The sequence below is a fragment of the Lissotriton vulgaris genome, unplaced genomic scaffold (assembly GCF_964263255.1).
Source record: "Lissotriton vulgaris unplaced genomic scaffold, aLisVul1.2 SCAFFOLD_1282, whole genome shotgun sequence".
Lineage (NCBI taxonomy): Eukaryota > Metazoa > Chordata > Amphibia > Caudata > Salamandridae > Lissotriton > Lissotriton vulgaris.
The window spans coordinates 508,645-580,733 of NW_028255078.1; the positions used below are offsets into that span (position 1 = coordinate 508,645).

At 48.0% G+C, this 72,089-nt stretch overlaps 3 protein-coding genes across 3 annotated transcripts in view; 1 reads left to right on the forward strand and 2 right to left on the reverse strand.

Moving 5' to 3' along the window:
• Positions 1–8,915: 8,915 nt before the first annotated feature.
• Positions 8,916–37,127, reverse strand: LOC147659253 (uncharacterized). The gene is made up of 5 exons (XM_086951848.1): positions 37,104–37,127; positions 27,786–27,890; positions 10,621–10,680; positions 9,862–9,927; positions 8,916–9,109 (listed from the first exon to the last, which is right to left on the reverse strand). Exons 1-5 carry the CDS (start codon positions 37,125–37,127, stop codon positions 9,047–9,049), a joined length of 318 nt encoding a protein of 105 aa, XP_086807974.1. The 3' UTR covers positions 8,916–9,046.
• On the forward strand, positions 30,754–32,314 carry LOC147659254 (uncharacterized). The gene is made up of 3 exons (XM_086951849.1): positions 30,754–31,597; positions 31,629–31,769; positions 32,310–32,314. Exons 1-3 carry the CDS (start codon positions 30,754–30,756, stop codon positions 32,312–32,314), a joined length of 990 nt encoding a protein of 329 aa, XP_086807975.1.
• Positions 37,128–67,181: 30,054 nt separating the features above from the next.
• Positions 67,182–72,089, reverse strand: part of LOC147659255 (uncharacterized) — a 9,131-nt gene continuing 4,223 nt past the window's right edge. The window contains exons 3-5 of the mRNA XM_086951855.1: positions 68,987–69,046; positions 68,180–68,245; positions 67,182–67,447 (exon numbers count right to left, since the gene is read on the reverse strand). Of these exons, the coding sequence (XP_086807981.1) occupies positions 67,385–67,447; positions 68,180–68,245; positions 68,987–69,046 (189 nt within the window). The 3' untranslated portion in view covers positions 67,182–67,384. The remainder of the gene's footprint in view (positions 67,448–68,179; positions 68,246–68,986; positions 69,047–72,089) is intronic.

Below are 72,089 nucleotides of genomic sequence, written 5' to 3' on the forward strand. Positions count from 1 at the left end.
TACACATTGCCACCGGGATAAGATTGACTCCTCATGCCAAGCTACCAAGGGGGTGAGCCTGACTGCTCATGCCAAGCTACCAAGAAGGTGAGCAGGGGTTATCTTTAGCGTGTAACTCCCTTGCACTGAAATGCGTTGGTTTCTACATGGCTTTGGCGCAAGCCTTACCAACCAGAAATCCCATTTCTAGCATCATCTCAGAGCAATTTCCTCAGGTCGCATGTCATCGATCGTTTTGCATGAAATATCAGACGTTCTTGCATGAACATGAATTAACTCTAAATGTTGTTTATATCACTTCCCGCAGTGAATAAACACGTTTTAAGCCCTCAAAGTGAGCATTTGGGTCATTTTAAGTCACTTATACCCATGCGCCAAATCTTGAGTTTTGGCCCGCATTTATTTGCAAAGCCCCTGGGAGGTCGTGGTCCCCGGGGTGTGTGGGGGGGGGACTCGAGCCTCCCACACATTTTATTTTTAAAATATGAGAGTCCTGGAGAGGTGGCGGTCCCCGGGGCTGTGGATGGCCACAAGCCCTCCTCATTCAATAAACTAAGCCCCAGGGAGGTGGCTGTCCCGGGGCTGGGGGGCCCCTGCTAATTAAAGAGGCATGCCTCCGGGGACCGAGCTTCATTTTTTTTTCTGCCGGATTTTTGACCCCAGCGCGAATCCTGACAATTTTTTGTTAATACTTTTTGGGTCCTGCGGGTCCTTGTGGGACACCCTGAGCAGGCCTAGGGGGTCAGGGTGTTTGTACCCTGCCCCTTTCTCAACTTTTCATTTACTCTTTTCTTGTGACTCAACTATCGAGTCACAAGATGGCTGCCTACACGTCCTGGTTTAGTGTGTTGGCAGGCAATCAGAATTGAGCTTGTTCTCGGGAGGGTTCGTGAATCCTCAGTGCTCAGATTTTTATTTTTTTAATTTCTCAGCAACTACTGAACGAATCTACACCATTTAACAAAAAGTGCTCTTTTAGAACAAAGACCTACCTTTTTACCAAATTTGGTGCAATTCAGTTCAGGCTGTAGCTTTGTCTAACGTTTCCTATAGAAATTAAAAGGGGGAAAACACATTTTGGGATCCCCTTTTTTCTCAGCCCCTGCTTGACGAATCACCCTGAAACAGGACAGGAGCACACATACATATACTCCATTTGTTAGATTTGTATTATTTTATTATTTTAGGCTTGTTTTATTTATAAATCCATAATCTATTTTATAACCAGGTAAGGAGTCATTTTTTAGGTCAAGCCTATAGCGGCAGCGCGCATGCGCTGCTCGCTCTGCGAGGCATGCAGTAATGAAGTATGCAGTGAAAGCTCTGCCCACTCTCCACCCATGTTTTTAATTGGCTAGTGTCATGGTCTGTTGTAAATTCTGCCTTCTGATCATGAGACTTGTTAGTCCCTCCTTATTATGGCCATGTTGTCATTTGTACCCTTCCATGGCTACTGGCCCCTTTACTTCGTGTTTTACACAGTAGGGTACATTTTATTTAGACTGTGAGCACTACTTTTCCGATACCTCCTCCTCCCTCTCGTTGTCCAGGCTTCCCACCTCCCATTGTCTGATGCAATAAGTCTTGCATAAATGCAAGTACTATTACATTGCAAATTCTTTTTTTTATTTGCAGCGCACTTTTACATTGGGGCCACACAGCTCCCGATCATTAGCAGTGCGGCGTGCCGCAGGATTTGTTTTTAATAATGATTGCCACGCTCTCTTTTTCCTCTGTGTGGCTGCCCAAATACATATTTTCAATTTTAAATGCTTTACAAACAGAGCGGCGTGCTGTGCGCTTCGCCTTCAACAATGAACAGCCGCCCAACACTTATTTCACACTTTAACATTTAAAAATGAAACTGTCTCTTTAACAAGGCCAGTATCCGAACCAGTTCAACAATGGCAGCCACTCCCCTTTGTTTACTTTTGAGCAGACACCCAACTCTTTTCTCAAACTTTGATGGTTAAATACTGGAACCCGAACCAGTTCCACAATGATAGCTGTAACCATTTCTTTACTTTTGTGCTGCTGCTCAACTCTTTTAGCCAAACATGCATTTTTTAAAATGCAATGCCAGAACCCGAAACTGCATTGTATTTTACTTTACCACCATTCTGGGAGCTCCAGGAAATGAAGTGGAAGACAGATGAGATCCAGGGCAGGCAGCCTGTGGGCTCAAGCTCCCTCCCACACATACATAATCCTCCTCACTCAGTCCCAATCCAGCAATAAGCCTGCTTACTCTCCAGCTCCTTTCCACTTTCAGAGCTTGTGAATCAGGCAAAACATACCCTGCCCAGATTAAACCTGGGTATAGTTTGGCCCAGGCCAGAGTATACCCAAGGGCATAACGTGTCCTAGGTTAAACAATACATGGGGTTCAAAATAGACTGGGTCAGACCATTCCCAACCAGGCCACAATATGCCCCATCTGAAAGAGGACACTTAAACCTGGGTATAGTTTGGCCTAGGGCAAAGTATACACAGGAGATGAAGTGTCCTAAGCTAAACTATACCCCACCAGGCCGCACTTAAAATAATCTTAGTAAGCTAGTCAATGACCAAGGGAACAGCAGGGATCAGTTAATCCCCAGTGTTGGCATATCACATCTGTGCATGCCTCAAAATCTCAGAAGATGATACTGTGGGTCCCATGCTCCTTTCAGATGTCAACTGTGATGTTCTGGTTAAAATGACAATCATCCATGACACTCCGTTCAACCGCCAATAACAATATCCACTCTGCCCAGGAACACCAGTAGCGTGCCTTTGATCACCGACAACAGCAAAGACATTGCTGCTGGTTCCACTGTTTAAAGTGTCTGTGCTGTATTCATCACATGAATACAAAGTTGGAACCACACTGGATTGGACCAACAGTTGTGGAATCCTTGACCAAGGGGCGAGTTAAACAGAACAATAAGACAAACAAGGTACTGAGCAACACCTACCATGCCAGCAACCTTAAGCTTTACCAGTATGCAGAGGCTTCTCCATCACCCCAGTCCCCCAATGATTATCCCAGTGACTGCCGATGAATGCCCAAAGGAACCCACTACCAAGTTCAGGAAGAAAGTATCTTATATAACATGTGCATTTTGTAAAGCGCACGATTACCCGTAGGTGTCTTGGCGATGAACAGATGTTTATTACTACTAAATTCAATGGTACTCATTTTATCAACCTCAGATGGACGAAAGGCTGAGTGAACCCGCCTGGGTTTGAATCTGTGACCAGGAGGTCGAACACAGGTCCCTGCAGTGGCTGCTTTAGTCCACTGAGCCACCAGACCCGGCAGACTTAGCACCACACTTGGCCTTACTTTTGGTAAGGCTGTAGACTTTGGAAGAACAAGGGACCTCGGACAACCACAGGGTATATATAAAACAAAAGGTGATGGAAACTACAACTTCCGGGCAATCAGCTACATCTTGACAGGATCAGAAAACAACCTCTCCCTTCTCAGAGCTAAAGTCATCACCACATGAAGACTGTCTTGACAAAAAAACTACAGGACTTCTTGAACCAAGATTTGAATGAATATGTAAACCCCTCTGGCATCTCATGATCGAGTCTATGCAACGGAGCGGAGATCATGGCCACTGCTAATCTATTGAGTTGGGACATTGTCATCCACACAAACGTCTGACTACATGGATTGGTAGACTTATTCCACAAGTCTCAATTTACATTAAACAGAACATGCACTTTATCTTGAAAACAAGCATCATTTTGATCATATCAGTGTTGAACTTTGAACATTTATACTTGAGAGCATTAGTGTTAGAAATGTATTTTATTTTAAGTTATTCACACTTCGGAGAAGTATGGTACAGATCCAATCTTTGTGGAAGTTCCTATTTTTTCTGGTTGAAGCAATCAAATAGCATAGGTTTACAGTTTCAAATAAAATTTACTATTTCATGTGTACATCGCTCAACACTATTGATATCATGGGGTATGGTTTGGCCTAGGCCCTAACACACCCCAGCATATAAATTGGCCCAGGCCATAATATACCCAAGTATAATCTAGCATAGGCCGTTTTAACCCAGGGTATACTCCCACCTGGGGGTATACTATGGCCAGTTACACCAGGACTTTCTCTGGAGTAGTGCTCTTTAAAAAAACAATATCTCTCCGCAAGGAAATGCTGTGCAAGTGGTCTGTTTTCTTATTTCTATTCACAGACTAATTGCTGCTGCTTTAAGTTGCAGGATCCATGTGTTTTCTTACTCTTAACTTCACATATATGTTCTTGTGATTCTCTGTTGTGGTGCATCCACAAGTATGTTTTGTTTTACTGAGGTTTCATATTTAGCGGGCGATTGTTGCGGTCATGCAGTATAGCATACAGTCATTTTCAGACTCTGCAAACTTCCGTTCTACAAAAGTGAAGCTGCAGAGGGTATTAAAGGAGAGTGGTGCCTTTAAATGAAAAAGATTATGGTTCCTCAACTGGGCTCTCACTGCACTCCTGTTGCCTAAGCTTCATAATACTGCATAATGTGTGGACACTTTCCTGTGTAGTTCAGATTTAAAATAGGAACTATTGCTCTGTGCACTCTGCGGAGAGGCAAAGGATTAAATGTGCAGCTTTCTGTCTCACTGGCAGGCACAATTGACGACAACGGCGCCGCAGTTCTATTATGTTTACTATACTTTATATACAGCCTCCGATATGCACATTTTATATTTTAATAAAAACATTTGAAATAAAAAAAGAATCAGTGCCTTCATCTTAAATTCCTCAACTCTTACAGTACGATGTATTACTGGATTGGTACAAGAATGGAGAGGAAGGGAAGCAAATATTTAATTTGTGGTTCTAAGTTGAGGCATTTTTATACATTATAGTTCAGGATTAATGTTTTTACTTGTTTCTTGTACTAGTTAGGGGTTTCAGTAGCAAACTTGGGGAGAGTATGTGAACTAACGGCTAGCGCAGTCGACCCTGGGTAAATGGGTTGGGAGTCTCGACAGGGACGATCAACATACTGTGATTCTGGGCAAATCACTTAATCTCCCTGTGCCTAAGAAAAAATATATTTGTGTCCATCTGTAATGCAACTGGTGCTTCTGTAAAGCGCTCTGATACCGTCGGGTCTAGTTCACGCCATGTAAAACTCCCAAAAACTAATTTTCTGCTCCTACATCTTTCATTTTATATGTAAAAAGAAAGATGGGACCATAATTTGCCTGACACTGCTCTTCTCCGTCCTTGTGCCTCACACGGCTCCTCTGTTCTTGGGCTTCACTGCTCTTTTCCTCCCTCAGGCCTTGTGCCTCACACTGCTCTTCTCAATTTCCTTCTGCCACACTCTCCTCACGTGCACGTCATGCTACTCCACAATCAATTCCAACCCACATAATTCCACTACGTATGCATTCATGCACTCCATAACACATGGGTAAAACATTGCCATTTACAAAGCCAAACGCTCAAATCAAACAAATGAGACCTAGTCCATTTCCAATTTTTGTTAACCATGTTGTTCAACGGGTTGCAATAATACTTTACACATTGCTCTTAAACTAAGCCAGACTGCTGTGCCAAGCTACCAGAAGGTGATCACAGAATTTAGGATGTGTTGTGACTTACCTGGACTAGGATTGCGGCTCCTGCTGCTCCAGGTTGCAGACCTCGGCCAACCAGAAACCCAATTTTTATCACCCACATTCACAACCAAATCTTTCAGCTACCTTCTGCCTACTCAATATTCCACTTCCTACCCCACACTAAAACATTTCAACTCTTATTCTATTGATTCACCAGACCTCCCTCTGATCCACCAATAAGGCAAAACTTTCCCCCACTTAACCTAAAACCATTGCTCCAAACCAGTTTAGCCACTCAGATCATCATCACACCCAATTCTAGCCCCTTTCTTCAGCTTCACAACCCACTAGCCCTTCTCATTAAGAAGACACCCTCAAATCACTACAAAATGAAGCCTAACACCACAACAAAATGAGACTAACAAAATGTATCTAAACAAAATCTCACTCAAACACACAAGCATCCTAAAATACCTAGGTGCACCCACTCCGAAATACAACATAAGTTAAACCTCTACCTTACACTTTACAAGCAATAGATATACCAATCACTCGTACACAAACACTTTCATGTAGCTCATCCATTGCTGAAATCAGACAAATTGCCCTCATGTTCTACCCTTCACCCATACACTTTAAACATAAGCAAACTCCTTCACAACACTTCATAACCCAAGCCTACCTTTTGTGCAACTCCACTACCCATCTCCTCAACTTCAGCCAGTCCTGCCAACAACCCCCCACCCAGTGAAAAGAAAAAAGCCTTTTGCAGGGGGTTCAGAGTAACAACTGCCAACAGAACACACCCTACAACTTCAGAGTACTCACTCTTCTGCAGCACACATAAAAGTACCATATTGGACTTATCAAAAGTTAGGTTCTGTGTCAGTTAATAACGGACTCATAGCCGGAGGATATGGCACCTGTATTGCATGGAGTAGTTCCACCGGGCTATCAAACTGACAATCACAGCCAGAAAGTTGGGGGGGTGCTCATCCATTTTAAAAATAAAAAAAATGAAACCAAATCTAACCTAAATGCTACACCCCCAAATCCTGGTCACTGGCCTAGACATACACTACCAACAGCCAATTCTCAATTCCACAGCCATTGTAGGCCATGCCGTAGATGTCCTTTTCAGCAACCCACACTTAGTCACTATCCAAAGAATTACTCTGGTCACACCAATACCTGGTCATGTTGCCACTCCAGTCATTAAACCAGGTGAACCCCGCCTACTACTAGCCTTTGCCCACCATGCTCGCTCTTTGGGCTTCTTTCTTCTGCACTCTATAAGTCCATCGCATTCTCCACCAGTGTATGCCGCTGCATTTTGTGCGCTTGCTTGGGGACAGGGGGTTATGAGATTATGCTCTATACTGGTCTCACGGTGACAGGTGTAGTACATTATAGGTAGTAACAATAAGAGAGGGAAAAAGGGGCACCCTCGGTCCCCCGGGCAATCTCAGTTAAACAAGAGAGTGTCAAAAATTACAAAGACAATTAGCACAAGATCAGAGAGGAAGATCTTCCTGTCGGATTCACATTGGAAATCATTTAGGATTTATTAGAAGCCCTCACTCACCACCCTGGATGGTGACATGCTTCATCATCGGGCCCACCAGGAGAAGCCGAGTGCCTCCCTGGTGTGCTACAACGCCAGATTACTGCGGAGCTGGATTTTTTGTGACAGTGATGTGAAAAAATACGTGATATTAAAATTGTCAAAGAGCTGTACCAGAAAGAAAAATGTATTCAGTGGTCAGCCTGACAAGGTTAAAATATGTGTAGGGAAATGTGCCAATTAATGTATTGGTTATTTCCACTTAAAGTGGGGGTCGACATGTTCAGGACCATGTTTTGTGTACCTCCGTGGTGTGGGCGCGCTAAGGTCCACCCTACCAGAGGACGTGAAAGTTAAAAATGACTGTAAAAATTGTGCAGAAAAACAAACCATCAAGTTGTGGGAATTGCCTCTACTTTAGAGGAACCTGTATAGTTTGTACAAAAAACGATCCACGCCCCATAGGTCTCGGGAGGTGGGTGGGGCGAAAACGGCACACCGCATGCAACGCCCTGCACCCGCTCTGCACCTAGCGTCTCCTGCTACCGGACCTCGTGGATTATAGAGCAAAGTTCAGCCCACTTTGCTCTTGGCGCTCTTCACTTTCAGAGACAAAATGCAGTCTGTGGATAAATAGCACTTCTACCCAGGATGAACACAAAAGAAACCCTCCTTTGCCCAATAGTGATTTTGTAGTTTTTTTTTGGTTCTTTGAAAATCAGCAGTTCTAGGTAATGAACACTTGCTGTTGCTTACAACCCCCCGCAATGTGCAGGCCCATTTGTTCTGCAAGACAAACCCATTTCTTCACTGTGCTAGTTTAAAGTTCACAACAAGCATATTGCTTAGAACAGAAATCAGTGATAGTTTATAAAGCTGTTGATTCTTACTTCAATGGAAGCTTAAATCAACTTCTGATTTATGTTCCAAAGCAAATCTGCTTTCCCGGGTGACAGTCCAGCATGAATCATTCTACAACACTAATAAGAACATGGACTCAAGTTTGTGGTATTCATGTCACTACACATGACCTGTAATGCTGTGGGCAGTGGTCTTATTGCATGGGTTAGCATTAAAATAACTGCATGTTGGGCAACATGATTAACATTAGCCCTCTATTTGCAAGGTTTGGGTTGGTGCTGGCATTTGAAATGAGAATGAGTAAGGGGTTCAGGACCAGAGCCCCCATGGAGAGGGGGGGGGGGGGTAGGCAACAGCTGGTTTCTCCTACAGGAGAGTGCCATAGGATTCTCCAAGCTTAAAGATCCAAACCTGGGCTAAAGCCCAGTTGCTTAAATCCGCTAGCTTGAAACTGTCCCTAGCTTGCCACCCCTTCCATGTTCCTGGACCATTACAATATACCCATTTAGGATCCACATTCGTAACACCGCTTGCCAGGGCCAGACTGGGAAACCAAAAGCAGCGCTGGCAAACAAGCTCCAAGCAGCCCTGCTCCCTCAGTCTCCTTGTGGAACTCCTTCTGGTCGCAGAGCTCTACCTTTACACTCCCTCCTCTTGAAGCCTCACCTTGCCTTTTCCAATTAGCCTCAGGACGCTGGGAAGTTAGAGGCACCAGGACTCAAAAACAAGCCTCCAGAGCACCGAGGAATGTTCAGTGGGAATAAAAGGCCTGTCAAGCAGACTGCTGCCTCCCCCCCCCCCCATCCTCCACACACCACAAATGTCACTGATGAAATCCAGTAGATGGAAGGGATTTAAGTGAAATATTTTTATTAGAAAAATAAATTAATGCCTAAATAACCAGCCCCTTAAAAAGGGCCTGCTATACCACTGGTTTATTAATATAAATAAAAGTTAATATATATAATATGCAAGTTCCAACAATGTCATATCTGCTGTGGTCCTAGAACAGAACAAAACAGATTTCCACAGTGCAAAACAACAAATGTGTTAAAATCAGCAAAGTGCTCTCAGTTTTGCTTTGATTGCAGCCTCGTTAGCTCCTTTCACTGTAGCAACCTGAAAAAAAAAAAAAATAGGTGTGAGAAAATAAGCTATTGTAGACACCAACATCACAGCTCAAGGACAGGACAAAACATCCTCGTCTCAAATTTTAAGAGTAAAGTGGAGTATGAAAACCCTTGCAATACTATTAAAAGATAAAGTGCTCTTAGCAGCTCACTTCAGGGAGTGAGTGGGCAATTTTCTTTAGAGAATACCATATTACAATCCTCACGGAAAAATTGGTATGGTAAAAAAAGCTTACCCCCCCCCCCCCCCCCCAAAAAAAAACCCACACAATTTTAAACCTTGCTGCTTTTCAATTTTGTTCAGCCCTTACACATCCGAATGGAGATCTGTAAAATTTATATTTTTCTAGTTGTTTTGTCCCTGTGAAAGAAAGCAGCTTCTTTGCATAACCGGTCACACCCAGCGGCCTCTGAACCATCCATGGACTCAAATTAGTGGAAAGGGACCTCCAATATACCCCCCCCCCCCCTCCCCTCGTCCATTTCCATTTCCATGGACGTAAAGGGAGCAGTTCGTAAAATGCTGATGCCATGAATCCAAGAAGCTTAGTTGGTCTCTAGCCAACGTTACAGCTAAAGAGTCAGAAACCACACTTCAGGTATTTTAGTTTCCATGGCTTATTGTGTGGCACTTAATTCCAGTTTTCTACAAGAAACAAAGGTTTCAGCTGATAGCAGGGGTCTTAATTTGCTGTTTAAAGAGCTTCAAATTGTGATAGAAAAGCAGAAATCCACAGATACCTTCTTAAAATCCTTGATGAAAATGAAGGTGGGCATTGCTTCTATTCGGTATCTTTCGGCCAACACCTGTTGGGAAGACACGACAATATAATTGCAGCACATTAGTTTAATGTTAGTCGCAGTTATAACTGAAATGACAGTTTTTCGGGAATGCCATGCCTTCTGCACACCCAGCCAAGCAAACCACGACTCCAGGAGTCACCATCTGCACCTGTAGAATGCCACAAGTTCAGATGCAGTTACCACCGTGCATTAGGTTAATGGAGGTTGACGCTAATGTATCTTCGAAGTACATGCGTATATTGGCCACACATTTTAAATTCAAGTCGTGGAGACTGCCAAGTCGGCCAAGAAAAAGTGACTCCAATGCACAGGTTGTACAAACTAAATGTAACCCTCTCGTTAATTCAGCCAGTACCTGTGCAGGGCCACTAAAAATTAAAATGAAAAGGTGCTTTTCGGAATCTCCGCAAACTGCTCTGCTCAATTTGGGAATGCAGAGAAGAATAGTTCTAAACCAAGACCGTGAAAATGTTAAATTAAAAAAGAATTTTAAAACTAAACGCAACCCTACTTTGTTTTAGCCTGCGTCAGATCTCTGGCTAAGGGCTAACAAGTGGCAACTCCAAGTTAAGGGATTTCAATTCTTTTTTTGTGGGGTGGGCGTGGGGCCTCCCCTTTTCGGAAAGTTACGTTTATCGATCACAGTATCAGTGTTAAGGGTCACAGTATCAGTGTTAAGGGCTCCGTTTCACTTACCGGGCTGTCATCAACATCCACTTTCAGAAATACTACACCACGGTACTCCGTGCTGAACTTCTGCAGAAAGTATATAATGAAAAACAAAGTTATGCACGTCATGGACCCTCACACCTGCTAGGAAGCATGCATCAAGCCACACTATGCACTTCATACCTTTGAACATACGAATAAAACCATTTCATGTAAGGCATTTATTTACCGGCAAACACCAGCACGAAGTAGGATGCACACGGGACGAGTAAATATTTTCAGAATACTAGGGAACAGACATGCAAGAACCGATGCACACTTAAGCCTATCCGAAATTTGACATTTAACCAGTTCAATCAACAAGCATTTACAATGCAATGGTTTTGCCTTTGTTAAAGTTAGAGGGATTGGCATTGCTCTTGACATTATTTTTATTTATGTTTTTTTTAACATAAATAAATGGCATTGTCATTTACAATGCCACTAGCTTTATCTCTCGCAAATGACACACACCAACACCCACAGAGAGCCCCCCCAACACACACAAACCCCCCCCCCCACACACACACAGAGCCCCCCCACACACAGCCACACAAAGCCCCCCACACACACCCACACAGAGCCCCCCCACACACACACCTTCTGGCCCATTATCTTTTCTCCTCATCAAAATAACTGCCACACCCCTTTCTTTGTTCTGAAAATGGTAGGTAGCAAGCCATTTCAAATCTAGGGGGCTGTGGCCTAAAGAGAACTTTCTGAGGGCATGGAAAGAACAGCAGTCTCCTTTTTCATGGATGAGCATCCCCTAGCTCGGTTCTTATGCTCCACCTGTCTTTTTTTGATACTTCCTCCATTCTTTCCATAGTGTCAACAGTGGGTCAATATGCTTTGTCCTTTCTTTCCATAGCATCATGGCCGCTGTTGGATTCGATACCAAGTACAATGCAACGGTTTTGCCTTTGACAAAGTTAGAGCTATTGGCACTTTAAATGACAAATTGTTTATTTATGTGTTAGTTTTGAAAACAGATAAATAAATGGCATGGTCATTTACAATGCCAATAGCTTAATCTTTTGCAAATGCGAGACCTATTGCATTTGCACCCACACCCCCACACAGCCACACGCACACAGAGCCACACACAGCCCACCCCCACACACACACAGCCCTACACACAAACAGCATCACACAGCATCACACACACAGCATCACGCACACACACACAGCAACACACACACACACAGCAACACACACACCGCAACACACACACACACACCGCAACACACACACACACACCGCAACACACACACACACCGCAACACACACACACACCGCAACACACACACACACCGCAACACACACACACACCGCAACACACACACACACCGCATCACACACAGCAACACACACACACACACAGCAACACACACACACACAGCAACACACACACACACAGCAACACACACACCGCAACACACACACACACCGCAACACACACACAGCATCACACACACACACACACAGCATCACACACACACACACACACACACACACAGCAACACACACACACACAGCAACACACACACACACAGCAAACACACACACACCACAACACACACACACACACAGCAACACACACACACACCGCAACACACACACACACCGCAACACACACACACACCGCAACACACACACACACCGCAACACACACACAGCATCACACACACACACACACACAGCATCACACACACACACAGCATCACACACACACACCGCATCACACACACACACAGCATCACACACACACACAGCATCACACACACACACACAGCATCACACACACACACACAGCATCACACACACAGCATCACACACACACACACAGCATCACACACAGCATCACACACACACACAGCATCACACACACACACAGCATCACAGGGGAGCAAAGAATTATGTGACAGTGGAGCAACGAATTATGTGACAGGGGATCACATACAACAACGTGAACCAGGTTAAGGAAGATGTCAGGAGCTAAGGCACATAACCCCAACTAGCCCTTCGGTTCTCAAAAACAGTATTCAGAGGCTCGGCACCTCTTCTCACAGAGTAAGCACTATCTGCACTCACTGTATCAGCTTCCTGGGTTTAGGGCATGACTCAAAGGCAACGGTGAGTTGTCAAACTCATGAAGGAGAGTCACATGGGGACAAATTCTGTAAGAGGGACAGATAAAAACAAACATGTGCCTCGAATCAGAACCGCACATTCGTCAAAGCCAGGATGGCAAACCCAGGTTCCCTAAAGGGGTAATCATTATTTCATTTTCCCCGGGTATCCCTCAAGTCCTGAGCGCTACTTACCAAACAGTTCACCCAAACTCGCTGGTAATAGCTGGTTTCACCGTTCCACAATCACTAGTTATCAACTGGGAAATCTCAGAACTCAGCCCGCTGAGATCCGTGTACTTGTGTCGCATTCAGGAATCAAAATCTAAAACAACAAGCTTCAACTAATACAGAGACAGACTCGCATGCATACCACAGTCCACAACAGAGTCAGTTACACTCAGACAGAAAGACAACCTCACAAACACCTGGAAGCATGGTTTGTGCACACAGCATAAGGAACAATGCAGCCCAACATGCTCGCAAGAATATATGAAGAAATTAAATGACACATGTAGCCAGACAAGAAGCGACAAACAAGATCAGTAGACCCGAGTACACCACAACTCGTTCACACGATAGACCCAAAATTGCCGCACACAATATATACATAAATTCTTGCGCACATTATAAGATAGGTAAAATAAGTATCCTGGTAAACGGACAACAGGCCAACCCGCACATCGCCAAGCACAACCTTGGGCTCAGGGAAATACTTCATGTCAGGTACCGACAGAAAACGGCACAGAGACACGCGATCGGACAGGCACACAAAAACACGAAGAGGCAGACACACACTGGGGAAAGGCACAAAGTCAAGGAAAGACAGGCACAGAGAAACGCCAACAAACGGACACAGAAATATAAAATCAAGCAGGCACAATCCACAAACTGGCACATAGAGACACATTCCGACAGTCATACAAATAAAAGGACAGGCACATAGAGACACTGCAACAGAATACACATACAGCAGCAAATACACAAAGATGGACAAAGAACTGCTCGTATAGTTAGTTAACTCCTGGGAAGCCCATGATACTAATATAAGAACGGAGTGCCCTGCCTTCCCTTAGATTGTGGAGAACAGCAAGTGAATTTTTCGTTCAGTGATCTCAAAGACAGGAAGACCAAAAGAGAGAGGACATTGACCTACATCACACGAGGAGAATGAGCGTATTTTATCGAACGTGTTCATGCAGTATAAAAAAACATTTCCAAAACAGACCTCCACTGGTGGCAATCCCGGGCTCTGGTCTACTCTCCCAAGTGAGGAACAGCAGATACCGATCCATAACCTTGGCAAAAATTGCTCCACCTGCCAATGCTCAGGGAGAGAACAGCCGCCGCTCTATCCGAGCAGAGCTACAAAGCGCTGCAGCATCCGAAAAACCCGCTGCAACCCGACGCACTTCCGCCCAGCTGCGAGCAGCAACAGCGAGGTCGGACAACGCGGCCAGGACAACTTTTGTTTGGAAAAAATTCCGTATTGCAAGGAGCTTTTATCTTGTAACTTCTTATTTTACATTAAAAAAAATAACTATAAAATGCTTCGTCCCATTGTTCCATACCACCTCCCACCCCCGTTCCTCTTGCCAACCATACCTTCCCTTGGAAGCACAGGGCTCTATAAATCGCATGTTTTGCCCCACTTTCCAGTTCTCTTACCTGCGGAGTCCTGGGCAAGGGCTGCCCGCTGCTGCCGGGACTGGCAGGTCCATGGTGTCCTCTCTGCTGTGCGGCCCCCCAGCCTCCAGCTCCAGGTGGACCTCCATATTGCGGGGCCGGGGCTCCGTCAGGACCTTCGGGAGGGTAGCCGGGGTAAGCGCGGGTGGGCGCGGTCAGCAACTGGTTCAGAGTCGGGGTGGCGGTGGGAGAGCCCCCTAGGAAGCGCTGGGGGCCTCCAGGGTAGGGCTTAGCGCGAGGGTAGGGCGGGTAGGCCTGGCCTGGATAGGGAGGGTATGCCGGGTAGTAAGATTCTGGGGGCTCTCGGTAGGGCGCACCATAACCACCAGGCTGATAGGCTCCGGGGGGCTGGTGGGTCCGTTGCTTTCAGGGGCGGCCGGCTCTCCGCCGCCGGGAGGAGAGGCCTCTTCTTCGTCGGGGCCACTTTCCGGCCCGCTGTCTGCGGCCACCTCGCCCGGCTCCTCGGGTCCCCCGCTTGGCTTCAGCTCCGGGGGACTGCCGAGGCCTGAAGGGGGGGCTGCGGCCGAGGCCACCTGCGCGGCCATCAACGGGGACGGGAGACGCTGCGAGCAGGAGAGGGGGTGGGAACAACAGAGACCAGGGGGAGGGGAGTCTGCGGGGAGCGGGCCTGGCTGAGACAACAGGAAAGCACGGTCACCAGCGGGAGGGGGGCGGGAACGGGGACGGGAGACGCTGCGAGCAGGAGAGGGGGTGGGAACAACGGAGACCAGGGGGAGGGGAGTCTGCGGGGAGCGGGCCTGGCTGAGACAACAGGAAAGCACGGTCACCAGCGGGAGGGGGGCGGGAACGGGGACGGGAGACACTGCGAGCAGGAGAGGGGGTGGGAACAATGGAGACCAGGGGGAGGGGAGTCTGCGGGGAGCGGGCCTGGCTGAGACAACAGGAAAGCACGGTCACCAGCGGGAGGGGGGCGGGAACGGGGACGGGAGACGCTGCGAGCAGGAGAGGGGGTGGGAACAACGGAGACCAGGGGGAGGGGAGTCTGCGGGGAGCGGGCCTGGCTGAGACAACAGGAAAGCACGGTCACCAGCGGGAGGGGGGCGGGAACGGGGACGGGAGACGCTGCGAGCAGGAGAGGGGGTGGGAACAGCGGGAAATTAAAGCAAGCACTCACCTGGACTTCTTCCGGGTGCCTTCAATGCCGGACCGGATTCGGGGGCGTTCCCGGCTTTCGGCTGACGTCGCGTGACGTCGGCAAAAGCCAAAGAATCTCGGGAACGCCCCCGTGTCTGGTCCGGCATTGACGGACAGGCCCCTCATCCAATGGCTAGGCTCCATTTATGGAGCCAGCCAATGAATGACGAGGGCCGACCCAAAGCCACACTACAGTTCTCATTAGGTTTTTGCTGCGCAAAAAAGATGCGCAGAGCGCATCTTTTTGGCGAGGCAAAACCTAAAAATCACTCATGGCAATCAGACCACAGTAGAAATGGTCCACTTTGGATGGGGCAAGATGGCGGCGGCGTCTTAGATCGCTGCGAGAGGCTCCACTGACCAGTACCTCGCGGTACTAAAATGCGCTGGATAATGCTCATGTCTGGAGAAATAGGCGGCAGTGCAACTTATTAATCAATGCGGAGCCAAGGAGATCGGAAAGAAATAATGGTTTCTCTTTCACCAGCTACACTGTGTAAATGTTAAACACCGGCAACAAAGTAGCGCTTCAGGGCTTTCTCTATCGGCTGTTCTCGGCTACAGTTTAGAAGGCTGGACGGAGGAGCTCTGTTCTGCTCTGGCAACAAAGTAGCGATTCAGGACTTACTTTTTTATACTGCCTGCTTTTGGCTGCGGTGTTGAAGGCTGGATGGAAGGGTTTTGTGCTGGGAATCACCGGAGTGCGGCGGACTCGGCTACAACCTTGGAGCTCCGCTCTCGCCTTACCCTCTTCTCCTCGCTGATTGGATTTGCGGTGATACGATTTCTTGGACACACCCAAGGAACCGGAGGTACTGGAGACGCTGCAGCTCAGCACAGCGTGGGCTGCTTTCCCGACAGTCCTGTTGCACTGGTTGAACCTCGTTCCCACTTAGAGAGCAGCCCTTACGCCCTGGTGGACACAAGAGAGATGGCTCCAAAGAACGCGGCTGCGGCGGCCGCTGCAGCCTCTAAACTCGGGCAGCAAAACAGGCTCTCCGTGACAGGGAACTGGCAATGAAACGAACTGGCACACAAGGATTAGGCGGTACTCTGGGCTCTGGCCCTAGCCCTAGCCCTGAAAATATACAAAATTTGGCACCATCAAAGCAAGCTAAATCTTTAAAGCAGCAACAAACTACACCCCGATCTGGCCCTTCAGTGGTTGACCTCTTAAGAAAAATACCAGCCCCGTCTACCCCGTCTACCCCTCACCTATCTACGACTACAGCGATGGATGATCCCTCCTTTCCAGGATTGGAAACTACAGGTGAGACGCGGAGCGGGACAGCAGATGGTGCTTGTGAACCTAGTCGGGAGGGGGAGAAGTCAAAACAAACGATTTCTGAACCTGTTAACAAACAACTGAAGCTTACAGAAGACAATAACCAACATACATCTCCCTGTGCCACCATTGCTCCCACAAACACTGAAGATACTGATGGGTCTTTGTCTCTAATACACTATGACTTTGACTGTGAGTAATGAGCAAGAGCCAGAGCTTGAGCACGATCATGAGATAGAAATTGAAACTGACACTGCAAAATCAGCTATACATCAGGGGCAGGATGCAGGGGGGAAAAATAAACCTAAAGGAAGTGCGACAAAATCTTTAAAACCACATAAGGAGTGCAAGGACTATACTGTGTCCGATTCACTGGACACAGATAGAGATCCCTCTGATTTCTATTCCATATCTGAAGGGGCCGATGACCTGAGATGGTCACATGATTCAGAGGTGGAATCGGAGATCAATACAGGCACTGGCACGGACTCTGGTACTAGTGCGATAGAGAGTGACCACGACCCAGCTCGAAATGGCTCCAGAGAGGGCAAGAGGACAGTACGGAGGAAAAAAGGACCCACCATGGTGCTGCAGATCTACAGTGGGATTATTCTCCATCAACAGCGCCGGTTCTGAACTCACAAGAGCATGCTTCTACATCTCTAACTGAGCCAAGTATACCTAATTAACAACAAAATGCCACACTGAATACAGTAATGGATACAGTTTTACAGGCAATTGCTTCCCATCGCGAACAAACCTCGAGGGATGGTCGAAGAGCGCAATTAGCACTACATAAGGTACAAGGTGTGGTTCGTAAACTATCAAAATCTGTTGCAGCATCGAACGCAAGGATGACGGAGATGGAGGATCGTATAGTAGCCAACAAAGCTAATGCCACAGCCACTCAAGAGCAAGTTGAATCCCATGAGGAGGAATTGAAAGACGTTAGATGGAAGCTGGAGGACATGGAGAATCGTCTTCGACGCAATAATCTCCGCGTCCTTGGGATTCCGGAAAAAAGTGAGGGAGAGGACATACGCTCCTTTATTATTCAACTATTTAAAGACACTTTACCGGAACTAGCTTCTTAGAACTGGGACTTGGAAGTGCAGCGAGTACACAGAGTTCCATCTAGGATGATGGAGTCTTCATTACAAGGAAAGTATCCCCGTGCAGTGTTGGTATACTTTGGTAACTTTCTCCTCCGTCAGGCCATTGCTGACAAAGCAAAACCCGAAGCCCGGCGAACTAGAAATGATCTCTTATTTTGTCAGGCCGGATTTTTGCCACACTACCGTGGAGCGAAGATGGCGGCTTCGTCAAATGATTAAACCGTTTATGGACAAAAACGCCCAAGTATATCTCAATAACCCTGCTAAATTGAAAGTTATCTACAAAGGTCAGGCTAAATTCTTCACGTTTGAGATTAAAGCCAAAGAGTATCTAGACAGTCTAACATAAGCCTAGAAAAACCTATATATTGTAGTCTCTTTTTATTTAGACATCGCGCTTAGCTTAGCTATATATTCTAATAATTCCTTGTTAGCTATGTAACAGGGCAGTAGATTCTAAAATAATCCTATTTCTCTAATTTTTCTTTTTATTTTGATACACTATTTGAGCACTCTTATTTTCTTGTGTACATGCTTTTCTAATCTAATGGGTTTAACTATGCATGTATTGTTTGTGGTTGCTTATGGTACTGGTCAGGGACCATCTCACCATCACTATAGACTCTATCAGAGTCTAAATGCCTCATGGATTGGTGAGGGGGGGGGAGGGGAGTTGAGGGTGGGGGCAGGGGGGGAGAAATAAAAAAGAAATAGCAACTTCAGACAAATAAATCAATTTCAAACAAACTTTTTGCCTAGAATACGAGATCATGTGATGGCTAAAGGGAGGAAAGTGACAAATCAGAATAGGAACATGTGGATTGAAACATGTGTATATATATACACCTTACCATGCGGTTAAGTCTAGGTTCAGAACTGCCATATTAAATGGGGAGATTAAAACTTTGTAATTGGAATATTGCAGGCTTGAATGACAGGAAAAAAAGGGCACAGCTATATCAACTATTGAAGCAAGATCCAGTGGACATACTGTGCCTGCAAGAAACTCATATAGCAGATTCAGATAAAGATCTCTTGAAGATCCCAGGGTATAATGTGATCGTAGCCACTTCCCAAACAGCTAAAACCAGGGGGGTTGCAATTCTGGCCAAACCACTGCTTGGTAATCCTAGACGCAAATTAGCTGACAAACACGGAAGGTGGGCTATAGTACAATTAGAACAGGGTCTCACGATCTGTGCAATTTATGGGTCAAACTTAGATGACCCTACAACATTCAGGGATATGGATCTAGAACTAGCCTCCTGGCCTTCTCCTCTGTGGAGATTTTAATATTTCAGTGGGGGGTTATGTTCTTAATCAATTGCCCCTGAACTACAATGGCCGTAAGCCTAAGGTATATAGGGCCATACGCCAATTAATGGATAACCATAATTTGCGAGATGTCTGGGACTTGAAAAAACATCATGACTCTGGTTTCACTTTCTTTTCATACCCTCACAACAAATATGTCCGAATCGATTACATCATGACTTCCTTGATGGATCCGGAAATATTAGATATAATCAAATCCCCAAGAATAATATCGGACCATAATGCACTTACCTTTATCATCAATCTGCCTAGTCATAATATACCCAAATCACAATGGACCTTTGACAGAAAGTTACTTGTCAATGCGGAATATATAACCCATATAACATCCTGGGCTCAGGTTTTTTTTTACTGTAATAGATTTAGTGCATCTAGATTAATTGTGTGGGATTGCTTTAAAGCAGCACTAAGGGGTGAAACTATTTCTTTTGTTGCCAAAAGGAAAAAGAGGGAAGACATCAACAACTATGAGCTCAATCTGGAGCTGTCCAATCTCGAAGTTCAACATGCAACCCAGGTCCATCAAGGAAACCTAGCCTATGATATTCTTCATAAAATAACAGTTTTGAAAACTGAAATTAACAGTTCATAAATTAGGAAAGCCGCAGAAACATATGAATCAAACAAAAGAAGTCTATATGAATCCGGGGAAAATGTTGGCAGGCAGTTAGCCTTACGTACACGCCAAAAACAATCATACAATAACATAAAAATGATTGAGTACGAGGGTCACCAATATACCTCCGCACAGGATATCATCGGAGTATTCCAGAGGTACTACCAAAAATTATATCAAAATGAAGATCAATACTCTAGCAAAGAATTTAAAACTTTTCTTAACAACTTGCTATTAGAGATAGGCCACAATCCACTGATTGATGAATCAATTAAAGAAGAATTGGATAGGGACATCTCGATTGTAGAACTGGAACGGGCGCTAGCTGAGCTCGCAAATGGCAAAGCCGCAGGTCCTGATAAAATTCCCTTGGACCTCTACAAAATATTAAATAAACAAATACTACCCTACATATTAGATCTTTTTCTAGGGGTCCAATGTAATTCAATACCACCAGAATCTTGGAAATATACCAATATAGCAATATTTGCTAAAAAAGGCAAACCCCCACATCTCCCATCATCATACAGACCCATTTCTCTTATAAACTCCGACTCCAAATTATATGCCAAGGTCTTGGCTAATCGGCTGAGTCGGGTCATCGAACGTCTTGTCTCCCCGTGGCAACATGGCTTTATCCCAGGGAAGGGTACCACAGATCATACCCGCAGAGCCATTGCCCTTTTTGACATCATGGGCGCCACGGGGGGTAGGATGTCGATGATCCTGCTCGATGCCGAAAAGGCATTTGACCGTGTTTCCTGGCAATTTCTGTGGAACATACTGGCGTTGAACAACATCGGGTACAAATTCATCAATGCTATAAAAGCCCTATATGTTGGACCACTAGCTAAACTTAACATATGTGGGTCGCAGTCGGAGTTTATCGAGATACAAAGAGGTACAAGACAGGGCTGTCCCTGTTCCGTTATTATTTGCCCTTTATATAAATCCCCTTATTTTAAAACTTCTTTCCTCACCTCTTATTAAACCTGTTATGGTGGATCGATTCTCAACAAAAATTTTGGCCTACGCCGATGACGTGGCTGTTCTAACAACAAACCCAACTGAGGCAATTAGCGAAATTGAACTAATTACTTATACTTTTGGTATTTACTCAGGCTATTCCCTTAACAGGGATAAAACAATGGTCCTATGCACGAATAATACGATATTTGAAAGCCCTTATAAAGTTAAACAAGCCACATATTTAGGGGTCATTATATCCTCCAACGTGAGCGAAATTAATCACCTTAACTATACCCCCCTGAATAAAAAGATTAAAGAAGATCTTAGAAGAGTGGACAACTTACATCTGTCTATTATCGGAAGGGCCAACTACTTAAAAATGAACATCTTCCCAAAAATACTCTATTTCGAACAATACCACTCTTGGCCGGAGGTAACTATATAAAGACTCTTGACTCCTCCATGTCTAAATTTATTTGGAGTTACGGTAAAATCAGAAGGGCTCTACCATACCTAACTCTACCTTTAGAAAGGGGGGGATTGGCTATCCCTAACTTAACATTATATTTATGGGCAACACTGATCCAACACATGGGCCCTCTGTTAAATTCACGTACTATACGTAATAATGAACATTACAATATCCCTTCTATTTATGAGCTTAGCCTGGGGACTAAATGTCAGGGGTTATTTCTGAGGCAGATTGAACCATCTTATTTAAAAAAAATTAAGTTCAAAGTGGTTGTTGATGCCTGGAAGGTCTGGAAATTTACATCAAAACAACTGAAGATCCCTAAGTTTACTAAATATACTCCCTTGTGGGATAGTTCAATTATTCCGGCTTGCCTTAACGATAGTACCTCCCGGAGATGGGCGAATATAGGTATTCAGACAGTGGCAGATTTCTTAAATCCAGTTGGTATTACTACCTTTGAATGGCTTCAACAGAAATACACCATTCCTGCCACTGATTCTTAAATATTTTCAAATTTCTACATATATTCGTAACTGCACTCCCAAAATTGAACTAAACCACTTTAATTTTTTTTCTATTGTTGGGAAACAATCTACCAGTATAGGCATCCTATATCAAATGCTTATGGAAAATGTTAAAGATGATTTGGAGCGAGTAGAGCAAGCCTGGGCTCTAAGGTTGACTAATCCAAATATAGACATTGATCTTTCATTAGCTTTATCATCAAAATTGCTTATCGCCTCCAACCTTAAAGCTCAATATTATAGAAGTTATATATGACCTGTATTATACACCAGCCAAATTATTCTCATGGGGCCTACGAGCCGATGATCATTGCCCAAGATGTAAACAACCTCAAGCAAATTTAATCCATATGTTTGCCGAATGCCCCAAATTAGATCTATTAAAAACGATGATAATGAAATTTTGGGTCCAGGTTTTTGGACGGAATATAAAAGACTCAGTAACCCTCTATGTGATGGGCCATGATGATTCTCTGGGCCATAGCATCGAGGAGCAAAGATCCATGTTCTTAGCAACTGCAATCTTACGAATCATTCTTGCTGCCCGGTGGAAAGATCTGGAGCCACCCACATTTCAGATGTGGCTTGGTTGTTTGCTCGCCACATATAAACAAGAGATTTCAATTTATAATACTAGGGGTAAAAAAACTAGACTTTTCGGGAACCAGATTTGGGCCCCAATTTCTAACTGGTATTCTAATGTGAAGTCTCCTACTCTGATTACTATATCTTGATTTGTTAAGATAATATTGTAGAAAATACGGTATTGAGTATATAATCTTGGATATGTTGATTTTTCTGTTTTGTTTTTTTCTATTTTCTCCTAACAGCTGAAGTAGATATTGATTAATAGGCATTATTACCTTGCTCTGATTCTTAATATTTCTGAAATATGTTAAATATGTCGGTTAATTTTGTGTTACTATATTGTTTGACTGAATGTTGCTACAAAATAAAAAAAAATAAAAAAGAAATGGTCCTTTCAAGGTGCAGCCTCTTTGTGCCTCTAGTTGTTAACAAATTAGTATCGAAGTTTGACTTTGAGCACACTTTAAGCATTTGCATCAATTGGGCCTCCTTGTGCAGCTCCAAGTACATGTGTGAATCGACCCTTCAGCTAGCTGATAGCACCTGGTGACGACCAATAACAGTGCACTACAGAGGACATGCCTATGAAGTGTAGAGTCAAGTCCTCCGATCAGTACCCAATCCATAAGTGGGCTCTACCTTCTGGTGCCCCCCACTTGCAGAAGAGTAAAATGAAGGTTTCACGATTGAAAACATTAGTATGCGGTCCTGCAGGACACAGGAAGGACACCATTGGCAGTACTGAAGAAATGTTTGGAAATTTTACCGCCTTAAATGTCTACAGCACAAGAGCATGAAGGTTTGCGTCAATGTAGCAAGTGTTTGCTGAGAGCAAAAAGTCCTCGAAATACAAAAGTGAAATTCAAAACATTGATAATTAGCATGGGTGGATAGATCTCTGCATCCACGTATTGCAGAATTCTTACAACCTTCAGGCTATGGTTTGCAGTACCTCATACCTTCTATCCAAAACTCATCTTTACCACCTTTTAATGCAAGTAACTGTCACCACAACTAGTCTAGAGCAGCCTTCAAGGCATGCTGTTATGAGTTTCAAAGGGTTTAAACAAACTGAGGACCTGGCAGATTATGGAGAACTGTCCTACCAAGCAGGAAACCAAGCTCCCGCCTCACTAATCCTAACCTGAACCTGGTGATGAGTTTCCCACTTAAAGTGCAATCAATCCACTCTAGTTTTGGCTCCAGGAATGGAGCAGTGTGAATCTCCATATACTTTTATGTGGAGAAGTGTGGCTCACTGGTTAGAGGAGGCAGACCTGGAAGCAGAGGTCAGCCCGGGACCAGGGTTCAATTCCTGGCGGGGTCTTAAATCCTAAAATGTCCATGGACTCGACAATTCTCGCTCCGGTGCCTACTCCATTCACTCTCTGCGACTCTGGGCAATAGCTTGCTTAATCGGGGTCTTAAATCCTAAAATGTCCATGGACTCGACAATTCTCGCTCCGGTGCCTACTCCATTCACTCTCTGCGACTCTGGGCAATAGCTTGCTTAATCTCCACAACGGCCCCTCGCGGTGGGATGCCTGGCTTTCACCTTGTGGATACCCTGCCGGGGTTATCTCACAGGGGAATACCAGGACGGGCTCCCTAAGCAAGCGCTTAGATACCAGGTCAGTGATTTGCGCTGTATAAAAACATTTACATTTTTATAGGCCGTTAATTAAAATTGTGGTCCTACCTCATGGCTTTGGACCTTTCCTTAAATGTGGATTTAATCCAAGGAGCCAGCAGGTATTGGCTAGGTTGCTTCAACTTGACTGCACATCTAGGACGGTATTTGCCACAACAGGTGTTTTGCACACCAAGCAGTACTGGTGCAGGGCTTGGAAGGTCAGGAGAGCGACAGATGGCGCTCCACCAGCTCAGTGCCTTGAGACTACTCCCACCGCCCGCTTTAAGCAGTCCAGGAAAGCTCATGTTGCTCCAGAGGAGTCCACCATTGTCTTGCACTTTACCATGTTAAACAGAAATCAACACTGGGGCCTGAGGACAACGGGACGGGCCCCACCACTTGGTTTTCCTGGAGGAGGTTATGCCAATAATTGACATTCTGTACTGGACAGTAGTATTTGCCCAATAAACTCTATCACTTCATTCACATCCAAGTCATATCATGACCCAGAAAGGGGTTGTTACAAAACTAGCGCTTCGGTCGGATACCTGTCTGAGGATGCAAGATTAGCACATAAATAACACACTTACCTTCACGTACAGACGCTGATAAAAATAATTGCGATCAGCCTGTAGTCAGTCCACCTTGTAATCATTCCCCTCCTCAAACAAACAATACAGTGTGTAGACTCACTGTTGGAGGAATTAAACTGTCTGTGTAAGACTAGCTATGCCCCTGCAGGATCACCATCCCCACCAAACAACATTAATTTGTTAACTACAAATGAGTACTGGAACCCTTTTCTATATTTACAAAAACAAACACACAATATATAGTATCCGTCCGGGCCACACCTAACAAAAGGAAGCATGACGGGGATAAATATAATGAGAGCCAATCCAAAGTACAAAACGAATCCCCAATCTTAACTCCACCCCCTACCAATTTTCCGCTAACTGCAGAGGTGGCTGAAAAATTAGACGACCCATCTCCTTTTCAGATGGCCCTATTGTCAATGATCGAACAACTGATCAAATCCATTATACACCCCCTAATTGACAAAATCAACATCTTGGGGGATAGATTGACAGGGATTGAGGAAAAAAAATCAATTTTAATTTGTTAACCTCTACCCATGTTTCTATACCTACCCAACCCTTGTCAATTGCTACTCCAAATAAGCCTAATCCTTCCATTCAAAATAAAGTTGCCCAAACTTGAGCACCAGTTCCCACCATTCTCCCCTCAAATATTTCTAAAGCCTCTCCTAAACCCACTACACCGAAAATATTTGTCCCCAGAGTAGAGCGCAACAGGGTTTCTAGAATTCATCTACCTCCAGAGGCAGCCCCACTTATATGCATCCTCTTGGGAATCCCGCAACTGAAAAAGGGGAAACCAGAGAGACAACATGACTTGTTAAATAAGGTCCAGTTTTGGCTATCTAAAACTAGACCCCTGCCCCATGATCTTGACGGCGGGATTGTGAGCATGAGGAGAGTGGGTTGGCTGGGCCCCCTTCCGAAAGACATTATTGGTGACTTGATACTAATAAGATTCAGGAGCAGAAACCTTGTCCCATACCTCCGAACTTGGCAACCTAAAGAAGGAGATGGCCCCATATCCATCTGGGATCTACATGACTTCTATCCAAGCACATCATATATCCCTGCCTCCAGGCCAATGACTGAGAATTGTACCAGGCTGAGTAGAGGAGTTTGCTTACCGCTTTATTGTAGTATTCCCGCCCCAAACAGATTTGAAATACCGTATAACATTTTTTAACCACTGCAACCCCTTGCACATTCCCTTTTGATGAAACGGAAGAACTGTCATCATGAACCCTGTAAAGTATGTTATTGTCAGGAAAGTTACATTCACAGGGTGAGCAAAGGTTTGTTTTTTAACTTGTAGATAATCTGTGCTTCACATGTATGTATTTAACTATGATTGTATTTTGTAACTGTATGCTTTCATGATTTTATACAAAAATCTAATAAAGCATATTGAAATAGAGTGGAACTATGTGGATTGTAATTGTTAGTTGTGTAATGTGTGGTGTGAATTTGTGTAGTGTAAATGTGGTATGATGTGCAGTGGAAAGGTGTATAGTATTTTTGTGATGGACAGCACAGTGGTGTAAAGTAGTGTATGGTGGCAGTGCTTATATTCCAGTGAGAAAGTTGAGCGGTGCAGGTAGTAAAAGTGGCGTAGTATAGAGTGGAGTGGTAAAGAGTAGAGTGGATTGGCATAGAGTGCAGTGAGACATCAGCAGTCTTTAAAATACAAAAAGTGGATCACTAGTTACAACTAAATTAATCAATGGCAATGCAAAACTAGTTATGGCTAAAGTTGTGCAGTTTCTCCTTGATGTTGCTTGTTCGCTGGTTCCACCTGCATCCAGTCGAAGCATTGCATATTGGGACCCCTTAACTTAAGTAGGAGGATGCTGCGCTATAGGAAAGGTCTCAGAAAACGTGTGCTTTGTATGCTTAATTTGAGTGGAGAAGTAGGTGGTCGTGGGGGGGGGGGGGTGTGTTGAAGTGGTCATCGGACAGAACAGCCAACATCAGGCCTAGGGAATAAAGTGTGGAGTCTCAGCTGTTGTCTCAACAGCCTGTGATTTTGAGCAAATCACTTCAGTGATATCAGTAAGGTCATCGGAAAAACGGGGTTTTGGCAAAGTGCTTTACCCTAGTTGTGGGTACTACCGAAAACGAAGACTGCCTGTAACAAACAGTCTGTACACGTTCTCACCTGTAGAAGCCCGTGTGTCTGATTCAGTCTGCACCCCCTTTGAAGTCTGGGGTTTACAGCCAGGGCATTTCACTAGTGAGAGGAGCTAAGAGATGCAGCCCTTAACATTAAGAGCACATCAGTGAGGAACGCATCAGGTCAGCTAAAAAAGTTTGTTGCAAGGTAAAGGAATAGCTCACCAGACCAGACCTAAGAACTTGTGTACTGAAGTAATAAATGTTCAAATGTTGGTGCCACTGAAATGCGGAGGCAGAAAGGAAATACTTTTACAAAAGTCACATGCTGCTCAAATGTTCTCCCCAACACCCCAGGGTCCTCCTATAAAAGTTTATAAACTTCAGCACTTTAATGCTTGCTTTACTGTGATGGGGTAAACCCTTTAGCGTACGAGCAGAGAGGAGCCACTGTCTAAAGAGTTACAATGCTTTTCAGATGAAGCAAGTGAGGGGAACTAGAAAATACACCTTAAGAGGGGGGCAAATCGCCACATGTTTTTCAGGTTCCACGATATTCCCCCGACCACCCTGCCTCTATTCGAATCAGGAACCCTCTTCTCTTGATTATAGGAAGCAAGTGGGGTGGCCTAGCCCAGCCACAGACAGGTCCACCCTTGTCCCGGGCATGTCCTCCATAGCAGGAGAGCCAGGCAGAGTTGGAGTACCTTGTGGGCAACCCTTCGCTACCCACTGCGGCTCCACCAAGTGCAGTGGATTGTAGGGCTGCTGATCCCATTTATGGGGACTGGTGATGCCATAGGGAGGTCAGGCTTCCCATCAGATTCAGGAGGGCAGAACGCCAGATCTATTTGAAGTCCTTTACAAGGCAGGGCATGCCTTGGTAACTGGGTCCTACCATATGTAGCATTAAAGAGGGGCTTACTTACCTGAAACACAGGTGCTATCGTTCTGCATGGCCCGCACCAAGACGCAGTGAAGTCAACAACGACCAGCTTCGAATGGGACAGGGCCAGGATGTCATCAAACTGAGCCTGGAAAAAAAAAATGAAAACAGATTGGTAATGTAATCATTGAGAAGTTAGAAAGACTTCCAATTACCTTTCTAGCTCATCTGGCCTGTAGCAGCCATGACAGATGCCCGCCTCCTACCCTACACAGAGCGCTCTAGCCAAGGTTCAGCTTTTGAGCTGCAAACAAGTGATGTGAGGAAATCGCCCTGGATTGTTTTACATACGAGTTTCACCCCAAGACAGATTGCTACCTGGAAGTTATAACAACGTACACTAGTTGGCATAAGGAACAACGTACACTAGTTGGCATAAGGAACAAGGCCCTGGTATTCAATACAACTCTAATCTTTTACGAGTTCACCTTGGGCTAAATGATGGCGTTCCACCATGTGGTGCAATTCCACCTGCAACAACTTTGCTTTTAAGAACGTATAACCAGAAAATAAGTTCTTGTTTGCAGCATGTGTTTAGCACTAACCAAGGAGAAGCATGTCAAGTTCAAATGAAACTTGTGAAAACGTAACATTTGTATGTACTTTGCAGATTCACTTAATTTTGCAAAAGCAAATTAAGTGAGTTTTACACACCTATGTTTGGAACCTGGAAGTTGCATGGAGTCTAATCTACATGCCACAATCATGAGCCTCAGGTTACTCCTGAGGAATGTGCAGGGACCCACCACATGCACCCCTTGTTCTACGCCGAGCCTCCGATATCTAAAGGTGCTGTTTACAGACTTAACGAGGTCTTTAGAGAACCAAACGTTAGGGGATGCCTGAAGGACACTGCGTAAAAGCCACACTTGTGACGTATCTAATCAGTACTCTCCCATGGATGAGCGTGATGGCAAATGGGTTTATTAAGGACCAGACCAACTTAAAACAAAGCACCTAGCAGCAGAGGGAAGGTCAAAAAGAAACTTCAAATTGCCCATTGATTGGCAAAATATCAGATAAACTATTAGAACAGTTACATTAACTTACAGTCGCCTGCGGAGACTTGAACCCAACGCCCCTTATAGCCCAAATGTGCCTGAAACTGACTGGAGTCACAATGCGGCCCCCGGGGGAATGCAGGTCGACAGACTAGTCTTCCCCCGGGGTATTCGCGAGAGGACACGGCGGGCGGATGTGAGGTAGGGGGTTTAGGTCAGGGGTGGGAGGGGTTAGATAGGAGGTTATTTAAGGGGGACAGGAAGGGAACGACTTCCTTTCCTGTCCCCGGTGCCTCAGGGGAAAGTTAGGTTTTGCTAGGCGGAGTGTCCATTAGTCAGGCGGTGAGTCCTTTCGTGTCGGGTTCGTTGCCTTGGTGTCCCAGGGCGACGGGTAGGCTAGTTTCACGGCGCATTTAGGCGGAGTGTGATTTAGCTTCATTTTATTAATTTCGGAGCGGGTGCTCCGGGCGGCAAACGGAGGGTGCCAAACGTCACGCATCTCGCGGACGTTTCGAGCGGGTTTACTGATCCTCACGCATCTCGCGGAGGGTGTTTTTGGCCGGTTTTCCCCATGGCTGTCCCTGATGCTGAGGCAGTTAGGGCTGCTTTACTGGTTCTTGGCAGGGCTGGGAGGGCAGATCTCCTCCAGCCAGGGGTGCTGGACCAGGCTTGGGTGGGCATGACACGCCAGCCCAGGGCTGCGTCGGCGGGGGTGGCAGCTGTGGTGGCTGCCTGTAAGGATGAGCCTGCTGGGTCGAGGGATGGGGGGCCCAGGAAGGGGAAGGCCAAAAAGGTTCAGGAGCCTCCAAAGGTGGAGGGTAGCAGTTTGGTTCTCCCGGCTGGGGCGGGGGCTACAGGGGGAGTGGTCCAGGAGGGGTGTGGGGAGGCGGAGGGCCCCGAGCTGGAGGTGGATGAGCAAGGGCAGGCCCTGCAGGCGTCTCAGGCCGGACTGTCTGGGAGTATGTGCCAGACGGCGGGGTACGGGGGGAGCAGTGCTGGCAGTGGGGGGGGGAGGACCCTGATGAGTGGGAGGTGGCGGCTGGGGGCGAATTTGCCCTCTTGCTGTCGGGTGAGGAGTCTGGGGGGGGAGGCCAGTTTCTCGGATGTTGAGCAGCCGGTTGACCTGTCCAAGGGGCGGAAGGGGGTAGGGAAGTCCCAGGTTTCCAAGGGCAAGGGCCCCGCCAAGGTACAGCAGCGGGGTGGGGCGGGGCACGGGGCGGGTGGTGCTGTGGCACCCTTGCCCGGGAGAGGAAGGGGGGGGCCGGGGCAGACATCCATGTTTGACCGATGGGCCCGGATGACCGAGGAGGAGAGGGCGAGGGACCAGCGGCGGGTCATTGAGGAGTATGAGAGGGAGTGGCAGCGCCTGTGTGCCGCCAGGGAGGTGAAGATGGTTGGGGTGCCTGTGGGCGATGGGGCCCAGGCATCAGGGTGTGGCAGGGCGTCGGCCGTTGGCCGTGGTAGGGGGGCCCCTGGGGCGCACGGTCAGTGGGTCTGGGTGGAGACTGCAGGGACTGCCTTGACGGATCAGAGACCTGGTGGCACCGGGGCCTCCCCGAGCGCATACGGCTCGGGGGGGGGGGGGTCAAGCCAGCATGGTCGGCTGGCAGAGGCCGGGGTGGGCCGGCGGGGCGCAAAACGGCCTCCAAACGCCGGGACGAAGATGCAGGGGGGTCCCCGGCGGCCTGCCCTCCACCGAGGGAGCGGGCACCGACCGTGTTGGAGTGTGAATTTACGCCTGGTGTGAAAGGGAAGGGTGCTAAACGAGTCGTGACTGAGGTGGTGCCGCTGGATGTCCAGGATGACTGGTTGGATTACGAGGATGAGGAGGATGAGTTGGAAGAGGGTGAGTTGCGTGAGCCTGGGCGCGTGTGTAGGGCTAAGGGGGCAGCTACCAAGGTTGGTGCTTCTCAGGAGGCACGAGATGGCGCCGGTCGGGCCACCAGCAGGATGTCGAGGCCGGCGGACGCACGGCGACAGGAGCGGGAGGCTCCTGCAACGTTATCAGGTGAGGGCTCCTGGTGGGACGCCTGGCTGGATGGGGGGAGCGGGGGGAGGAAGAAGCCCTGCCGGTCGGTGGGGGTGGGGGATGGGTCTGTGCGGGCTGGAGCCCAAGGTGGTGGGGAGCCGGCGAAGGCTGTTGGGGGCAAGCAGGTCGCGACGGCCGGCGCGCAGACAGACAAGGTGGAAGATCTGGAGGGGAAGGAGGAGGGTGTGAGTGGGGTGGAGAAACTGAGGAAGAAGTTGCCGTACATGGGGCTGGGTGTGCCCCTGGGGTCTCATTTGTCGGAGAAGACGAGGGCGAGGATTTGGAGGCATGAGTATGTGGATGTGTTCAAGCTCTTGCACAGGGAGGTTCAGGCGAAGGAGGGGTCTAAGGAGGAGGAATGGGAGCTGACTAGGCCGCCGAGGGTGCCGGTTACTATGGAGAATTGGACTTCTGCCTTTCTGATTTATGCGAGTATCTATTGCGAAAAGCATGTGGATCGGGCTATCGCTTTGTTTAAATACATGGACGTGATACGGAAGGCGCAGATGCATTTCGGGGGCTTCGCTTGGTTGAGCTATGACGAGGAGTTCAGGGCTCGGGTCAGTGTTAACCCGGATAAGCCGTGGGGGGATGTGGATCAGGAGCTTTGGCTCCAGTGGATGTCCTCGACGCAGGCGGCGGCGTCTACTCATACAGCCAGCGGTCTTCCGGTCACGTATCGGTCTTTTCAGCAGCGTCCCGCCCAATCTGGGGCGGGTAGCCATGGTACCCCAAGTGGTCATGGGGGCCAGCCCGTGTGGTCCGGTTCAGCAATACAAGCCGGTCGCTTCGGGAGCATGCTGGGGGTTTAACAGAGGTTTCTGCAACCGCCCCTCCTGTAAATTCAAGCATGAGTGTTCTAAGTGTGGGGGACGCCACCCGGTCACGCAGTGCCTCACCCTGGCTTCGCCGTCAGAACAGTGGAAATTTGCCAAGGGTAGGGGGCAGCCTGGGCCGAAGGGCCCGTACTCCGGTTAAGGTGGAGGCCATGGGTCCATGGCTCTCCCGGTACCCTGACAAGGAGGCAGCGTTGCGATTGTACTGGGGGTTTGTGGAAGGATTTTGGATTGGCTATCAGGGGCCCAGGGAGAGGCGTTGGGCTGAGAACTTGCGGTCTGCTAAAGAGCTGCCGGGGGTAGTGGCGTGTAAATTGGAGAAGGAGGTGTCGGAGGGCAGGATTGCGGGTCCATTCTCGGAGTGGCCCTTGGCGGATCTCATCGTGTCGCCGTTGGGGGTGGTGCCCAAGAAGGAGCAAGGGGAGTATCGGTTGATCCATCACTTGTCCTGGCCGGAAGGCGGGTCGGTGAATGATTTCATTGCTGAGGAGGACTCGAGGGTGTTGTACGCTTCGGTGGATGATGCCATTGGTTTGGTGCGGTCGTGTGGGAGGGGGGCGGAGATGGCCAAGTGTGACATCAAGTCGGCCTTTCGGCTTCTTCCCATTCATCCGGCTGATTTCTCTCTCCTGGGTATGCAGTTTGATGGGGCCATTTTTGTGGACATGGTGCTGCCAATGGGCTGTGCGATTTCCTGCGCGCTTTTCGAGACTTTCAGCTCTTTTTTGCAGTGGGCCTTTGTGGACCGCAGTGGGCACCGGCTGGTGTCCCACTATCTGGATGATTTTCTGTTTGTGGGTTCTGGACGATCGGGTGAATGTGGTCAGGCTCTGCGGCAGTTTCAGTTGTTGGCTGAGGATTTTGGGGTGCCTTTGGCGCCGGAGAAGACTGAAGGGCCCAGTTGTTGTCTGACGTTCCTCGGAATTGAATTGGATTCGGTGGCCTGGCGGGCGCGCTTGCCGGTGGCGAAGGTGGCTGAGATGCAGGAAGCTTTGAGGAGTGCGATTGCGGTGCAGAAGCTGGATTTGAGATCTGTGCAGCGCTTGCTGGGTTTGTTGAACTTTGCCTGTAGAGTGGTGAGGGCGGGGAGGACTTTCTGTAGGCGGCTCGGCATGGCCATGTCGGGCGTGGCCCTCCCACATCACAGGGTCAGGATCACGCTGGGGGTCCGGTCGGACTTGCGGGTGTGGCTGGTCTTTCTCGAAGAGTTCAATGGCGTGTCGCTGGATTTTGTGCGGGACAGGATGGTGTGGCAGGTTCAGCTCTACTCGGATGCAGCGGGGGCGGCTGGCTTCGGAATTTTCTGGGACGGTCGCTGGTGCGCAGAAAGGTGGCCGGACCATTGGCTGCATCAGGGTCGGAGCATTGCTTTCTTGGAGTTCTTTCCCTTGTTGGTGGCGTTGCTGGTGTGGGGCCCGGAGTTCAAGAACAGGTCTGTGTTGTTTCACGTGGACAATATGACGGTGGTGGACTTGGTCAACAATCAGAAAGCAAGGGATCTGAGGGTGCTGCGCTTGCTGCGAAGTTTCATGCTGCTATGTCTGCGTTACAATGTGCTGTTTCGCGCGCAACATGTGCCTGGCGCGAGTAACGAAATTGCGGATGCGTTATCTCGTTCGCAGTGGCTGCGGTTCAGGGAGTTGGCGCCGGGAGCGGAGGCTTGCAAGACCAAGGTGCCGGAGGGTATCTGGGCGTGGGGGGAGTGAGGGTGGTGGGCTTGGTGGAACGGTCGCTGGCGGAGTCTACCAGGCGGGCGTACAGGTTGGCTTGGTCTGAGTTTGGGAAGTTTGTGGGTCTGGAAGCGGGGGTGATGGGTTTGCCGAAGGATGACTGCGAAAGGCGGGTTGTGCGCTTTGTGCTGGACTGCATGGACAAGGGACTGTCACAGACAACGATTGCTGGCAAGTTGGCGGGTGTGTCTTTTTACTGCATGTTGTACTTGGGTTTTGATCCGGCTAGTTCGGATCTGCTGAGCCGAATGTTGAAGGGTTGGGGGCGGGTGCGGGCTGAGTTGGGGGGCGGGGAGTTGCCCAGGGAGGCGGTCACGTTTGACCTGTTGAAGTTGATTTTGCAGGAATTGGTTTTTTGTTGCTATGACGGGGGGGAGGTGGCGCTTTTTCGCCTATGCATGATCTGGATGTTTTTTGGAGCATTTCGGGTGTCTGAGCTGCTGGGGGCGCGGGGGGCTCCGGGTAGGCTGTTTGCTGATGTGCGGGTAGACGGGCTTCGTCTGGGCATTTGGTTGGGGCGGTCCAAGACTGACCAGCTGGGTCGGGGTAGATGGGTGTGGTTGTCGGTGAGTGGGTGTGCAGGTGTGTGTCCGGTGAGGGAATGGCTGTGTTTTCGGCAGAAAGTGCAGCGGACAGAGGGGGAGATCTTTGTGCATGGGTCACAGAAGCGTTTGACGTTGAGTCAGTTGTTGGCTGTGCTACGGAAGGCTTTGCGGAGGCTGGGTAGGGACCCGGCTCGGTTTGGCACGCATTCCTTTCGAATTGGGGCGGCTACGGCGGCGGCGGGTTTGGGTTGGTCATGGGAGGAGATCAGGAGGATCGGTCGCTGGAGGTCGCGGTGCTGCGAGCGCTACGTGCGCAAGTGAGGGCGGGAGCGCAACGCTTGGACGGCGACGCTGCTTGGCGTAGTTTCTTGTCTGCCTTGGTACTAATATCTTTTTCTTCGTAGGTTGCGTTCGGGGGCCAGGGGCCAAGACGGTCACTTGGATCGTGGGACACTCGTTTGTGCATTGGGCTTCGAAGTATGCTGCCAGGCAGGTGTACGGTCGTAGCCTGGGCCTGCGGAGCAGCCATCATGAAGTGCATTGGTGGGGTAAGAGCGGAATGAGATGGGGTGAACTGTTACCATGGCTGACAAAGAAAGTGTCGCAGCTGGGCTGCCCGGATTTGATCATCATTCACCTGGGGGAAAATGATTTAGTGAAACAATCGGGGGTGTCACTGACGTACTTGATGCAGAGGGACTTGGAGGTAATGAGGAACAATCTGGCTGGCGCCTGCATTGTTTGGACTGAGTTTGTGCCACGGAGGATTTGGAGGGGTGCTCTTAAGCCGGCGGCTGTGGAAAGGGCCCGCAGGAAACTGAATCGGGCCATGAGACTCTTTTGCGCAGATCGGGGGATTAAAGTGCTGGCTCATGACGGGCTCCAGCTGGAACAACCTCTTCTTTTCAGGGACGACGGCGTGCACCTTTCTCACATGGGAAATGCATTCTACCTCATGGAGCTGCGGGACTTGATTAGTTGTCTGTGGAACGAGTCAATTTGGTGTGGGAGAGTCTGAGTTCGAAAGGTGCACGCTTGGTGGGGCAGGTAACCGCCCTCCGGGGGTTCCCTGGGTGGCGGGAACCGGGAGGGGTGGGGAGTCCATGACGGGCAGAATCACCCTTACAGGGAGGGGGTTACAGTCGCAGGATGGGAGAGAGTGGTAGACGGGAATGCGATGGACAGAAATGACCGAGGAGTCGGGAAGTGGAAAGGGGGAAGTGAATGGGATGCAAAGAGGTTGTGGTGTGATTTGGGAATGGATGGTGGAGCACGTGAGTGAATGACGGTTGAAAGGCAGAATGTTGGGGGGATTGTTAAAGTTGATAAGTTGATAAGTTGATAATGTTATGTTTTGATAATCTGTCATGCCTGTCCTAATAAATGGCCTTTTACGCAAAACTGATGCGTGGAGTGGTTCATTGCGCGATGCGGCCCCCGGGGGAATGCAGGTCGACAGACTAGTCTTCCCCCGGGGTATTCGCGCGAGGACACGGCGGGCGGATGTGAGGTAGGGGGTTTAGGTCAGGGGTGGGAGGGGTTAGATAGGAGGTTATTTAAGGGGGACAGGAAGGGAACGACTTCCTTTCCTGTCCCCGGTGCCTCAGGGGAAAGTTAGGTTTTGCCACCCGCCCACCCTACAAGGAGAAGGGTTTTTGGGTGCGGTGTTTTTTCTGGTTGCCGTGTTGGGCAACGTGCCAGTTTAGGACAGGATGGCAAGGGGGAGACGTTCCGGGAACCGGGAGGGGTGGGGAGTCCATGACGGGCAGAATCACCCTTACAGGGAGGGGGTTACAGGCGCAGGATGGGAGAGAGTGGTAGACGGGAGTGCGATGGACAGAAATGACCGAGGAGTCGGGAAGTGGAAAGGGGGAAGTGAATGGGATGCAAAGAGGTTGTGGTGTGATTTGGGAATGGATGGTGGAGCACGTGAGTGAATGACGGTTGAAAGGCAGAATGTTGGGGGGATTGTTAAAGTTGATAAGTTGATAAATTGATAATGTTATGTTTTGATAATCTGTCATGCCTGTCCTAATAAATGGCCTTTTACGCAAAACTGATGCGTGGAGTGGTTCATTGCGCGAACACGGCTATGAACATGAAGATGTGGTTTATTGCGCGCTCGCGATCCCATTGGCTAAAAGCCCAAACTAGTTACTAGCCTGGAGAAACTCGGCAGCTGCGTCTAAGAGAGACAGGCGAGCCAACAAATTAACAGGCAGTGCCGAGTCAAGGACCTGGCTCGGATCTCAGAGCACGACCCGAGCCCTGAAAAGGTTTGCTAAGTAAATCTTACAACAACCATCACTTAAAATATGATAAAGTCTATTCGAAACTCAATCCGTATATTTCTTCAATATGGAAAGGCTTTGAAATAAGTCTCATGACACCGCATCATTAAGAATGTATCAAGAGTGATAGTTCTCTAATGGTGCATGTTCAGCAACCACAGCTTTATCAAGTCAAAAAGGTATTTGTACAACTTGTATTCTGAACCCACCTTTCAAAGTGCTTTCATATACATGCGATAATGAAGAAAATTGTGCGCAAGATCACATAATTAAGCAGGTTTTCTGGTTTCACTTTCTACAAACCAGCCAGTCAATCGGGATTCTTTGGATTTCATTATGTTAAGGCGTTGCTTTTACCTCCATGCTGGTTTCTGGAGGTTTCTTTTAGAGCGAGATTAGAGCTCTTTAAATGAACACCAGTTACATTAGGTCACATTCATTGCGTATTCACGGGTGAGGCGAAGGCTTTGATGGGAATCACAGGATGTGGAGCCGACGCCGAGATGGGGACCAGGTCCCCCGGCTCCAGAGTCGGCCGCTCTGGCCCCAAGATCACACAGAGCGAGGAGGCAAGCAGAAGCCACATCAAGATTCCGACAGTACCACGAGCTGGGCCAGAGCTTGGCTTCAGATTTCGGGGATCGCCAGTCGCACCCCTATTAATTAATACTAAATTAGAGAAATAGTCTTCCACTGCTACGAGGAATCAATTTAAAGAAAAACTTGGCCAAGCGAGCAGTTACGCCCCTCTCGCTTTTAATAGATGGTTTCTTTGAACAAACGAGCACTAGTTCTCCCTCGCCCTCTTCCAGGCCTCTCTCCAGGAATAAATTAATAATTCCACAGCCCAGATTTAACAAGAGACTTACCACGCTCCTGATCTTCCTCACCATGCTGATAACAGGCCGAGCGAAAACAAGTACAATAGAAAATCTGCTCGAGCAGCGACCTGACAAACAGCACTGAGCCAATACAAGATCAGTACTAGAGACGCGCTGCCCGAGGGGCTTTTAAACCTGTGAGAGTGGGCGGAGCCGCGCCACGGGGCCTTCTGTGGGGCCGGGATTTCCGTTTATCTTTAAACAACAACAAAAAAAAATCAGCTCAACTTTTTTTTATCCGACATAGACGTTGGGAATTGAATATATAAAATGTTTTTTTTAAAGGTTCGTTTTGTAAATATACAACTGGAATGCACACCGATAGCATTGTTGAGGGGCTGAAGGTGCTTCCGACGGGCACCTGTGCTTCTGGAGTGAAGAAAGTTGCCGCTTAGGTGAGAGTGTTTCCAGGCACCTTTTCCAACTGCATTCTGGTACTCGTGGTTTGTCTTTCACCATCATTAATCCAGGCCCTGAGGTCCGGTGCACGTCGGCCCCTCAGAACGGGGTACAAGCGCTTCAAAATGACAGAGCACAATCACAGAATGAAGACAAAAGACGAGGACTAAACACAACCACTCAGCAGAATTCAGTGAGTTATGCCCCGGTTACTTACCGGTAATCTTCATTACTCCGAGTCCATGTCTTCCTCGCCACAGTAATATACATATGAGCCTCCGGCTCCACACAGAACTCCAAGTAAAATAAAAGAGCAGCGCTCTAGTCTCCCCTCCCTCCTCCAATAGGGCCCCAGAGGCTTCATCCAATCCTATAAAAGGATACAGAACAACCAGCCCAGCCTGAAAAACCAAGCCGCAGACATGAAGCCATCACCAGGGCCGGGAGGGAAGGGAAACTATACTGTGGCGAGGAAGACATGGACTCGGAGTAATGAAGATTACCGGTAAGTAACCGGGGCATTACCTCCTCGTCCTGTCTTCCTCGCCACAGTAATATACATATGAGCCGATACCAAAGCAATCAGCTTCATGTAAGGAAAACAGACCACACCATCAGTGCAGCGAAACATATTTTAATATACAGAGGCACAACAACCCAAAAATGGACAACCTCTTAAGGCACCCCAGCAGTCAAAACAGAAGAGGCAAACGAAACAGAACCCCCACCCCCAATCTGGAGGCGGTAATGGGACATGAAGGTATGCGGAGAAGACCACGTAGCATCCCTGCAAACATCCTCCATAGACACCCCTTTGAAAGAAGCCCAGGATACAGCAACAGACCTGGTGGAACGACCCCGAACAGGAAGAGACGGAACCACAGATACCGAAGCATAGGCCAAAGAATGGCTTCCTCAATCCACCGACTGATCGTGGACAGGGAGGGCTTCATACCCTGACGCGACAAACCATAATATACAAACAAGCAGTCAACCCTACAAAAGGGAGAAGTGCGAGAAATGTAAATCAGTAAGTCCCGCCGAACATCTAAGAGGTGCAAAAAGGGACTCCTCAGCCGAGGAGGGATCAGGACACAGAACTGGAAGAACCACCTCGGCAGACCGGTGAAAAAAAGAATCCACTTTAGGAACAAAGGTGGGATGAGGGCGCAAGACCACACGGTCCGCCAAAACCAACAAAAACGGGGCAGAACGAAGGAAAGCACCCAACTCTCCCACACGCCTGGCAGAGGCAATCGCCACCAGAAACACCACCTTGAGAGTCAAAAACTCCAGGTCCACAGACTCCAAAGGCTCGAACGGAGCCAAATGCAAGGAACGCAAAACTAAAGGAAGGTCCCAAGGAGGAGGACACATGATAGGACGTGGCCGCTGGAAAGAAAGAGACTTAAAAAGTCGATCAACCAACGGAGAAATGGAAACCAAAGGCAGGACATGAAATGCCCGAAGGGCGGCCCACCGAGCCCGAAGGGTCGAAATGGCCAAACCCAACACAAACCCATCGTTCAGAAAGTCCAGAATGCGAGCTGGATCCAAAGAATCCAACGTCAGCCCACGATCAACACACCAAGAAGCAAAATGATCCCAATGCTTGGCGTAAGACATAAGCGTAGAAGGCCTCCGTGACTGCTGAATGACACCAGCCACAGCCCCCGAACAACCGCCACGTATCAGAGACTCCCTCACAAGAGCCAGGCCCGCAGACCCAGGGAACGGAACACAGGCAGCGGAAGAAGAGGACCCATCAGAGGATACGGCACGAACGGCAAGGGCCACCCCGGAGACACAGCCAATACCCTCAGAAGGGGAAACCAAGGGCGACGCTTCCAACAAGGTGCAAGCAGAAGCACCAACGACCCCTCCCTCTTGATCTTCTGTAGCACAGCCGGAAGAAGGGGAACAGGGGGAAATGCATACAGCAGACCCACCGGCCAAGGGAACGAAAGGGCGTCCACCCTCCAGGCGTCCCGGCAAGGCATAATCGTGCAAAAACAACGTGTCTGGGCATTGTCCTGGGAGGCAAACAGGTCCACAATCAGACAACCAAACATCATCCGCAACCACCTGAACATCCACCTCGTGAGAGACAAGGATCCCATGGAAGGAAACACCCGGCTCAGACAATCCGCCACAGTGTTCACCGCACCAGGTAGGTAGATGGCAGACAGGGACATCAGATGCACCTCCGCCCAAGAACCAATCCGACGAGCCAGGCAACTGAGGGAGCGAACCCTGCACCCCCCTTGATGGTTCACATAAGACATCACAACCAGATTGTCCGTCCGGATTTTCACGTGGTGACCCCGAACAAGATCTGAGAAGTCCAACAGACCCAGAAGTTCCTTGTAGTTGGAGGAACACGACAAAATCTGACTGAGGCCAAATCCCTTGAGTCGCCGAAACCCCCAGAGTAGCACTCCATCCCAGCAGGCTGTCAACGGTAGTGACCACGCGGGTGGGAACAATCATAAAAGGGCGGCCCAGGGACAGATGACCTACGTCCAACCACTAACACAGGACCACCCGAACCCCCTCCGACATAGGAACCAGAACATCCATATCGAGGGAACAGGGGTCCCAATGCGACAAAATGTGGGACACCACCGGGTACATATGGAGGCGCGCCCACGGCACCGTCAACAATGAAGCCGACAGCAGACCCCGAACTCGTAACCACAGGCCCACAGGATGAGAAACCCCCACCAACAGGGAACGAACAGTAGACATCAGGGACAAAACACGGGGAGGGGGCAGGAACACCATCCCCAACCGAGTCATGAACAGAGCCCCAATGAAAGTCAATACATGTGCAGGAACCAGGGAGGACTTCGGCACATTTACGAGGAACCCATGATGCGTCAGGACATGGCACAACTTCCGGACATGCAACTCCGCCTTAGGAAGAGAAGAAGCAGAAATTAGAATGTCGTCCAGATGAGGAAAAACACTAACTCCCTCTCCATGCAAATGTCCAATAAGAGGAGCCAGAATCAAAGTAAAAATCCGAGGATCAGAGCAGAGCCCAAAAGGCAATACCCGGAATCGGTAATGACGACCCTGCACACAAAACCGGAAAAACTTCTGAAAGACCGGATGAAGAGGAACATGAAGGTAAGCATCCCTCAGGTCGATCGATGCAAGGAAATCCCCCTGAGAGAACAGAGGAAGGATCAAGGGAAGGGAAACCAACTAGAACCGTAGGTGAGGGATGAAAGTATTCACCCACCTCAGGTCCATCACCGGACGAGGAACCCCTGTGCGCTTGGACACCAAGAAAAGTATCGATTACACCCCTTTTCCCAACTGATCGCTGGGCACAGGAACGATCGCCTTCTTGACCACCAGGGAAGCAATGCCGTCCAAAAGCGCCAAACGTTTCACAGGATCTCTGGGACAAGGAGTGGCCCTGAAACCTTCTGGGGGCGTCCGGGCAAATCCAATGCGCAAACCCTCCGAGATCACCTGAAGCACCCATTGGTCAGACACAGTCTCCCGCCAAGAGTTGAGGAAGCAAGTGAGTCGACCCCCAACCGGACCTACACCAGGAGCGACCCCGTCAGGATTTTGGAAGCAGGAGCGGAGGAGGCAGAAGCGCCGTAGAACCGGGACTCACCAAAGGAGGGAGCACCCCGGCCACGCCCCCGTCCACGAAAGGGCTGACCAGCCCGACCCCTCTCCGAGGTACCAAAAGACCGCTGAGAACCAAAAAGTATAACCCCCGAAAAAGGGATTCCATAAGCAAGTTTTTCTGGGCAGCATCAGTCTTCCAGGAGCGGAGCCACAACTGACGCCTCGCAGCCACAGAGGATCCGGCCGCAGAAGCAGCAGCCCCCAGCGAATCAAAGGAGACATCGGACAGCAGACGAACCTGCCGCTCCATCATCGCCAGGGTAGAAGAAACATCCTCCCCCAGGTCCAACAACTCCGACAGAGACCGAAAATCCTTGAGCAAGGACTGGATCGTGTAAGACGAAGAGGCCGCAGCCCTGATAGAAAAATTGGCAGCCGCAAAAGTGCGTTTCACAGCACCATCCACCTTACGGCCCACCGGGTCAGCAGGAGAAGAGCCCTCCGAGACAACGGACCCCTGCGAAGACATGCTCGCCAACAAAGAGTCAACCATCACGGAGGCAGGGTATTACACCGCCAAATCCAGAAGAGGGTACCTCTTAAGAAACGAGGAAAGGAACCCTTGTCCACATCCTTCCATTCATTCTCCAGGACCTTCAAGACAGAGGAATGGAGAGGCAAAGAATCAGGCTCGGGACGACGATATTGCGAAAACAGATCGTCTTCCAGAGGCACCACAGAAGCAGGGAACACCAAGTTTTCGCGAATGTGGCCCAGCACCTCCTTCAGGCCGGCACCTTGCACAAAGCGACCCCTGACATCAACCTCTTCCTCATTCACAGAATCAGCATCTGCAGCAGCGCCATCAACCCTCGCCTTTATAGGAGGAGGGACAGGAACATGACCCTGCAAAGCAGCAGAAACAGCAGTATTTATCATCTGCTGCAAAACTTCCATAGAGGGAACATGCACCCCTGAACCGGAAGCCACGGCCAAAGGAACAGGTTCATCCCGGTCAGAAGAATCCATGATCGACAGCCCAGTGAAAGTAAACAAACACAGGCATCACGAAGAACAGCCCGGTAAAGAAGGATCCCAGTTGCTAGGCAACGGAACAAACTCCACCTGGACCAAAGCCGATGACAATAAAGCAACCGGAAGAGCCGCGCGCCGCGGTAGGAAGAGGCCCTAGACCGCCGCGCGCCAAGCCCAATCATCCCCCAAACGCGCCACCCGCTCAGCAGGAAACGAAGAGGCAGAAAACGCCGCCGGCGCGGAGACCGGCATCAGGTAAGCCCTCAGACCGTAACACCACGAAGCCCCGGCTTCCTGAGATCCCGCACCCGGCCGTGCAACGTCCGCTCAGCAGGACGCGCGGCCGGGAAATGCGAAAAAAATGGCATCATGTAGAAGATTCCAAACAGAACCAAACCATGCCGGAAAACAAACCGCGCAAGTCCGCTTAAGCAGGACACGAGGTAGCAAGGCAATAGCAGGGGGAAACAAAACTTAAGAAAAACGAAGGTGACAAATTAATGTAAAACCAAACATAAGGCAGTAAACTAACATCCCCCAACTAGATACCACAGGACAAGGGGAAACCGCTAAAGCAGGCATCCCCTCCCACTCACCTGACCAGCAGGGAAACCACAGCACTCGGAGAAGTGCAGAAAAAAAGAACAGGCTGGGCTGGTTGTTCTGTATCCTTTTATAGGATTGGATGAAGCCTCTGGGGCCCTATTGGAGGAGGGAGGGGAGACTAGAGCGCTGCTCTTTTATTTTACTTGGAGTTCTGTGTGGAGCCGGAGGCTCATATGTATATTACTGTGGCGAGGAAGACAGGACGAGGAGGTAATGCCTGTTGGTTTATATTTTTTATCTGTTTGTAACTCAAGAATGCAGTACATCACAGAGTCTAGAGGTGGGACAGTAGCAGAGGCAGTGATCCTGTCGGTATCCAACAAGCCTGACCTTTTCCCAGAGCAACAATGGCGATTTCACCTCTGTTGGGCAGGGAACAAATGTGTTCAATTTCCTTCTGTGAACCTAGAAAGTACCATTTATATCAAGAGCAGTTCCAGTGTTGCTTATAAACATCAACTGTAAACTATTAGGTCTGTCTACATGTTTAGGTAACGTTTTATAAACTAATATCAAAATATGATTCGGAAAGTATATGTTAAATTGACATCTAAAATGACATGTACATTTGTAGTATAATTCCTTCTGTTAATTAGAAGTTATGATTTCAGGGCTTATGTTGAATAAGGTTACTTTCAAATATATTTTGTCTGAAGACACTGTGCAGATTGCAACATTTCATGACCAACTTTATTTGTAGAAACATGGTACTGGTAATAATAATAATAAAAATAATAATAACACTAATACATCTTTATTCTGAAGCAATCAAAACCATATAAGATACAATCATGCAATAGGAAAATCATCATTCCAATTCAAAGTTCAGATAAAACACAGCACATCCAGTTTAAAAGTTAAGATAAAATGCCACTCTTGGTCACAGGTGATTAAACAAGCATTGGCATAGCCAATAGCTCTCACCTTTGGGACCTTATAAGTGTTTAGCTATGCAACAGTTAATTTTGTTGCACCAAGGATATTGTGCTGCATAACAAAATACTTATAAGGTCCTAAAGGCGAGACCTATTGGCTATGCCAATCGCACACTGAAAGTTGACAGACCAGATTGGCTGATGTTAACTGAAACGAAAACCAGTTACTAACAGGGTCTGTTCAGTAAGCAGAGAAAGGGTTGGGTGTCAGGCTGACTGTGGAGAGAGTACAAGCCTCAAAATGTTGTTGCAGTAACCCACAGCTTTCCAAACTTTTCATGTTGGTGACACACCTTTTTGTGAAAAAAATTTCAGGGACACAGTAACGTGAGGAAGCCCAGCGAGCGAGCCCGAACCACCTATGGTGGGTTCGGGCCCCACACCCCATACACAATTACCCCACCCCACACACACCCCACACACAAGCCCCCAGACACACCACCCCACACACACACCCCACACAACCCCCCCACACACAACCCCACACACACACCACACACACACACACACCCCACACACACACCCCACACACACACCCACACCCCACACGCAACCCAACACACACCACCCCACAGACACACCACCCCACACACCCCCACCCCCACACACACACCCCCCCACACACACACCCCACACACACACACCCCCACACCCCACACAACCCCCCACACACCCCACACACAACCCAACACACACCACCCCACAGACACACACACCCACACACACAACCCCCACCCCCCACACACACCCCAACACACATACACACCCCACACACACACACCCACACACCCCCCACACACACCTCACACACACACACACAACCAAACACACACACCGGGGCCGGTGTGTTACTGGGGGCCGGGTTTGCAGCTGTGCTGCAATAATGCCCCCAGGTTACAAAAGCAGTATACAAGCGTTTCCAGCCTGCCAGGGCAGGCAGTGCTTTCCCAGAGGCCAGGCAGCCAGCCAACCCAAGATATGAATTTTTGTGACCTTGATGCTAGTTGACCCTTGCCCACTAGATGGCAGAACGAGCAAATAAATCAGCGTTATGCATTTTGTTGCAAAGGAACTAAACTAGGGCCAGATTTACAAAGCCGTTTTGCTTTTGCCAACTCTGCGACCTACAAAATCTAAGGGTTTGTTTTGCAGAACGGCTTTTAGCCATCATCTTACCCCTTTTTGAGAATCAGTAAAGCCGTTTCTAATTGCACTGTGCGTTTACGGACTCATACCTATACTGCCAATTGCAACGAGGTTTATCAATAGTTTGTGAGCACAATCGTAGTTGCAATTCCATTAAAAAGTTACTAACTCCTTAAAGGAGGTGGGCCCCCAATTAACCTAAAGTCTCTGAATGTGTGGTCTCAGGTCCCCTCACCACTACTAGGGCTGCCACCTGTCTCACGGATAAATACCAGACATATGTTTCTTTTTTTTAAGATTCTGCAAAGGTGAGGACACGATACCTGGACTTAACTTTATATAAAATCGTCCGTGTTCATTTTCACATGGCCTTTTTGTTTTTTTGTTTAATTTAATGATCAGTCAGGAATCACCAAGGCAGATATAGAGCACTTTTTAAAGAGCTTTCTTTATATAGTTACTGTTTTATGTGGCAAATACTGGCTTTGTGTGATTTTATGAATCCATGTATTGGCTGGGACATTAAAATACTGCTCATGCTAATAAAAAAAATGCTCAGTAGCAAGTGCAACCCAAGTGGGGGCCGAATCTCCCCCCCCATTGGCATCACAGGGCTTCAGCCCCCACTCAATCCTCTCCCCCCCCCCACCCACCCCACCCCCCGTCGTGTGTGGCATCCCGGGCCCGCTCACAGCCGCACCCGAGCACTTCACAGGTCGTTAAAGACCTTGTGCATGTTAATGGGGCTTTGTTGTTGTTTCACCCCTTCTAAGGATGCTTGATTTCGGTCTGGTAAAGACATGGCTTGGTAGTTCGGACTGGACTGTTCCCATGAGGCACAGGGTCAGAGCTGATTTGCATATAGCCAATGTCTAACCCAGGGTGGTGTGGAGTGCAAAACAAACGATGGATTTAGGCCCAGATCCTTGTACTGGGGTGAATGTATGACACTGTTCTACATTCTGTCCATCAACTGTGTTTTTTGCAATTTTCACCCCTTCTAAGAGCCTCTGCAGCCCCACTCTGCCGATTGCCGGCAGAAGTCATCTCATCCCGCGACACACCTACGGCTGGGGCGCGATACAGTAATGTGTTGCGCCACACAGTTTGGAAAGCTGTGCAGTAACCAAATGAGGGCTCCAACCCATAGACCAAAGAAGCATAGGACACAGATGGACAGTAAAAGACAAGAATACAAGGCGATACTTCCAGTTGTGCTATAACTTACACAGCAGAAGAAAAGGTTTTCACCAGCAACAGAATGGCTTCTTTTACAGGTTGTTCAGCTTCTGACTTGCAATATGGTGGTTTATCAGCAGCCTAGAGACTTCATGACCCAGATGTGGACACAATAAAGGGATTCGAACCAAGGAATGCAGTGCATTACAATTGATTTTAACTGCAGACATTACTTCCGCTGGCTCTCCTTGAATAGCTACCGGAAAGAACTGGAATGTCAAGACGCCGGAGCATAGTTCATGTATCAAGTCTGTCAGTACTATTATGAACAGTTTAGATCGATAAAGGACATGCTTAAGTGTCGCAATATAGGCTTAAAGCAACAAAATAATTAGTGTAGATCTCGGAGCATATTATTGTACATTCCGAGGTACAACTTCAAAGTGTATTTCATTAATGTGATTAAGTCAGAGCCTATGGGCAGCCGCCATGGTTAAAGGTGCAGTCTATGTAAAAGCTGTACAGCCGGTAACAATGTAAAGACGGCGTCCGCCTCTCCTTTCAATTTAATGGATTACACACAGGCTTGGAAGGGGGGGAGAAATAAAAAGCACTGGGCTGGCTGCTTGGAAGAGGTGGCATGCATGCCTTGAATGCTGCCTGCTGTGAATGCCCCCAGGGCTATAATGCACTAAGTTGCCGCCCCCGCTCCCGGTGGTATTCATGCCTTGAACACTGCCTGCTGTGAACGCCCACAGGGCTATAATGCAGTAAATTGGTGCCCCTGCTCAGCTGCCTTCTGCATTTCTGTTGTGATGTTTAGTTAGCAAGTTAACAAACCTTCTGCCGCTGTCCGTCATGGCTGCAGGGACTCTAGGGATGTTGGAGGTACGTCCAGGTAAGAGAACAGTGCCAATGCGGTCACGTAGCTAAAGCGGCCGAAAATGTTGCAAGCCGCCAAAATGCTTATAATAGGCGCAGCCCTTAAGTGTAATGGGGTAACCCTGTAAACCTCAGAACCTGGGCGGGTAATTAAACAAACAACAATGGTTCTGTCGGATCACGGTTCAATTAAACATAGTACTTAATACATGAATATAGCCATATACCCCATGAAGGATATATGCAATAATGAACACACTGACCACAAACAAAAGTGACTTCTTTAGTATTCAATCTTAACAAGCGTTTGGTTTCTGCAATGAATCAGATATGCTGTGACAAAACCTGTAACACTGAGTCACCCGTCATGACCTAGACACTTTGTTTATTCACAGTTTATGTTTTTTATGTATATTGGACAGCATATCTGATTTATTGCAGAAACCAAACGCTTGTTAAGATTGAATACTAAAGAAGTCACTTTTGTTTGTTCTATTTCTATTTCTATTTTGGGGTTTTGTAAAGCGCATGGTGACGCACAACGGCGTGTCCCCGCGCTGAGGAGCTACTTTATTCCTGGACCCTACAAAAGCGGCACACCTACTGGGCGAATAGAGCAGTTTTGAGCTTAGCTCTGAAAATTGACTCAGATGGCTCTAGTCGTAGCGCCATGGGCAGCTGATTCCATCTGGCGGCTGCAAGGTATCTAAAAGATCTACCCCCCATCCGAGCTCTGGATACCTTAGGGACAGCCAGGAGTCCAGAGCCAGAAGATCTTAGAGAGCGGGGAGGATCATAAGGTGTCAAGAGTCCTTGTAGAGGGAGAGGGGATTTCCCATGAATGATCCGTGGTCAGTGGTCGTGGTCAGTGTGTTCATTATTGCATATATCCTCCATGGGGTATATGGCTATAATAGGCGCAAGGCGCCATTTTTAAAGTTAACATGTGATCACGTATCTAAAGCGACCGAAAATGTTGGAAGCCCCCAAAATGCTGATAATAGGCGCAGTGCGCCATTGTTAAAGTTAATGTGCGACATTTTGCCACTGTTGAAAAGAACAAGCGCACGCGGCCAAGCAAACAAAGATGGGATCGGCCTGTCCAAATGGGCCATCTGAAAAGTGGACAAGGAGGTAACCCAAAAGCCCGCTTTCCAATCACGCGCCATCGCTTAACATAAACGACGACACAAGCCAATGGAAAAGAGGGGCGGGGCTCCCAATACACTTCTGGAATCGTATCAAATACAAAAGGCCTCGCACGGCTAGAGAAGTGCATGTGCGCTGCTGACGCCAGGCGAGACCTAAAAGGAGTGAGAAAAAAAATAGTGCAAAATTACAGATAGCCAGTCAATGGGCAATCAGGTCTAGATAATTTTGATCTATAAGCAGCCTGCAAGAAACTTGTCACTGCACAAAGTGGGAGTTCTTTAAGCAACAGCTGTAAATACATAATAGCCACCCGGGCTTGCCTAAACTTCAGGCTCTTTAAAAGGGGGCGTAAAGTTGACTGACAGGTCCTGTCTGTCCATAAAATCAACAAAGCCATCAATTTAAACCTGCAGGCCCAGGGCTGTGCAAGCAGTAAGCACTACGTCGTCGGCATATAGTAGCACTGGCAAAGATTTCCTGCAACTCTGGGGAAATCTGACTGTAATGCAATGAGGTCAGCTTCTAATTGATGTAAATGGCGAATAAAAAAGGGGATAAGATACAGCCTTGGCAAACCCCCCCAACTGTAATTAAAATGTTCAGTAAGGCCCCCTCTCTGAGAAAATCTTACTGCCACTGTAGTATGCATGTGAAGATTCATTAATATGGATACAATAGTGGGATCGGCGCCCAAAGAGGTCAATAAGTCCCACAACTTCTTACGATTTAGCCGATCATAGGTGGACTTAAGGTCCATTAAGGCTAAGAACAACGCTCCTGGTTGAACAACCATTTATTTTTTTATTAGTAAATAGGGATTAAGACATTGCTCAATAGTTGACTTGCCCGGGCGATAGCCAAACTGGACCGCAGATATTATGTGATTGGTGTACACCCATGAAGAGAGTCTAGTTAAAATGACCCGGCACAGCACCTTATCTACAGCACCAATAAGGGAAATAGGGCGGTACCTTTGTGGGTTGTCCTTATGCCCCTTTTTATAAATTGTTATAATGGTGGCGGTTGACCAGGAGGGCAGCATCCCTTTCTTTGCTGCTGCATATAGCACAATTGTCAAAATGGGGCCCAAACTTAAATATTGTCCCGAAAAAATCTGGGGAGATCCCATCAGGGCCTGGCGCCTTGTTCAGGGACAAAGACTCAATGCCTCCTGTGGACTTCCTCCAATGAGAAGGTGAGTGGTGTGACAGCCTGGATGGGAGCAATATCCATGCAAGACCCTTCATGAAGGCCAAAATTAAATACTCTATCAAAATTGGTGACCCACTGTCGTATGGTTTATGGGCCTCTTTTTGCGTGCATGTTAAGTTAGCATGGTTTATTAGAAGTTTAAACTCCATTTTACCTTTTGCTGCTTTTTGTACACGACACTGCTTAGCTGTTTTTGCAAAGCTAGCTTTCATGAAGGTCTATACATGAGAAAAGGTTTGTTTTTGGACATCTCTAGACATACATCGTGCCCCCAGTTTGTACAGTGAGTGCTGAGCCGTCAAAGTTATCATAACATGTGAGTCTGTTTATCGGCGTGTCCGTGTAACACATTCTAGACACAACATTTTGGCAGCTGCAAGCCGAGCAAGATTCTGGCGCCTTTATCATAGCACACTTGCCTTAATTTCACACACTTGGAAGATTCCAGGGATGCAGAGAGCCTTGCTGATCCAGATGTAATTTACACTTACTGAGCGGAAAGCTCAAGAGACCTTCCATAGTTTATAATACTTAGTTTCTATATAGGGAGGGTGTTTAAACTAGGCGCTATATCATCTGTTTGCACTATCATTGTAATATGATTCCTCCTTGGCTCGGCGCGTAATTTTAAAGGGAGCGAGTTCCACAACTTCGCCGAGTTAACTGAGAATCTTCTCCCGCCAGTGCGGGCCCTTTTAACTCTGGGGACTAAAAGGTGTTTTTGGTCGGAGCGCAACGTTCTGCTCGCTTTATATGGGACTGCTAAATTCTTTAGTATACGGGGGCCTTTCCCCAGAAGAATTTTATGGGCTGTACAGAGTGCTTTATATATGACTCTCTCCCGCACTGGAAGCCAGTGCAGCGCCTTTAGGGCAGGTCTAGCTGATTGCGTCCTAGGAATGTCCATGAGCAGCCTTGCCGCCGCATTTTGGACCTGCTGGAGTTTCTTGAGAGTGGATTCAGGAGCGCCCAAAAAGATGGCATTACTGTGATCCAATCTGGATGTGATCAGGCCCTGAATCAGCAGTTTCCTAGATGTTACCGGTAAAAGAGGGAAAATTTTACGGGCAGACCGTAACAGGGCGAAGCACACTCCTGCAGTTTTCTTAGCTTGGGTCCGAAATGACAAGTCCTGCTGTAGCCAGACTCCCAAGCTCTTGATCACCTCTTTAGGGTCCGGAAGGTCTCCCATACAGCTCGGCCAGCTGGTCAAAGGGAGAAGAGGAGTTTTGCTCCCTAATAGCAATATTTCAGTCTTCGAGCCGTTCAGCTTGAGGGCTGATTCTTCCATCCAGGAGTGAACGTCCGACAGGCAGGAGTGCAGTATGTCAGGATTCTCCGCCAGTTCGGATAGAGAGACCACCAACTGCGTGTCATCCGCATAACTGACGATCTTGATGTCATACGGGGCAACTATGTCCTCCAGAGGGGCCATATATACATTAAATAATGTCGGGCTGAGGGAGGAGCCCTGTGGCACTCCACACTGGAGGGGGAACGATTTAGAACGCTCACCGCCTTCCCAGACCTGGTGTGTTCGTCCGGTAAGAAATGACCTCAGCCACTGCAGGGCAACCCCAGACACCCCTACCTCAGCCAGCCGCTGAATCAGCACCTGGTGGTTCACGGTGTCAAACGCCGCACTGAGGTCCAGGAGGATCACTGCCACTGACCCTCCTGAATCCAGAATGCGTCTGGTTTCGTCAACGACCGCCAAGAGGGCAGTGTCGGTACCCTGGCCTGGACGGAAACCGGTTTGCGAGACTCGCAGCAATCCGTTGGACTCCAAAAAGCCAGACAGTTGTTGGTTGACCAGCCTTTCAGAGTTTTTGCCGAGTCCCGGCAACAAAGAGATGGGCCTAAAGTTAGTCAGGTCCGAAGAATCCAAATTAGGCTTCTTTAAAAGTGCCTTTACAACAGCTGTTTTCCAGGTTGGTGGCACCAGGCCCTGGGCAAAGGAGGCGTTCATTAAGTCTGTAACGGGAGCCCCGATGGGAGCTGCTACTTGTTTAAGGAACTTCATAGGGGCCGGGTCCATGGGGGAGCCACTTTTCAGGGATGCTAGAGCTTTGGAAACTTCAGCCACTGATACTGGGCCAAAAGAGTCTAGATGGATGGCTGTCTCACTAGCCTGTGTTCCTATGTTCAGTTTACCATTATCCTGAGGCAGCAAGGGCTGGGGCAGGGTATTTAAAATCTTCTCAATTTTAGAGTGGAAGAACTCTGCTAGCTCCGTACATTTCTGTTTGTCATAAGTGACTGCAGGCTCGGGAACTTTGAGAAGTTCTTTAACCACTTTAAAACTCTCTCTAGAGGAGCTAGAGGCAGATTTTATGCGCTCTTCAAAGAATTGGGCTTTTGCCTGTCGAAGAGCAGACTTATAGCCCCTCATCGCGACACGATATTCGTCTCTCCTGGATATCTCCCATTTCTTCCTCCACAACCTCTCCAGATTTTTACATACCTTCCTAAGGGCGCGAAGCTCGACAGAGTACCACGGAGCAGATCCTACTCTTTTCTCCCTCTTTTGGACTCTCTTTTTCGGAATGAGGGCGTCTAAAGAAGCGGACAGCCAGTGGTTAATATTAGCATCTCCCTTAATTGGGTCCGACTCACAGGGAAGGGGCATGTCTTCCAACTTCGAGGTCCAGTCATTGATCGAAAATCTGGACCAGGCTCTGTCCACCAAGAAAGCCTGCTTGGTGCTTTTGGGCCGTGAGTCGACTTGCCAGAGTGCTGATACCAAGAAATGGTCAGACCACGGGAGGGGATAAGCAGGCCTAGCCGTAAAACGGGGAATGTTGGAGAACATTGGGTCAAGTAAGTGTCCCTTTTCGTGCGTGGCCCCTAATGTGACACTGATGCTAGCTGGTTGGTTTTTTTTAGGTACTGAGGTGAGTTTCTGGTACACCACAATTCACTAATGTCCTAGGTCTCTATGCACAGTTCTGTGTATGAGAAGAAATCCTTGCAACACCACTGTTCCGGGGTGATGTGGTGACATAAGACAGATTTAGATTGCTCTGAAAAACAAGGACTAATAATAATCTGCCAGTTAAGTGCAGAGTTCCTCATTTCATCAGCTTTGGTTAGATCAGCCCATGCCTGTTTTTGTAATTGGTGCCTCTCTTGTTTCAGGTCTTCTTTATAGTATCAACAGCAATTTGCCACCCATTCCCTGTTGCGAGGCGACTGCTTCGGGGCTTTCTTCAGATGCCTAAGGGCCCTGGAGCACTTGGAATAAACCACGAGGGATGATCCGTACAATGCCAATCCACAGGGTCGATAATAGACCAGAAACCAACTGAGCGATGGAGGCAAATTAACTTAAAAACTCTTCGCCAGGCACTAAAGGGTCCAAGCAAATAAGTAACTTCTGCTGGCAATCTGTGAAAGACTATGATTAAAAGCCTTAGCATCTATTTGTGATCAGCATAAGCGCCTACCCTGGTCAGTGGGAGTTAAGACCCCCCGGGCTTTCGAGGGCCCAGTGAATAGTTCCCTACCCCATCAAGAGACAGGGTCAAAGGGTTATGGTCACTGTAGGGACTTTGTAAGATATTGAAAGAGACAAGAGGCCAACCAATACAAGCAGAGACAAAGAGGAAATCAATGATCATGGCGGATCCCCTTTCTTTATATGTCAGAGGGATTTGAGGATTGGACCGGTTTGTCAGCTTGTCTAAAGTAAAAAACAAATTGTGTGTATGCAGGAAGCTATTTATCTCCTCCCCTTCTATGGTATGCTGCAAGTGGAAATCCTCCAAAATCAGGCAAGGTTGTGTGTTAGGTGACGGGTGTAAAACGTTTTGACATGGGTGACAATTAAAAGTCCCTGCCAGGATAAAATTCCCGTGCCCGGAGCCCTCCCTCTTTAATGAGTCTAAGGCCCCATCTCTGCATTATAAAAATGAATTACTACCATAGAGAGAGCTTTCCCAATGTGCAAGTTTACACCCTGGAACATGTGGATGTCCCTCTTCATGATCTGCATAATGCTACAATACTCAAGAGCTACCAAAATAATATGACCCCCCTGGCTCTACCCACACTAGAACCCATTACTGGGCAGAAGATGGTCTTGTACCCCTCCAGAAAAAAATATTCCTGACCTCCCATTCCTCTAGCAAGCAAATGATGTTAAAGGACTTAATAAACTGTAACCACCTGTCGTCAGAGAACTTAGAGGACAAGCCTGCCACATTCCAAAAAATGAGCCTTCCCGGGTCTGTGGATAAAGGCCCTGGTGGAAGATAAAGTGTTGGCTGCTGTATTCCGAGCCCCCGTAGGCTGCGAGTTGCCAGACGGTGCACTAAAATTGAAGGATGTGAAGAAGGATAGATTGGTTTTGGTGTGGATAAATCCCTTTTCTCTTTCCTACTCTGTGTTAATTTGCCCACTTTATGAACCAACTGAGTGTGTTTATCTTCTGTCTCAGGGAGTTAGTCCAGATCAATAAGATCCGCCAATGGGGCGTAACGATTTTAAATCACTAGACTAATGGTCCCCTGATATTATTTCTGCGTACCCACTGCCCAGAGGCTGTCCTACACTAGGGCCATAAAAAAAGCCCAACAGGATTGGTTTTATACAGTTAACTGAGAGGTGCAACTTAGAAACACCACTCAGAATTCTTCGTGCCAATTCGGGGTATCTAATACTAATAATAATGCAATCTCCCCTAAGTGTTTTCCTAGAGGGCCATATCCATGAAGCCCTCTATGCCATCAAGATGTCTTTATATTCCCAGCCAGAGTAGCTTGTGTGTTTTCCTAACCAATGTGAAGCTTTATTGATCAGTTGACCAGTGGTTTCCAGATTATGTGTGGTGAGCTTGGGAATCCCTGTCAAGAGAACAGAGTAAGGGGAACAAGGTGGAGGGAGAATAATCACCGGGAGTGGGAAGCAAGTGACCAGTCGGCCACCAGTTCGAGCTTCACCTGCCACATTAGATGCCAAGAGGGGCAAAAAGGTAGGAACTGAATCTTCTGTGTTATGGTGGGGTTCCCGGGGCCCAAAAATGGTATTCTGACTTGTTACAGCCTGGGACTTGGGATTGCCAGTGTCAGGCTGACTACAACTGAAGAAGTTGGTGGGAGGTATGCCAGTGGTTGTAACATAGGTGGTAAGGAGTAGGGAATCTTATCCATGAGGGTCACAAGTCTCTCCAGTCAACTTGACAGGTCCCTAGAAACTGTCTCCAGATGATCAAGCCTGACCCAAAAAGGGGCCAATAAGTCAGTGAAGGCGGCTGTGATTTGTTTGTAGTACAGGAGCCAGGTGGACGGCTGTGTCCCTATGGCTCCCATATATGCCTGCAGACCCCTTCATTGTAACAGAAGCATCATCTTTCTTTTTAGCCTTCTGCTTCCGTTTGGGGGGCTCACCACATCTGTCTTCAGGGATGAAAGAAGAAGGGGCTTGGATGTGGAAGGGCCAGGGGAGAGCACCACAACAGGATTAAGTGAAGAACCCAATGATTTTGGAATGGAGGCGACTGGCTCCTGCCCCTGTACATTTGGTGCAGTCATCAATGGGACATCTATCGGCAAACACCCGGAGCTTCCTGATCCGACCGAGAGTTGCCTTTCAGACCAGTCAATTTCCCCATGGAGGTGAAACGGCATTGTGGCCGTTTTTGCGAGGCCCCCTGTAAACACCGAAGGCAGGGCACAGGATTAACAAGCCCACTGTAATAGGGTGAGAGAGAAGCAAAGCCGTTTTTTATGGTGCATACTTCGTAGTCACCCCTGAGATATGAATTCAATCAATCAATCAATCATAGACATTTATAGAGCGCTCTACTTACCCGGAGGGTCTCAAGGCGCTGGGGGGGGGGGGGGGGGGGTGCTGCTACTACCCGAACAGCCAGGTCTTGAGCTTCTTCCTGAAGGCGAGGTGGTCTTGGGTCAGGCGCAGGTCGGGAGGGAGTTCCAGGTCTTGGCGGCCAGGTGGGAGAAGGACCTTCCTCCTGTTGTCATTCTTCGGATGCGGGGGACGGCGGCGAGGGCGTGACTGGCTGATCGGAGGTGTCGTTTGGGAGCGTAGAAGTTGATGCGGTTGTTGAGGTAGCTCGGGCCTTGATCGTGATGAGCTTTGTGTGCGTGGGTAAGGAGACGGAAGGTGATTCTCTTGTTGACCGGGAGCCAGTGCAGGTCTCTTAGGTGTCCAGAGATGTGGCTGTGTCGTGGGATGTCGAGGATGAGTCTGGCTGAGGCGTTCTGGATCCGTTGGAGTCTCTTCTGGAGCTTGGCGGTGGTTCCGGCGTAGAGGGCGTTGCCGTAGTCCAGTTGGCTGGTGACGAGTGCCTGGGTGACCGTCTTCCTGGTCTCGGTGGGGATCCACCGGAAGATCTTCTGTAGCATGCGCAGGATGTTGAAGCATGACGAGGAGACGGCGTTGACCCAGGATGAAGCCCAGGTTGCGTGCGTGGTCTGTCGGTTTGGGTGCGGTTCCCCGGGCGGGGGGCCACCAGGAGTCGTCCCAGGCGGAGGGCGAGGATCCCAGGATGAGGACTTCCGTCTTGTCCGAGTTCAGCTTCAGGCGGCTGGTCGACATCCACTCGGCTACCTCTTTCATTTCTTCGTGGAGGTTGGCTCTGGCGGCGGCGGGGTCGTTGGTAAGGGAGAGGATCAGCTGGGTATCGTCGGCGTAGGAGATGATGTTCAGGTTGTGTTGGCGTGCGATGGCCGCGAGGGGGCTCATGTAGACATTGAAGAGGGTTGGGCTCAGCGAGGATCCTTGGGGTACGCCGCAGATGACTTCGGTGGCCTTTGATTTGTACGGTGGTAGGCGGACTCTCTGGGTCCTTCCGTCGAGGAAGGAGATGATCCATTCCAGGGCCTTCTCCTGGATTCCGACGTTGTAGAGGCGCTGCACTAGGGTGCGGTGGCAGACGGTGTCGAAGGCCGCGGAGAGGTCAAGGAGGATGAGGGCCGCTGTTTCTCCGTTGTCCATCAGGGTTCGGATGTCATCGGTGGCAGCGATGAGGGCGGTCTCGGTGCTGTGGTTGGCTCGGAAGCCAGACTGTGAGGGGTCGAGGGATCCGTTCGTCTTGAGGAAGGCGGCCAGTTGCTTGTTGACGGTCTTCTCGAAGACTTTGGCCGGAAACGGGAGCAGCGAGATGGGGCGGTAATTCTTGAGTTCGGTGGGGTCCGCTGTTGGTTTCTTGAGTAGAGCGCCGAGTTCGGCGTGCTTCCAGCTCTCAGGGAAGGTGGTGGTGGTGAAGGAGGTGTTGATGATGTCCGCAGGTGGGGTGCGATGACAGTGTCGGCCTTGTTGAAGACGTGGTGAGGGCAGGGGTCGGTCGGAGATCCGGAGTGGATGAAGTTCATCATGCGGACGGTGTCTTCGGTGCTGATCGGAGTCCAGGCGCGGAGGGTGGTGGTGGGGGGCGGTGGTTCGGTCGTGTCGGACGTGGCGTTCGTCGGTTGGGTGTTGAAGCTGTTGTGTATGTCTGCGATCTTGTTGTGGAAGTAGGAGGCGAGGGAGTTGCAGAGTTCTTGCGATGGGGTGATGTCGTTGTTTCCGGCGTTGGGGTTGGAGAGCTCTTTCACGATGTTGAAGAGTTCCTTGCTGTTGTGTGCGTTGTTGTCCAGCCGGTCCTTGAATGCAGTTTTCTTGGTGTCGCGGATCAGTTGGTGGTGCTTCCGGGTGGCAAGCTTGAGGGTGGTCATGTTGTCCGGTGTTGGCTCCCTTCTCCAGGCTTTCTCGAGGGCTCGGCAGTTCTTCTTGGAGCTCTTGAGTTCGTCGGTGAACCATGGGGCCTTCTTGCTGCTGGGTCTGCTGGGCGGGGTCCTCAGTGGGGCGAGTTCGTCCTCGCAGTTGCTGATCCACTTCGTGAGGTTGTCAGCGGCCTGGCTGGGGTTCGCTGAGCTGGCGGGAGGGTGCTGGCTCAGGGAAGTGGCGAGCTGGTCGGCTGTGATCTTGCTCCAGCTTCTGCGGGCGACCTGTTGCTGGTGGTAGTGTATCGTCGTTCTTCTGAAGGTGAAGTGGACGCAGCTGTGGTCCGTCCAGTGGAGTCCTGTGGCGTGGCTGAAGGGGATGTCTTTGCTGGATGAGAAGACGACGTCGAGTGTGTGTCCGGCGAGGTGGGTGGGGGTGGTCACCAGCTGCTTGAGTCCGAGGTTGGCGAGGTTGTCGAGCAGGGTGGTGGTGTTGCGGTCGTTGTTGTTCTCCAGGTGGAAGTTGAGGTCCCCCAGGAGGATGTAGTCAGCGGAGGGGAGGGCATGCGGGCTGACGAAGTCGGCGATGTCCTCGCTGAATTGTGTGCGTGGTCCCGGGGGTCGGTAGATCAGGGTGCCTCTGAGGGTGGTCTTCGGGTCGGTGTGGATCTGGAAGTGTAGGTGTTCGGTGGTAGTCAGGATGTCGTCGGTGTAGGTCGTGATGCGGATGTGTCCCTGTGGATGATGGCGATGCCTCCTCCTATCTGGTTGGCGGTGCGGTCCCTCCGGGTGATCTTGTAGCCCTCTGGGATGGCGATGGCGATGTCGGGCACTGAAGAGGCGTTCAACCAGGTCTCCGTGAGGAAGGCAACGTCAGGAGCTGTGGTGTCGATGAGGTTCCAGAGTTCGATGGCGTGTCTGTGGACTGAGCGGGTGTTGAGCAGGATGCACTTGAGGTGGTTGCTGCTGGAGTTCGTCTTGGCGGGTGCTGGTGCGAGGCAGGTCCGGATGCAGGTGAACTTGCAGGCGGTGCAGCAGAAGGGTCCGTGGGAGCGTCTCGGGGTGGCACGGTAGCATCCCGGGATTCGTCCGTCGTTGAGTGCGATGAGGGTGGCGGCGTCGTACGTCCGGCGGGTGGGCTGGGATCTGCGGGGGCCAGGGGTCCTGGCACTGGGCGCGGTCCAGGCACGGACGGGCGCAGACAGGCTTACCTTTGGCGCACCTTCGGCGCTCAGTCGGCGCTCCCGCTGCGCGCGTCCGCTGCACGGTCGCTGAGGGGGCATCATAAGAAGGGAGCCGGGAGGGCGGGTCAGCTGGGAGGCGGGGAGCGCGTGGTCCTATCGGCAGGCGGGGGGCGGGGTCGCGGCAAAAACCAGCGCGAAAATCGAGGCGGCGGCCCTGCGGCGGCTGGGGCGCCGGGCTGGATCGGTGATCGAGGCGGGCGGCCCTGCGGCGGCTGGGGCGCCGGGCTGGATCGGCGTCAGCAGGCAGCAGGCAGGCAGCAGGAACGAGGCAGGCAGCAGGCGGGGAGCGTGGGGGCAACCAGGCCGAGGGCACAGTGGTCACTACTGATCCGGCGTCGGGGTCCCCTTAAGAAGGGAGCTGGGAGGGCGGGTCAGCTGGGAGGCGGGGAGCGCGTGGTCCTATCGGCAGGCGGGGGGGCGGGGTCGCGGCAAAAACCGGCGCGAAAATCGAGGCAGGCGGCCCTGCGGTGGCTGGGGCGCCGGGCTGGATCGGTGATCGAGGCGGGCAACCCTGCGGCGGCTGGGGCGCCGGGCTGGATCGGCGTCAGCAGGCAGCAGGCAGGCAGCAGGTACGAGGCAGGCAGCAGGCGGGGAGCGTGGGGGCAACCAGGCCGAGGGCACAGTGGTCGCTATTGATGCTAGCCTGGAGGTTGGAACACCGGCCTAAACAAGGGCTCCGACCATGAACAGGCGTTGGCGGCACCTTATTTCACTAGGGCAGATGAGAGCCCACGGGAGCCGCCACCAGCATCGTTTGCACAGCATTCTGTCAGCTTTAGACAACCATCCTTGTCTTCCAGAAGTATCGCTGCGCCGTTTGAACACTTTTAACAAGGTTATGTGATATCCCTTACCACTGGCAGCTCCACAATACTATATTGAAGATCATCATCTTCTACATCCTGGCTATTCATTTACCCATATAAATCTATCAAGTGCTGCTCCCGTTCTGAAGCCTTTCCACCTACACTGGCCTGGCAGCAAATTAACCCATTCAGACTTTGACAACCATGATCAAACTCTCCAGCATTTCATGTCTTGCTGATTAATCATATAGATCCTTGCAGACCCAGGAATATTGTGACCTACATAAAAATCTCCTGACGAAGGCGTCCTTACACGCCGAAACGCTCGTCGAAGAATGAGACACTAGCTCAGCCACAACCTTTTTATTGGATTGATTGTATCTACATGTTTTTTAACTCATGATTATTTTTATGTATTGTATGATTTGCAAACTACCGTGATTAATAATCAATTTTTATATGTAATTTTTTTATAAAATATCTATCTCAATAATTATAATAAAAATATTTTCCTGTACACGTTTTTGTTAGTTTGAAATTTTCTATTATCTACACACTCTCTTATTGTTTATCGCACTGTATACTGTCTAGGAAGATACCCACATGTTGGCGGCTCCTGAGACTTTCAGCTTTGGGGGTTGTGGTCTCCTTCCCCAAACTGACTTGGTCTCACTTTGCTCCCAAAATGTGGGAGCCCCAATAACAATTGAGCAGGCATCAGCGGCTACTACCACGGTCAGATCAGGGGGTTGTGTCTCCTTCCCCAAACTGACTCGGTCACACTGTGCTGGTGCATGGCAGAGCCCCCATACCAATATAAGAAGCATCACCGGGCATGATCAGGCATCAGCGGCTTCTGCCACGGTCAGCTAGACAGACCTAATAATTTACAGTTGAAATAAGAGATTCACATTCGCTTGCCTGGTCATCAACGATAAGAGGCTCCTTCCTGGGATGCGCTACGGCAGGAGAAATAGCTGGAGTTCTTGTACTAGCCTGTCTATCCCCATAAAGAGGGACAACGGGACCAATAGTTACTGGAATTGTCAGAGCTTCAGGACTGGGATTTATCTGTGCTATTGTCTGAATGAGTTCATTTTGCTGTTTAATTAAGGCTTCTTTTTCTCTTTCGTGCAAAACCTTTTCAATGGATGTGTCATGCAATACTTGCGGAACTAAAGGTGGATACAGACTTGGGGCCGTTGGGACTGTCATAACTGGTCTTTCATCACCGAATGGTCTATAATTTGGGACAGTGGTATCAGGTCTACAAAACCCGTCCCTATTGGTTTGCCTATTACCTATACCTGTTGTATCTGTTTCACTGGCCCTTCTACTTCGAGGACGTCTGAAAAATGGGTTTTGGTACTTAGGGACCTTGACTCATTATAAGGAGGTGGATTTTTCATAAATAAATCCTCCAGATACTTATCTTCTGAATCACCTGCAGCCATCAGGTGTCGGGTTTGCTCTGTGCATTTTCCTCCCACAGGTTCCTCTACCCCAAATACTGGAAACAGTCCCTCAACCATTATATTCTGTCTCCACGGTTTCATCTTTTTCTCCTTATTTTCTCGCTGCAATTTCAGATACCATTTGCTTACTCCCTTATCCATTCGGGGTCTGTCTCGCTCTAGAGCCTCAATTTCCCATTCCTCTAAAGCCTAATATTGCGTTAATCTAGGTCTGGGATGTAGGTCATTCATTCGGGTCCTCAAGTTAAACAGGATTCTACTATTAAAAGTACCATCAAGAGGAAACGCTAGGATTCAGTCTTCTTCGGTATACCTTACCCAATTCTCCAACCATACACAGGTATGATACCCTTTGTCAAACATCATAAAGGATGCGGGAGTATTAGGTGGTGGAATGATTACACCCTCCCTAGTTCTGCCGGGCTTGTCTTTCTTGAAATAATTCTTGATCTTTTCGGCAAATTACATTTTTCTCTTGTTTCCGTACATATTGTAAGGTCTACCTCTGAGCATCTGCTCCTTATGAAAACCTAGATTTTTCGGATCAGGTAAGAATTCAGGATACCACATACACCTCTCCAAGCTATCCTCAAGCTCCGAGTGTGTGATTGTGTTTATAAACATGCTTCCAATGCTAGCGCGCCTTTCAATATTCAACAACCAACACCAAGGTTGCAAATATTTTCGACCAATGGGTGCGCAGCCTTTTTGTGAGACGCGGTCTCACATTCCGGCACTCACCCCTCCTTTACAATACTAGCTTTGTTACACACCCGCTGTTTCAACCAATACCAGCGCAGCACAGAGTGACGTCAGCGCGGCTTCGCGACTGACTCCCTCCTTCACAAGATAACGGAAACTTTGAATTTTTCTTAAAGTGCAAGTGCTCAATTTAGTTAACGTATAACTTTCGCCACTGTGCTCGAGTGTCTTAAAAAGAAAGAAGGTTTTGGTTTCACTACAAGTAAACCACTTCTGTCTACTTTTCATTCACTACGGATAGATCCTTCTGCCTACCCTACCACACAAGCATTAGAGAACCTGATACTTCTTCGACTCATCCACTCTTTCCGGGATATATACTAAGTCAAAAGTTTCACCAGCGCACTCTTGCTACCACTCAAGCTCCGATGACTATTACTCCTTCCCTGTGTGACCCTTACTAGGTAATCTCACAACCGAAGTTTCTATTAGCAGTCTCGTTGCTGTCATTTATTCAATTATTCACTCAGAAAAGGTCCTAATTAGCGCTTCCAGTTCTGCCTAACCATGCACTAATCTTCCTCACAGCAAGTGACCTCACAGCCGAATGGTTTCTACTCACCACCCACTATTCTATTCCCCGGGGATTCCAGACAACATAAAACAATCACTAACAATTTGTTAATCACATGCAATAATATAGCAGCATTTCACAGAATACTACATTTATAACATTTGCATTTAAAATCGAGCGATAACTGTAAAGTAAAAAATTATTTTTAGCAGCACATTTTATTTTTCACGGTTCATTTGAAAATATCTTATCTACCTAGCTTAACTAGTCCTAACCATAGCTCTGCTACCAGAAAATTACTGATAGAGCGCGCAGGTCACCAGACTCTTTATTTCACCAAATTGTACGCACCTGGGCCCATAACGTGTTTCTCACTGTACTCTTGTGAATCGGGCGAGCTTACACATCACTATCAGTAATTCTTGTGTATCGTTTACTATTATTTCTTGTTGTACCCGATTTATCAATCCTTGTCACAGGTACCCAAGTTCCTGATGAATCAGGAGCTAGCAGGGGTAGGAGATAAGACTAACCAGAATACCTTATACATTTGAATAACAATTTATATATTTTGTAATAACCACAGACACCTGAAGGGTTTTCAAGACTATATAGTAAAAGTCAAATTTCATATGCCATGAGAATAAAGTTTATACAGATTAGAATAACTAGAATCAGGACTATAATGTAACTATGAATGAGAGTGAGCACCATTGAGTGCGAGCAAAACTACAGGAAAAGGGTAACAGGGAACATGCTATTCAGTTTACAGGCTTATACTGAGCAGGTAAAGTGAGACCTTATTCCATCTACTAATTAAAGCAATAGTTTCTAAAGGAAGGTGAGAATAAATCACACTGATTAAGTAAACAGTTCATTAATATCCTACAGGTAAGGTGAAAAATGACAACTAATTAAAAAAAAGTTTGCATGTAAGAGACAGGGAAAACAACATAGGCAATGATGCTTTATTCAAAAGGAGAAAAGGAAAAAGTAAAGATAGACTGACACCCACAGATATATATTTACCTAGGATGGGAATGAGGACTAACCCTTGCCACGGGTCAGTTGGGAAAAGGCGAGGACAAGGACCCTCTAGGACTTAGGATGCCAGTAGGCGAGCAGGTACAGCTCATGGACCATCAAGACAGGATACCCCCTCAGGATTTGGATCAGGACTGGGCTCAAAGGGTACGACCAACACCTGCAGCTTCGGATGCAACGCCTGTGCTACTCCCTCTCTGCATGGAATCTGCCAATAACCCCGATTGGGTTCTCGAATCTCCCAGCAAAGTGCTTCGCCAGCACTTAAAACTCTTCCACCCCTTTGAGTTTGTGGAAATTACAGACAGAGTGCTCCGCAGCTCTCTGTATCAATCACCTATAGATTTCGTAGGGTCGGTGACCGGTCAGCTACTCGGACAAGTCGGACAATTTCTCTATCAGTCAAGAGGTCTTTATTCGATTTACATCATAAAAGACAAAATACATAAAAAAAACTGTTCATACGATTTTACCTACAAGATAATAAATACGTTATATTTTAAAACCATGTTAAAAAAAGTTTTAAATTTAGACAATGACGTACAAAGGACCCCTGACTACATAAGAGCAATACTAAGTTGCAACTAAAAACTCATAAAAACATACAATGGGAACTTCATTTACCAAGGTTGCGAATGCGGATTGACCAAGCCCAACTCACGAATTTTGCTACACCAATGGAGATAGGGGCAAAAGTATCGGTTTTTAGAATTCTAGTCGCTGCAACAGCAGATCTAGTACCTAATAAACGGCAAACTGGTAAAAGCCAAACTTTTCTGGGTAACGAGTACATAGAGCAGCAGAAGAAAAAGGTGTTCAATATTCTCTCCTGCTGTTACACAGAAAGGGCACTTATCGCTGCCACCAGGAGTGCTTAAGCCCCCGCACGGGTAACGAGCCTACTTGTAATTGATGATACCGTTTACGATCCTTTGGCTTGGTTATTAAGTCCCAGTAGGCTCCGTATTTAGGGACATCCTGAACAACCAAAAATTCCAGTGACATGGTAGGTCCAACAACCATGGTGGATCTCCTCTCAGCGATCCAGTGCTAATAAATATCTTTGAGTGCCTTTTTTGATGGAAAGGTAGCACGTGCTGGATCAACCCATAGTGCCTCCAGGTGCAGATTTTTCAAAAGCATCCTGAGATGAGAGAACCAGGGTACCCTATGGGCCCCTTCGAGCTCTCTCACCTCAACAATGGATTCAGCAAACAGGGATAATTCAGGTGTAGTCCACAGACGACGCCAGTGGTCTTTACCATACCACGTCCTCGTTAGATTTAACACCTAAATCAATCTGCAGGAGTAAGCAAGGTGTTGATTGTGGGAGACCAGTTGCCATTCTGAGGAACCTATTTTGAGCCACCCTCAGAGTGGATAAATCACTATACCCCCACAGTTCTGCACTGTAGATAATTGCAGGAATTATCTTGGATCCATAGATTTTTACCAACGGTGCCAGAGGTTTAGTGAGAGATTTTGCGTGCTCCTTCAATAAGGCTCCTCCAAGTTGAGCATGTTTCAGGGTCATAGGATCCAATTGGGGTTTCCAACTCAAGTTCACTTAATGTGACACCCAAATATGTAAAAACCTCAGTTTGATCCAAAATGGCACCGCTCATCGACACCTTGGCCTTCACAGCCTTGGGGCCTCGCAGAACCATAAATTTGGTCTTGCAGACATTCACCTCTAACTCATTAATTTATCTATCTAAAACTAGGCTAGCTATACTGTTTTCGGGTCCGTGGGCCACCCACAAATGTTGCAAATGACTGGATCCCCAACTTTGGATTGGACAAGAGGTGGTTAGGTCATTGTCACCACCTAGAATTCGGTGTTCTCATAATTAATATGTAATATTTCGAACCCACCCCTTACATTCCAGTTCCCATGGCATTTGGAAGGTATAGTACAATAAGACACAAAATATAAACATTGTTTCAGGTACAGCTAAAATCTTCTCCAGGAGCAAGGGTCACTTTCCCAGGCGCATCTCAGCTTCGGAAGCCAGCTGGCTTAGTTCCACTCCTGCGCAATTCGTTTTCTCCCTCATCACGCGATTAGGGTGACATGGGTTTCAAAGATGGAGTGGCTCCCCTTCCCCAGGCCCACAAATACGCAGTAAGAAAAGTAAGCGAAAACAAATTAGAGACACAGAAAAAAAATGATTACACTGTATACCGTGATTGGCTATACTACATCCCTTACTTCATAATATCTATAGCATTAGGATTTTGGCAGAAATAGACAGCTGTGCCAAAGCAGCGGCAGCAAGCAAGATGCATGTTAAAAACAAAGCGGCCATGGTTGCAATAATGCGCATGTGCAAAAAAATCCCTCCAGAACTAGGAGTGCATCACATCACATGGGTATGACCGACGCATGCGCAGACTGAAATCCCGCATAGCAGCGACCAGTCAGTGCGCAAGCTTTGTTAGGATTAGAAAACACATAAGCAAGCGTCTCTGGGACACCCGCGTGTAGTGTGAAAGTGCAATATTAATAACGGAACAGGTTGATTAACAACATTATAGATTATGCGAGGTTCTTGAATTTAAGCAAGTCGCATTACGTGCGAATCCTTGCTCCATCAGAAAGACCGTCCGCCACTTTTCCGCCTGGTCAACAAGTCGCAGAAAAGAGTTTAATATGCCGACAGTGTCTGTTAGACACTGCCATCCATATTACTATGGGGCAAAAACCATGCCATTCCGTGGCAGCATTGCCTCCACAGAAAGGCATGCGGGAATTACTTGCAGGGGCCCGTTGCAGGCCCCCAGGGACTCTGGGGTACATATGGTACCCCCTGCAGTTCCATGCACAACATGGCAGGCACCATGCTGTGCCTGCCATGTTGTGCATGGAAGTGCACAACATGCCTTCCTGGCATTGTGGTGGACGGTGCCAAGTGCACCGCCCGCCACAATGTCAGGAATGCAGGATGTGCCTGCCACTGTGGGGGTGCATCCTAACAGCCCACGGGAGACTGCCCTTATGGCGGGTGGTCGCATTTCATGATAGGATGGTGGGCTAACAAAGTCCACCCACCGTCCTAATGACCCCCTTAGTCACAATCCAAAGGATTACTCTGGTCACACCAATACCTGGTCATGTTGCCACTCAAGTCATTAAACCAGGTGAACCCCCAACTACAACTAGCCTTTTCCCACCATGCTCGCTCTTTAGGTTTCTTTCTTCAGCACCCTACTAGTCCATCTCATTCTCCACCAGTGTTTGCCCCTGCATTTTGTGCGCTTGCTTGGGGACAGCGGATGAGGAGATTCCGCTCTATACTGGTCTCCACAGTGTAGTACATTATAGAGCAAAGTTCAGCCCACTTTGCTTTTGGCGCTCTTCACTTTTAGAGACAGCATGCAGTCTGTGCAGAAAAAGCACTTCTACCCAGGAAGAACACAAAAGAAACCCTCCTTTGCCCAATACTGATTTTGTAGTTTTTTTTGGTTCTTTGAAAATCAGCAGTTCTAGATAATGAACACTTAATGTTTCTTACAATCCACCGCACTGCACGTGGAGGCCCATTTGTTCTGCAAGACAAAACCATTGCTTTACTGTGCTAGTTTAAAGTTTACAACAAGCATTTTGCTTGTAACAGAAATCAGTGATAATTTATATGACTGTTTCTTACTTCACTGAAAGCTTAAATCAACTTTTGATTTATGTTCCAAAGCAAATCTGTTTTCCCTGTTCATAGTTCAGCTTGAATCATTCTACAACTCGAATAAGAACAGGGACCCAGGTTTGTGGTATTCATGTCATTACACGTGACCTGTAATGCTGTGGGCAGTGGTCTTATTGCATGGGTTAGCACTAAAACGACATTAGCCTCTATTTGCAAGGTTGGGTTGGTGCTAGCAGTTGAAATGAGAATGATGAAGGGGTTCAGGACCAGAGCCCCCATGGAGAGGGGGGGGGGGGGTAGGCAACAGTTTCTCCTACAGGAGTGCAATAGGATTCTCCAAGCTTAAAGAGCCAAACCTGGGCTAAAGCCCAGTTGCGTATATCCGCTAGCTTGAAACTGTCCCTAGCTTGCCACCCCTTCCATGTGCCTGGACCATTACAGAATACCCATTTAGGATCCACATTTGTAACAACGCTTGCCAGGGCCAGACTGGGAAACCAAAAGCAGCCCTGCTCCCTTAGTCTCCTTGTGGAATCTCTCCTTCTGTCTGCTCTCCGAGCTCTACCTACACTCCCTCCTCTTGAAGCCTCATCTTGCCTTTTCCAATTAGCCTCAGGAGGCTGGGAATTTGAGGCACCAGGACTCTCAAACACAAGCCTCCAGAGCACCGAGGAATGTTCAGTGGGAATAAAAGGCCTTTCAAGCAAACTGCTCCCCTCCTCCTCCCATCCTCCACAAACACAACAAATATCACTGATGAAATCAAGTAGATGGAAGGGATTTAAGTGAAATTTTTATTAGAAAAATAAATTAATGCCTAAATAATCAGCCCCTTAAAAAGGGCCTGCTATACCACTGGTTTACTAATATAAATAAAAGTATATATATAATATGAGAGTTCCAACAATTTCATATCTGCTGTGGTCCTAGAACAGAACAAAACAGATGTCAACAGTGCAAAACAACAAAGGTGTTAAAATCAGCAAAGTGCTCTCAGTTTTGCTTTGATTGCAGCCTCGTTAGCTCCTTTCACTGTAGCAACCTGAAAAAAAAAAAAATAGGTGTGAGAAAATAAGCTATTGTAGACACCAACATCACAGCTAAAGGACAGGACAAAACATCCTGGTCTTAAATGTTAAGAGTAAACTGGAGTATAAAAACCCTTGCGATACTATTAAAAGATTAACAGTGCTCTTAGCAGCTCACTTCAGCCAGGGAGTGAGTGGGCAATTTTCTTTAGAGAATACCATATTACAATCCCTCACGGGAAAAACAATAAACCCCTCCCCCCCAAAATTGTAAACCTTGCTGCTTTTCAATTTTGTTCAGCCCTTACACATCCGAATGGAGATCTGTACAATTTCTAGTGGTTTTCTCCCTGTGAAAGAAAGCAGCTTCTTTACATAACCGGCCACACCCAGCGGCCTCTGAACTATCCATCGAATCAAATTAGCGGAAAGGGACCTCCAATACACCTGCACAGGAGCGCCCCGCTCCCCCCCCCCCCGTCCATTTACAGTACCATGGACGTAAAGGGGGCAGTTCGTAAAATGCTGATGCCATGAAGGTCCAAGAAGCTTAGTTGGTCTCTAGCCAACGTTAGAGCTAAAGAGTCGGAAACCACAATACAGGTATTTTAATTTCCATGGCTTTATGTGTGGCACTTAATTCCAGTTTTCTAAAAGAAACAAAGGGTTTCAGCTGATAGCAGGGGTCTTGATTTGCTGTTTTAAGAGCTGCAAAATGTGAAAGAAAAGCAGAAATCCACACATACCTTCTTAAAATCCTTGATGAAAATGAAGGTGGGCATTGCTTCTATTCTGTATCTTTCGGCCAACACCTGTCAGGAAGACACGACAATATAATTCCAGCACATTAGTTTAATGGTAGACGTAGTTATTGAAATGACAGTTTTTCGGGAATGCCAAGCCTTCTACACACCCAGCCAAGCAAACCACGACTCCAGGCGAGAGTCACCATCTGCACCTGTAGAATGCCACACGTTCAGATGCAGTTACCGCCGTACATTACATTAGGTTAATGGAGGTTGACGCTAATGTATCTTCGAAGTACATGCGTATATTGGCCACACATTTTAAATTCAAGTCGTGGAGACTGCCAAGTCAGCCAAGAAAAAGGGACTCGATGCTCAGGTTGTGGAAGCTAAATTTAACTTCAGTTAGGCAGCACCCTCTCGTTAAGTCAGCCATTTGACCATTCAGACAGTACCTGTGCAGGGCGACTAAAAAAAAAAAAAAATCAAATAAAAAAAGGTGCTTTTCGGAGGTCTCCTCAAAACTGCTCTGCTCAATTTGGGAATGCAGAGAAGAATAGTTCTAAACCAAGACAGCGAAAATGTTAAATTAAAAAGAATTTTAAAACTAAACGCAACCCTACTTTGTTTTAGCCTGCGTCAGATCTCTGGCTAAGGGCTAACAAGTGGCAACTCCAAGTTAAGTGATTTCAATAATTTTTTGTGGGGTGGGCGTGGGGCCTCCCCTTTTCGGAAAGTTACGTTTACCGATCACAGTATCAGTGTTAAGGGTCACAGTATCAGTGTTAAGGGCTCCGTTTCACTTACCGGGCTGTCATCAACATCCACTTTCAGAAATACTACGCCACGGTACTCCGTGCTGAACTTCTGCAGAAAGTATATAATGAAAATCAAAGTTAAGCACGTCATGGACACTCCCACCTGCTAAGAAGCATGCGTCAAGCCACACTATACAGTTTATACCTTTTAACACAATTTCTTGTATGGCATTTATTTACCGTCAAACACCAGCACGAAGTAGGATGCACACGGGACGAGTAAATAATTTCATAATACTAGGAAACAGACATGCACGAAACGATGCAGACTTAAGACTATCTGAAGTTTAACAATTAACTATTTCAATCAAAAATCATTCATGGCAATCAGACCACAGTAGAAATGGCCCTTTAAGGTGCAGCCTCTTTGTGCCTCTAGTTGTTAACAAACGAGTATCGAAGTTGGACTTGGGCGCACGTTAAGCGTTTGCATCAATTGGGCCTCCTTGTCCAGCTCAAAGCACATGTGTGAATCGGCCCTTCAGCTAGCTGCTAGTACCTGGTGACGACCAATAACCGTGCACTACAGAGGACATGCCTGAAGTGTAGATTTAAGTCCTCCTTCTCTGATCAGTACCCAATCCATAAGTTTGCTCAACCTTCTGGTGCCCCCCACTTGCAGAAGAGTAAAATGAAGGTGTCACGATGGAAAACATTAGTATGCGGTCCTGCAGGACACAGGAAGGACACCATTGGAAGTACTGAAGAAATGTTTGGAAATCTTGCTGCCTTATATGTCTACTGCAAAAAACACAGTTGATGGACAGAATGTAGAACAATGTCATACATTCACCCCAGTACAAGGATCTGGCCTAAATCCATCGTTTTTTGCACTCCACACCACCCTGGGTTAGACACTGGCTATATGCAAATCAGCTCTGACCCTGTGCCTCATGGGAACAGTCCAGTCCGAACTACCAAGCCATGTCTTTCCCTGACCGGAATCAAGCATCCAAGGACCGGTTTCTGGCGGATTTAGGCCCAGATCCTTGTTCTGGGGTGAATGTATGACATTGTTCTACATTCTGTCCATCAACTGTGTTTTTAGCAATTTTCACTCCGAGTGTGCTGGGTATACTCAGACGTGAGTCCCAGGCTCTCCACACCACTGGAGTCAAGCTATCCAGGCTGATGAAGGCTGATAGCCAGAAACCGGTCCTTGGATGCTTGATTCCGGTCTGGGAAAGACATGGCTTGGTAGTTCGGACTGGACTGTTCCCATGAGGCACAGGGTCAGAGCTGATTTGCATATAGCCAGTGTCTAACCCAGGGTGGTGTGGAGTGCAAAAAAACGATGGATTTAGGCCCAGATCCTTGTACTGGGGTGAATGCATGACATTGTTCTACATTCAGTCCATCAACTGTGTTTTTTGCCTTATATGTCTACAGCATAAGAGCATGAAGGTTTGTGTCAATGTAGCAAGTGTTGCTAAGAGCAAAAAGTCGAAATACAGAAGTTAAATTCAAAACATTGATAATTGGCATGGGTGGATAGATCTCTGCATCCATGTATTGCAGAATTCTTACAACCGTCAGGCTATGGACTGCAGTACCTCTTACCTTCTGTCCAAAACTCATCTACCACCTTTTAATACAAGTAACTGTCACCACAACTAGTGTAGGATAGAGCAGCCTTTAAAGCATGCTGCCATGAGTCTCAAAGGGTTTAAACAAACTGAGGACCTGGCAGATTATGGAGAACTGTCCTACCTGCAAAAAAAAAAAATCCACTCATAAGTGTGGCCATAACAATCACTTAAAAATATATACGAAGCGTTAAAACACCTTGGATAAAAGCCAGAAACTTTCAATTCTCTATAATTACACCAGTTATTTATGTGTCAAAGGAAGTAAATTCCACAGACTTATCTAGCATATAAAGTGCAGGGCATAGTGGCAACACAAAATTGGTACAATAAAGTGCCTACAGCTTTCATCACAGGATAAAACCTTTAAGTTAAAAACTAATGATTTCAGTCTACTAATAGCACTTTAGGAAGAAATGTTAACAGTTCGTGGAGACTCTAGCGGTTTCAGATACACTAGGTATCTAGAAGTTCTAATCCCCTGTTAACATAATTTAAATTGATTTGTTATAGATAGTGAAATGAAACAGGATCACATGGACAGATCAGAAATTGAGGGCTCAAGTTGACCAAGCAGGAAACCAAGCTCCCGCATCACTAATCCTAACCTGAACCTGGTGATGAGTTTCCCACTTCAAATCCACTCTAGTTTTGGCTCCAGTAATGGAGCAGAGTGTGAATCTCCATATACCTTTATAGGCTGTTTATCAAAATTGTGGTCCTCCCTCACGGCTTTGGACCTTTCCTTAAATGTGGATTTAATCTAAGATATATCCCTCTTCCATATGGTGGCACAGTTGAAAGAAAAAAAAAAGTTTACCTGCCCAGGTTAGTTAACTCCGTTCTGGAGTGGAGCAAACCAGTAAAAGGATGCCACTCTTGCACATGAGGCAACCACGGATTGCTCTATTCAGTGAGGCATGTAGAATAGCCCGGGTAGAACACTACAATCCAAGGAGCCAGCAGGTATTGGCTCGGTTGCTTCAACTTGACTGCACAGCTAGGGCGGTTCCTGCCACAACAGGTGTTTTGCACACCAAGCAGGACTGGTGCAGGGCTTGGAAGGTCAGGAGAGCGACAGATGGCGCTCCGCCAGCTCAGTGCCTTATGAGACTACTCCCACCGCCCGCTTTAAGCAGTCCAGGAAAGCTCATGTTGCTCCAGAGGAGTCCACCGTGGTCTTGCGCTTTACCATGTTAAACAGAAAACACTGGGGATACAAAGAATCGTGTGACCTGAGAGCAGGGCCACCCTTGACAGGAGCACAGGGTCTGAATGCAAGTGGCCTGACTTGGTCAGCAAGAAAAAAAATTGCAAAGCATGGGTGACCGCTGGTATGAGTTTATTATAGCAGTAGCCAGGAACCTCGCTCGCGTTGCAGTGTCTCAGTGCGTAAACCGGCACTTTAGAGACAAAGTGCCAGCACCCAGTAAGGCTTCTGGGGAAAGAAAGTTGGCTATTTCTTTACTTGTTACTACAACCGCTTTGTGTGAACGGAATCAAGAC

What these genes read in the sequence shown, in the direction of transcription:
- LOC147659254 (XM_086951849.1), top strand. Translation starts at nt 30,754, where the DNA reads ATGTCGAGGCCGGCGGACGCACGGCGACAGGAGCGGGAGGCTCCTGCA. An exon ending in GGGCCAGCCCGTGTGGTCCG is followed by an intron (nt 31,598 to 31,628) that starts GTTCAGCAATAC and finishes TCGCTTCGGGAG; the next exon opens with CATGCTGGGGGTTTAACAGA.
- LOC147659253 (XM_086951848.1), bottom strand. Translation starts at nt 37,127, where the DNA reads ATGGTGAGGAAGATCAGGAGCGTG. An exon ending in CGATAGCACCTGTGTTTCAG is followed by an intron (nt 10,681 to 27,785) that starts GTAAGTAAGCCC and finishes TACTTTCTGCAG; the next exon opens with AAGTTCAGCACGGAGTACCG. An exon ending in TCATCAAGGATTTTAAGAAG is followed by an intron (nt 9,110 to 9,861) that starts GTATCTGTGGAT and finishes TTTTTTTTTCAG; the next exon opens with GTTGCTACAGTGAAAGGAGC.